We start from the raw sequence: 72,089 nt of genomic DNA, 5'->3' as shown, positions 1-72,089 counted from the left end.
GGGCCCCATGAATGGCCATGCTAGCTTCACCCCTCCTTCCTGTCAAGGAAGAGTACTTTTGCATACTACGCTTTCGGCATTGCCGTAGCTCAGCGTCCGTCCAGGTAATCTGACTGCCCGCCTCCTCCGATCATTAGGCATCTGCAGGTGGAAGAAGAAGGGTTGCACTGCGAGGTGACATAAAGCATGTTAGTTTGTACTGTGTGTAAATACGTTGCACCATGCAGCCTCCCAAACCTGAGCAATAATCCTATAATGCCACCTCCATACATTCTCCTCTTTCCGTTTCTTAAACTGCCTCTATCCATATACAAGTGACTTAATTTGCACTGATAACTACCCCCATGGAATTTGTAACGTCCCCTTAAGCCCCATTGGCATTAGACACTTCACTAAGCTTGTTCAGTAAATAGTTCATTACCTTTGTTCTAAATGACCATGATACTTGTACTAAGCTTAAACGGAGAACCCAATTTCCTAATGAAAATTGGGGTTGCTAAACTGCTAGCATGTTGTCGAAGGGGCTGTTATCCCTCGTATTTGCATAAAGGTTAGAAGATTTAGCCACCACATTGCTGGCAGGTGCACTGCGCATATGTCTGCTTGCACCCTTCTGATACCTGTCATTATTGCAGCTATGATGGTTTACTACCCAAGTTACATAAAATGACATAGCTTTTCTTATAATTATTTTGCTTTGCTTATTTCATGTCAGAATTTCCAGCACATTCCTCCTAATTGGCAAGCTAATGCCCACTGAGCAGTTACCTGTACTGTGTAGTTAATTTATTGATTTATTAACAGCATCTTATATAGCGGCAGCAGATTCCGTTACAGTGTCTTATATAGCGGCAGCAGATTCCGTTACAGTGTCTTATATAGCGCAGATTCCATTGCGCTTTACAATTGTAAACAGAGATAAAACAAACTGGCTAACAACAGCTAGACTTGGAGGGAAGATTATGCGTACACCCATTTTTATTTATTTATTTACTTATTTATTTTGCCTTATCTGTTAAAGGATCCATCTACCTTTGCACCCAGCATCAGTAATATTTCTTCCATGCGAAGGCCATGCATGTACCGCAAACTTAGTTGCTATCAGAACTATGGTTCCCTCCCTGTGCCCTTATTAATAATACCCATTACATATTGCGCAGCGCTTTACAGAGAATATTTGAACATTCAGTCTAATACTGAAGTAAAATGCTAAACATGCACAAACCTAATTAATTCACTTATTGATATCATGTACTACCATTATGATTGTACATATAACATGTAACAATGAAGTTACTATTTTGTATGCAACACCATGTTATACTTCTGAATGCAGCTTAATCTAACCTGATACAATATATCATTCCCCCATTCAGCAACATCTTTCTAATACTGTATATTATAATCCTATGATGCCTTGCACGCTGAAAAATGTGCCACCATATTAATTCTCCTGCCTTATATTGCATTATATTAACATTATAAATATACACTTGCAACCATGCATTCCCATATTTGCATTCTGCCTCTTACATTATTGATTAGCCGTATCTTAATAACGCTGCTACGCAATATTATATTATGTAACTGAAAAAACAATTCAGTTTTTCCAACATTTATCTGTACAAAACTATGCATTTGTTTTCCATTGCTAGGCAGCCTGGTTCGTGGTTCATGTTGGGAGGAGTAGATGCAGGGTGAAAGGCGATATCATCTCTATCAAAGAAAATCCCCCCTGCTTTGTCATGTAAACAAGCCCTAAGTAATTTCATTAAGGGGGGTGGGGGGGGGGGGATCATGAGACTTGTTTTAAACTTGCTTGTCTCCATTGGGCCTAATTCTCTGCTGCTTTGCTAAAGGTTGCAGGGAGTATAATCTTAAATCCCTTATATATATATATAAAGTACTTATATTTTGGCCTTGTCCCTTGTAGTAACCTCCTATTAAGCAGCATTGAACTACTCCTGCCCTGAATCCCACCTGTACTGTTAGGTAATTTGTGTGCAAACCCTATAAGGTGCCTTTATTCCTTAGGGGAAAGTTGCCCAAACAGTATGTGGTATTACTGAGAGAGGACAGATGCATAATAAGAGAGCAGCAAAGGCAATCATTCCCACTGTGACCAGGCAGAACCAGAACCTCTGTGACCAGGCAGAACGAGAGCCACTGTATGCTGCATTGACTATTGAATTCATAACATACATTGGGAGTTTGTGACGGGCGACTATAGAGGGTGGCAGGGTGCCGAATAGGAGATTAATCAAAGAATAAGAAGGAATACTTGTAAATAAATATTTCCAGATACTTAGGATAATTTCTGGTTCCTTTTCCTTGCTGCTGGATGATCCTTGCTGGGTTTGCTTCTGAGTGTAATGACCCCCATCCTCCCCCTTCCTTAAGTATGGCCTATCCCCTGGGGAGGGGCCATTTACCTTTTGTCCTTCCCCTTATCTTTCCTCTTGCTTCAAGCTGGCACCTACCCTACCTGCCTTCCCCCTGCAGCAATTATGTCTCTTTTTTGTGGTGCACAGGCTGAGCGTTTATACTCATTCGTTGCTATTTGCAGCTCATTCTCTTTACACTCCCTCTGTAGGAGAAGAATGCACTGCCAACCACCATTAGGTTCACTTTGTCTTTCAGTGAAACCATGATCAACTAGGACATTGGACATGTCTGTGTTCAAACAAATGAACAAATTATCTAGCAGAATCTACAGGAAGGAGACTGATAAAAATACCCTTCCCCTCAAACATGGTTTACCCCTCTCTCAACTCTTGAGAGTAGTTCGAGTTACATCTGAGGAAGAAGAGCTGTTACCAGCATTGGAAGAGATGGGCTTGCGCTTTAATGAGAGAGGATATGACTCTAAAGAGATCAACGAGGCCGTTATGCACTGCAGCACTTTACCGAGGGAACAAACCCTCTCTAAGAAAAACAAAGTCGCAGAGAGTGAAAGACTTATTTTTTCATCTACTTTTTCTGTTGCTTCTAAACACATACGTAATACTATTTTAAAACATTGGCATATAGTGCAAAGTGACGAAAAAATTGGTCTCGCCTGCTCCAATACGCCCTTGTTTTGTTACAAGAGGAGCAATAATACCAGACATACTTGCTAAAAGTGATATTGGGACCAGCAAAAATCAGACCTGGCTCACTACAAGACCTGGTGCGACCAAATGTCATGGCTGTGTAAATTGCCAGTTTATACTCTCTGTAGATACTTTCACAGACCCTGCTAATGGGAAAAGTTACCAGTTACGTTTCCACTTAACTTGCGAGACCCGCTACGTCATCTATGTCATCATGTGCCCGTGCTGCATGGTCTATGTAGGCAAAACTATACGCCTACTCAAAGAACGTATAAATCAACATCGATCCTCTCTCAAAAAAGCTTTAAAGAGTGTTGATGCTAACACTCCACTGGTGGCAAGACACTTTTTTGTCAAAAAACATACCCTAAGAGATTTCAGCTTCATGCCTATAGACCACATTCCTCCCCTCAGGCGTGGGGGCGATCGAGATAAACTTCTCCTACAGAGGGAGTGTATGTGGATTCATAGGTTACACTCTATTGCGCCTCATGGCCTTAATGAGGAATTGTCCCTTAGCTGTTTTTTATAGTATGTGGTGGTTGGCTGTGCTATTTGATGTACTATTGCTGTTCCCACATTGTACAATGTACAGTTGTATATATTTTTCCATGTTTTGCTTCCTTTTCCGTCTTCTTGTCATTTTTGTGTTTTTGCATTGTGTATGTACAGTATATACCAATAGGGAGAGTGGTTGATTATGCGCCATCCCGGTCCACTGTATCCGTGTTTTTATACCACCTCTTTTTGCGATAGATATGTAGTCTCTCTGGCGCCTCTTTGGCCTTATATATATTATTGATTGTCCAGTAGATGCATCTTAAATTTTTTCCGGTCTGTATACAGTTGTCATGACAACCATCCTGCATCGCTAGGTCCCATGTGACCCAGCATCCTCTGACGCGGGTCGTGTCCTCCAGCGGGATGACGTCATGATGTTTTTCCGGAAGTGCGTTGTGGCACTTCCGGTTACTTCCGGGATCCGGCTTTGTTTTTGCCGCGCGGCGCACGTGGGCTTGTGTCCGCAATAGCCTATCAGCTGTCTCCCTTTTTGGTATATATACCTGTGGTTGGTCCTAAGGTCTATAGCACATGATTAAGGTGCTTAGTTGCACCGAAACGGCCGTCGTGCGATGACCTTTATGGAGGAGGACCGGACCTACTACTGCTGCTAAGTATCTCTATTTGCACTTTTTTGCACAATACCGGACTCCTCTTTCTGTGTACAAATATGTACCATTGTCACTTTTGCATTTTATAAGAATATGCCATAAAAAGTTTTTTCATTTATCTGATGTTGCTGGCTGTCAGTTTGTGGGTATATATATATATATATATATATATATATATATATATATATATATATATATATATATATATATATATATATATTAAAAGATATTCGATGGAGCAAATTCATGAACACGGATCTGTTTCTGAGTTGCGGGATATGGAGAGAGGGAGCTGTGAAGACAGAGATTGGAGATAGGAGCAGAAAGGGACGGGAGGTGGAGAGTTTCTTGGCTAAAAACTGTCACAGCTCAAAGTTTAATATAAAACTGTCACAGCTCAAAGTGAAAGTACATTGCAGAAGCCATCATATCGATGGGCTTTTAACCAGTAAATAATAAGAATGAGACGGTATTGTGTTGTAAGTGTCGGTATTATACATGCATGAAGTGCAGCAGTCAATGCGAATTCCCATATAAGGGATGTCTGCAAGGTACAAAAGACATTGCACCAACAGACAATGCTCAATCTTTAGCACTTTAGAGTGCATAGAAAACTCAAGGTTATTTGCACAAAGAAAGATTCTGTGACTTCTCCTGGGAAACCGTCCCCACACCTTCTGACTACATGGTTCTTCAGATAAAAACCTAACTTTTATGTGTACAGTTCACAATCCTTCCTGCGGGGTTGATATGATAAGAGAAGAAAATATCTTTTTACATGAAACTCATGATTTGTAAGGAATTGCAAGGTAGCGCTATACAATTCCATTCAAATAAAGGGCCCGATTCACACTTGTTCGCCAGGTCCAAATTCAGACGCTGGCCAATGTTTGGGCTACTGCGCATGGGCTGCAATGCAAGCCGATTGCAGTGTGACTGATAGGGAGTGGGCGTGTGGGGGTGGATGCCGGATGGTTCATGGGCGTGGTCGCAAAAATGGTGGGCAGGCCCAACAAAACACTGGGAGTGTCCGGGAAGAAGCAGGTGTGTGGGAGGATAACATCAGTGGCCGGCCGGAAGCGGCTGTTTTGTTCGCAGCCAGTGTGTGGCGGCTGCAAACACCAGGGACAAGAGGAAAATCATGCAATGGTGAGTAAAAATCTAATGTTTTTCCTCTAGGCGGCCGGATGTGAATGGATGTGTACCTGTACACATCCATTCGCAAGCCTTGCAAACCTAATTGCAAGACCTGTTCACATGGCGGGTGAATTTGGCCCTGAGCAAACAGGTATGAATCAGGCCCAAGGTTCAAATGCAACTAGAGATATCTCCTGCGGGCCCGGATTAAGCCTTAAGATAGGGGGCCACCATTGCATTTTTCAATACTGGCTGCAAACTGCACAGGAGAATATTACACTGTCAAAACACAGAGTAATGGCAGTATAAACTTGCTCAATGGGTAATTGCAGGAGGGAGGGTGTATTAATATTAAAAAAAAATATATATATATATATATATATATATATATACAGTCCCAGATATTCGGCACTCAGCTTAACGATATACTGTGGCTCCGGGTGCCTTCCTTGGTTATCAGGGTATGTAGCAATGGACTTGCGGGCGGCACTCACGGATATGAAAAAACGAGGACACAGCAGTGTAGCTTAACGTTTCAATTCACAGCGGAATTTTCATCAGAAGCAACTTGTACAATACACAAACAACATTTAAATACCCTTACCTACACCCCGTGGTGTGAGCAGCCGTCCCCGGCCCGATTTCCCGCCTTCGTCCGTCCCGGCGTCGCCCCGCTGATGACGTCACAGGCGTCATCCCGTTACCTGGATACTACCAGCAACACTTCCGTGTGCCGCGCTCGCGTCCTGGTCGCTATGACTACCCGCCGCTCATTCAGTCAGCTGCTACATATGCCGGCTACGTTCCCAAAGCTGGATCGGTTGCCCAGGGAGCGGTATCTGCAAAAAACAAAGTGGCATTAGGACACATTCTATGTCATGGAAACAACATTAGTATAAGCATGAGAGTAGTTTTAAAGGGAAAAGGCAAAAAAGAATATTCAAAGAAAACAGTTTAAATTTAGCTGTTCATTAAGGCCGGATGGGTTCACAGTGTCCAATCTATAAATCCACCGCGCTTCTTTTTGTAATAGCGCCTTGGCACGGTCGCCCCCTCTGATGTCAGGTGGTACACTGTCTATGATTTTATATCTGATAGTCGATTCTCCGTGCTTCATGGTTTTAAAATGACGGGCCACTGGTTGGTCCGTCTCTCGGCCCAATAGTGCCAAATGTATGGCACTCCTGTGTTGTCCCATCCTCTCTTTGAATTTGCATGTGGTCTTGCCCACATACGCAAGACCACATGGACATTTTATCAAATACACCACAAATGTGGAATTGCAAGTGTATACATGCTTGATTTTGAAGACTTTGCCAGATCTGGGGTGTGTGAACGTGTCACCCACCTCCAGAAAGTTACATGTTGTACATCCCAAACACCGGTAGTTTCCTGGTTTCTTACTAAGGAAATGAACAGCTGTTTCAGGCATCTTCTTTCGGGGACTGGTTTTTACAACCCAGTCTCTGATGCTGCGACTTCGTTTGAAACAGGGTACCAGTGTATTGTCCCTTAATAAGGGTAACTCAGGATCTGAGTTGATGACGGGCCATAAACACTTAGCTTTTCCAACAATTTTCTTACTGGCTGTGGAATATTCAGTAACCATGATAGTGCTATTGGCTAGGCTCTTCTTAGGTTTCACTCTGCGTAGTTCCATTTGTGAAATATTTTTCACTTTCTTCAAAGCTGTGCTAACAGTATTGGGGGAATACCCCCGGTGTAGAAATTTTTTGGACATAATTGATAGAGAATTATTTGGAGAAACTGGACATACAAATTAAAAAATACCGGCAGGAGCTGATAACGTTTAAGAAAAAGAAATTGTCCCTAGTCAATAAGGACTATGAAGACAAGAAAGTTTACCAGTGGACCAGCGGAGTAACACGCAACTATAGGCAGAATAAATTTCGCCAGAGAGCAAACAGAAGATTCCCATTGGACACAGAAACATCTGACACAACAAACAGTGAGGGAGAGAATCGACATGGAGCCGGCACCAGTTCGGGACTCCCTTTAGGGGTATCAACCAGGGCAAAAGGAGGCCCTTTAATAGACCCCATACAAGACGAGCGGGACAAAATGTCCGCATTACAAAAGCAGAGAGCAGCAAACAAGGGGAAAAGATAATTTATAATTTATCTAACCACAAATTGAATGACAACGAACTGGCGGTATTGAAGCGTGGTTTGGGTTTTGTTCCCACCAACAAACATGACCCATTCCAAAGTAAGGTTGATCTATGTCGCTTCAATAGACAATTAAGACTCAAGGAATTTTATGGCAATCAGGAAAACATCACGACTATAGAATGCGATGCCTCCAAACCGATATTGAAGTCCAAACATTTATTTGATCCTCCCTCAAATAGTACATCGATTAAATCTTTTACTACCTCTCTGGCAGCGACCATAGAAGAGACAGCAAAGAGCAAATACACTGGACGTTATAACCTGAACTTTGCTGAGAGGGAAGCATTAAAATCGTTATCAACTAGAGAAGAAATCACCATACGCCCCGCTGACAAGGGGGGCGGTATAGTGGTTCTAAACTCAAGTGACTATATGGCAGAGGCATACGCACAGCTCAATGACATTCAAGTGTACCGTAAATTGCAAGGAGATCCCACACAACAATTTCTAAAGGAATTAGACGACATATTGAAGAAAGCCATGGAGGACAAAATAATATCCAAGAGAGAATATCTGTCTCTAATCAACAGAACCCCACGGGTCCCAGTGCTTTATCTAATTCCGAAGATACATAAGAGCCTAGAGAAGCCGCCCGGCAGGCCAATAGTTTCGGGCAGAGGCTCTTATCTATATGATGTGGCAAAGTACTTGGATACTTTCTTGCAACCAGTGATCCAGGCAGAGCATACATACTTACAAGACACTACAATGTTTCTCAATGAGCTACAAAAAATTGATTTGACAGGGGGTGGCCACTTTCTGTGTACTATAGATGTGGTTAGCCTGTACACTAGTATACCACATGATCGAGGTGTACAGGCTACTAAAAGAATACTAACTGACAACCCCACCTACAAAGGTCCTGATGTTAACCTGTTGCTTAAGTTACTTGAATTAATTCTAACAAGGAACTACTTCATCTTTCAAGAAGACCTGTACATCCAAGTACGTGGGTGTGCAATGGGTGCTTGTGTGGCACCCACGTACGCAAATTGCTTTATGTTTCAGATCGAAGAGGACTTATTCTTCAAAAACCCCGAGTTTGCAGACCACTGCATCTTTTTCAAAAGATTTATCGACGATATCTTCGTCATATGGAGGGGTACAGAATCTGAATTTATTAATATCATGAACCTTATTAACACTCAAGATGAACATATCAAGTTCACGTATTCAATCAGCGAGAAGGATATCCCCTTCCTGGATGTCAGGGTAATGATGAATGAAGGTAAAATTTCCACTACCTTGTTCAGCAAACCGACTGATGGTAACTCTCTCCTATTGGCTACAAGCTTTCACCCAGAGCCCTTGATAGAGGCACTTCCATTCTCACAGATGTGCAGGGTCCGGAGGATCTGTAGCGACCCCAATGAAGAGGACAAACAACTATCAATTATGTCCAAAAAATTTCTACACCGGGGGTATTCCCCCAATACTGTTAGCACAGCTTTGAAGAAAGTGAAAAATATTTCACAAATGGAACTACGCAGAGTGAAACCTAAGAAGAGCCTAGCCAATAGCACTATCATGGTTACTGAATATTCCACAGCCAGTAAGAAAATTGTTGGAAAAGCTAAGTGTTTATGGCCCGTCATCAACTCAGATCCTGAGTTACCCTTATTAAGGGACAATACACTGGTACCCTGTTTCAAACGAAGTCGCAGCATCAGAGACTGGGTTGTAAAAACCAGTCCCCGAAAGAAGATGCCTGAAACAGCTGTTCATTTCCTTAGTAAGAAACCAGGAAACTACCGGTGTTTGGGATGTACAACATGTAACTTTCTGGAGGTGGGTGACACGTTCACACACCCCAGATCTGGCAAAGTCTTCAAAATCAAGCATGTATACACTTGCAATTCCACATTTGTGGTGTATTTGATAAAATGTCCATGTGGTCTTGCGTATGTGGGCAAGACCACATGCAAATTCAAAGAGAGGATGGGACAACACAGGAGTGCCATACATTTGGCACTATTGGGCCGAGAGACGGACCAACCAGTGGCCCGTCATTTTAAAACCATGAAGCACGGAGAATCGACTATCAGATATAAAATCATAGACAGTGTACCACCTGACATCAGAGGGGGCGACCGTGCCAAGGCGCTATTACAAAAAGAAGCGCGGTGGATTTATAGATTGGACACTGTGAACCCATCCGGCCTTAATGAACAGCTAAATTTAAACTGTTTTCTTTGAATATTCTTTTTTGCCTTTTCCCTTTAAAACTACTCTCATGCTTATACTAATGTTGTTTCCATGACATAGAATGTGTCCTAATGCCACTTTGTTTTTTGCAGATACCGCTCCCTGGGCAACCGATCCAGCTTTGGGAACGTAGCCGGCATATGTAGCAGCTGACTGAATGAGCGGCGGGTAGTCATAGCGACCAGGACGCGAGCGCGGCACACGGAAGTGTTGCTGGTAGTATCCAGGTAACGGGATGACGCCTGTGACGTCATCAGCGGGGCGACGCCGGGACGGACGAAGGCGGGAAATCGGGCCGGGGACGGCTGCTCACACCACGGGGTGTAGGTAAGGGTATTTAAATGTTGTTTGTGTATTGTACAAGTTGCTTCTGATGAAAATTCCGCTGTGAATTGAAACGTTAAGCTACACTGCTGTGTCCTCGTTTTTTCATATCCGTGAGTGCCGCCCGCAAGTCCATTGCTATATATATATATATATATATATATATATATACATACCACATGAAAAGCCTGTGTTTGATGTTGGACTGTAGGAGACCTCACAGGCTCAACGCTGCCTCTAAGTAAAAACCATCCCATGACGAGGCTGCTGCTGTCCTCCATGGGCCTGAGAAAGATATAATGAGCTCCACCAATCAGAGCTCAGCACAAACCTCTCAGCCTCTGCCCTCTTGTGCAAAGTGTCATGGGACTTAGTCAACTCCCAGTAATGCACTGCACACTTGTGCAGCCAGTGTGCCTTGGCTCCCGATGCTCAGCACCATTAATCATTGTCACATTGGCATATAGGTGAAGCTGCAGCACTGCCCCACTCCCATGCACAAAAATAAAATAAAAATACATGCCGACCACAGGGGGACCCTAGCTAGAGGGGGCTCAGGGGTACTGACCCCCTGTGCCCCCCTTTAATCCGGCCCTGGTCTCCTGCATGCCTGATGTACCACTGTACAGTATCTGAGCTTCTCTCGGTGAGGAGACGGAAAATGTGCTTAAAGATTCCCTCCACTACACGGACAGTGCAGCAGCAGCAGTCCCTGGTGTCCAGGTATGGTTCTAACGTCTGTTATTGCAAAGGAATGAATCACACCCGTACTTTAGTAAGAATACTTTTATTTTTTCGGAAGATTTGGTAATTGCTTTTAGAAATACTGTACTCGCTCTCAAATGAAACACAGCAATCAGTCACCTTCCTGTCACCTGTGGCCTCCTTCTGGGATTTGTCAGCTTAATAGATAAACAGAAAATTTACTAAACTGCTTTCTGTGCTAGAGTTCAATTTACGTCTGACGTCTTGTATATGAGTTAAGGCGGGGAGGCGAAACCGGTCCTCGAGATCTACCAACAGATCACTGGTACTTGTGTTGTTTCACGGCGCCAGTTACGTAGTTAGCGTAGCGTCCCTTTCAGAATCGGGTTAGCGTAGCGCTGCTGCCGGCGTAGCCGGGCTAGCGTAGCGCTGCTGATAAAGTAGCGTCCCTGTAGTTGCGTAAGCATCCCTGTCAAAACCGGCATAGTGTTCCTGCAACTGTAATGTTGCGTCCCAGTAGTCGCGTAAGCATCCCTGTCAAAACCGGCATAGTGTTCTGAAAACCAGTTACCAGTTAACACATGTCGTCATTACTGTCTCAGATGTATGATATGGCAGGTGTGAATGTGCTCCTGAAACACCCCCACTATCCCCTCCAGCCCGAAGCATGGCGAGTGCACGTGGTACGAGTCCTACCGACCTTTTCATACCCCCACTATCCACGTTGGTTGATTTTATAAAGTGTGGCAAGCGGACACGGAATACATGTGAAGTTACCCGCGTCCCCTCACGGGGCTCGCTACGCTCGCCACGCTTTGGGCTCGGTGGCTCGCTGCGTTCGCCACACTGTATAAAGTCATCTCCACACCTACGTGGATAGTGGAGGTATGAAAAGGTCGGTAGGACGCGTACCACTTCCCCTCTCGGGGCACGCTGCACTCGCCACGCTTCACTGGCGTGGATAGAGGAATAAACAAGGTCGACAACTGTTACATCGACAAGTGTCATTGTCGACAGGTTTACTAGTGTTTTTCACATTTTTTTGGTCATGTCTTTTTTGGAATAATGCTGCACCCCTATACCCGACTAAAATTTAGACACTCTATATCTCTATATCTCTGTGGAACTACAAGTGCCACAATGACCTGTCAGCACTGGGCTGCCGCGGAGTCACTACGCTGACAACGTATGCCGCCGTGAAACTACACAAGTAAGGCAGCCGTTGGACTACGCTGATAACGTAGCTTCAAACAAACTTAGCGTAGTACTGCTGCCTGTTGGGCATACAGCTGGCAGGAATCAAACATAGCGTAGCGTAGAGCTGGCACCAGGAAACTCCACAAGTACCTAGCTGGGGCACAGTGTCACATTGTCAAACCTGCTGCAGTCATTCCTACTATAGACCACAGATGGCCTGAGATACATAAGCTGTTGGTAGATCTTGAGAACAGTTTTAGCGACCCCTGAGCTAAGGTGTCCATACACCAGCGGTGTATTGGGGCAATCCCCTGACTGATGCAACTGGAGATCGGGGATATTAAGGGCAGTATTCAATGAGCCTGATTCGCCATGTTTTTATGGCGAATTTGTGCTGTTTGGCGAATTTCTGACTAAAACGGTGAATCACCCTATTCAATGACCACATGGCGAATACATTTGAAGGTTTTTTTCACCATGATTCACCGAGTAGCAATCGCTATCTTTTTATGGTAAAGTGGAATGTGAACTTTTAAAATAAAGTGTTTTGTTTTTTACATTTGGTGTAAAAAAATCAGGAATTTTATTCTGAGGAGGGGCATGCTATTTTTATTCATGTGCTGTAAGCACATGAATATATATTTAATTTAAAAAAAAATATATATATATTTTTTTTTTTTACACAGCAGCCAGCAGGGGGCGCCGGAGCCGAGCCGCTCATTACATATTCATATATTCACTGCACCCGATCGTTACGATCGGGTATAGTGAATATACGCTCCCCTGCTGGCACCCCCGGGGGGCAGCCTGTGCTGCCTGGCACCCGGGGAGCCCACCTACCCCCCACAAAGTTCTGGGGCAGGCAGAGAGACTACCATCTCTCTGCCTGGCACCGTCCTCAGGCTCAGCTCATATTCGCCAGTCAGGGGCAGCGAGCCCCTGACATGTTGAATACCGGAGCCCGCCGGCTCCGGAACGTGGCGAATGTGGCGAATGTGCAGCGAATCCTAAAAAGGATTCGCTGCACCTCGCAGGTATTCTCATTGAATACCGCCCTAAATGTGTAAATGCTTAATTTTCTCAATCCCCAGACTGATAGCTAGTCATTGCTGGTCATCGATCCTAGGATCAGGATCCAGCATCTGCATCAGAAAACCGGCACCAGTCGTCTTCCCGTTAGATGCCAGTATTCTTATTTATGGGATCCTCTCCCCAGGGATGCTAACAGCATCCCGGGATATTATACAATAACAATCTGATTGGTTGCCAAGGGCAGTTTTTTCCATATCTCCACTTTGGAACATTGAACCTATCTCCCCCTCTTTTGTATGTTTATTAATACAGTACCTCCCACCTGGGAGGTGGGTGTGGCCTTGCAACAAGAGGAAGTTGGGGGAGCTTGTAATGATTTTAAGTTCAATATGTAACCTTAGAATGCAGGGCACAGCTCTACTACATAGCTCCCAACATGCCCCTCTCCAGGAGGGACACAATGCTCTGTTCCTGGACTTCCCTCTTAATTCATGATTATCACCTGTGTTGAACAGGTTAATACCCCTTTTACACCCAAATCCCAGATCCGACCCAGAATTTGGTACACAGATCCAAGCCAGGGCAGATCCGGGATTTGCACTGTTTACACTGCGGTAATAAGAATGGTATTTAAACACAGGTGATGGCAATCATACATTAAGAGGAAAGTCCAGGAGCAGAGCATTGTGTCCCTCCTAGGGAGGGTAATGTTGGGAGGTATGGTACTATTCAGTTTGGAATGCAGAAAACAATGTCATCAACTCTACTGTAGCTTGTATACATACACTGTATAGTTAAAATGTACAATTAAAAAATTATATTTTCAGGTTATTGGTCTTTTATTTAGTTGCAGTCAATATCAACAATTTATTTTCTATTTCAACTAGTTTTTCTACATATGTGGGAATGTCTCTCATGTAATGACTCTGATTACACATAACAAATGTGTTCATAACTTGCATAAACAAAAACCCAACAGAAGCAAACAGAACCCAGACTCCGCCTCTCATTTAGTCTCAAACAGCAGGAAGCCGCAAAAAGTGCAGTAACGCTGGTGGTCCCCATGCAGGGCGCCAGTCCCCATCCTAAGCCAGACCTCGTCATCTTTCGCCAGCTTCAGCACCGCGCTGTTTCCTGATGTGTCCTGTTTCCCTTTGGACTCATAACTGAAATACAAATATCATCGTTAGAAACGTGTCATATAATATGGTCTACTACAGGAGACATTTATTAAACAGAATTTAATGAGAGATACATTACTTTTTTTCATGAAATTTAGAGTATTGGGGGGGTGCACTAAAGTGTTTTCAGGGGTTTTACCAAATTTTCCATGATTACAGCAAATTACAAGAAATTCTTTACTGGCACCCCTGGTAGAATCTGAAAAATCTAGGAGATTAGATGTACAATGCAGGGCAACAGGATATTTATAACTGAAACAGGAGCCTCCTGTATATACAGTATGTCTCCTACACATGCTTATATCTGTTTAATTTTGAATATGCAGAGGGTTTATAGATTTTTAAAAAATGATTATTTCCTCATTTTGATTATAATTCAATGATTTAAAATTCTTCCATTTTACATACCGGATTCAATTGTTTTAGCCAAACTAAGTTTTAATATATCGAAAGTGGATCATTTTACATTATCTCCAAGCACAGGCTAGGACTGTTCTGTTTGGTATGTATTGGTTTTGTGTTAATAATTGTCTATTTATTAAACATATACTGTAATATTATTTAAATTCTGCTGTTGTGTACTGTTTGCCAGTGGCAGAGCTTGTGGGTGGTGTACCCAGGTGCAATAATATAATTTGGCACCCCTTCTTCACCCCAACCCAGGTTCACAGTATGCTACTGTACATGGCAGTGGGTCACAAGGATAGACAGGGGGAGGCAGAGTGTCACAGGGAAAAACAGTAGGTTATAGGAAGAGGGTGACAGGGGCAGCAGTGGGACCCTTCTGCAGGGCACTGGTCACTGCAACTACTGCACCAATGGTATTTCTGCCTCTGCAGTACACTGTTAAACTTAAAACGGCGGAAGGATTACTTACCATGCAAGCCTTTGACTTGAGACGTAGGATGGACTTCAAAGAACTACAATACAGGTTGAGTATCCCTTATCCGAATGTCTCTTATGCAAAATGCTAGGGACCACAAGCATTTTGGATAAGGGATTATTCCGGAATATTTTTTTATTTTTACATACTCACCTGGTGGTCCCCAGACATCGACGGTGTCCCCTGGCGTCCACGGCGAACATCGTATTCGTCTTCAGCGGCATCCCCAGCTGCAGCACTTGCGTAATGCCTCCTTGGGACCGGGGATGCCGTCGAAGACTAATCTGATAGCCGCCGACGACACTGGGGGACGGGGGGAGTATGAAAAATTGTGCAGGGGGAAGGGAAACGAAAAACAAAATATTCTGAAAACCTCCGGTTTTCGGAATATTTCAGCTTTGTTATATCTGGATAATGGATACTCAACATGTATTAAGAAGAATTTTTCTCTAATATTCAAGCCAAGACTTGACAGTTGATCCGGTGGGATCTGGGTTACAGGCATTGTCTAGGCCAGGGGTGGGCAATAAGCGGCCCTCCAGCTGTTGATGAACTACATATCCCAGCATGCCTTGCATCAGTTTCAGCATGGCCAAAGAGCAAAACTAAGGCAATGCATGCTGGGATGTGTAGTTCATCAACATCTGGGGACTGCCTATTGCCCACCCCTGGTCTAGGCAGACCGTTAACATACCCTCCAACATGACCCATTCCATTAGGTACAAAATGCTCTGTTCCTGGACTTCCCTGCCAGTGGCAGTTACAGAGTTGGGGCTGCAGCACAGTCCATTATTCAAATAGGGGAGCCCCACCAACTGCCACTGTCCTGGACTCACTGGCAGTTGATGTGACCCCCTCTTTGAATTTTGGACTGTACTGGAGTCCAACCTCTGTAACTGCTACTGGCAGGGAACGAAGTCCAGGAACAGAGCATTTTGTACCTACTGGAATGGGTCATGTTGGAGGGTATGCGTTAATAGACCACCATATGACTGACGATAATTATTACTAACTAAGCACATTCTAGTAGATGACTGGTTGCTATGGGCAACTTCTTTACTTGCCCACCCCTTAGAGAAAAAGGTTTGCTACGTCTCCCTGCTTATTGATTAATGTATATGCATTCCTTCAACTTCCTCATTCAACTAACGACCATTTGAGATGTACATCCCTGAAAGAATAATTAAGTAATTAAATTAGTATTCTATTGATGTGCACATGTTTATGTAAACATGCACCTACCAATTATCTTATTATTTGGTGACTCATAAGCCAGTATTTTACATCTAGATATATTTTAATAATATTATTTGATAAAACTAATTGCGGCACATCACTTTTGAATAATACTGAATTACGGTTTGACATTTAATGATTACAGTAGCGGTGTGATAATTAAGGGCTGCACAGTGTTGCTCCATTTGATTTTCCATATAATGTAAGTTAAAGGACCGTAATTGCACCCAGCCATTAATTCGGCATTATTCAGAACTGTAATGGAAAATAATATCATTATGTCAAAGCTTTGAATGGTGGCCGTCTGGAGAACAAATGAGGTTTTACCTTTTAAAATTTTATTAAATAGATAAAAGAAAAGCTGTAAATGAAATTCTCGCTACAGGTGACAGTGAGAGCACAGACCTGTATACAGTATATCATTATTCTGTGTCACACTGTGCGGAAGGCCCGGCGATCACTGTGATGTGTGCTTATGCTACCATGGAATTGACAGTGATTATAGGTATAATGTTTGGTGAGGAATGAATAAACAAATTGACCACAATCATCGCGGCTCATATGAAGGAACTAGATGGGGAAAGTGTATTGAATAACGCCTAGAATAAATCAGATATAACCAGGGCCGCCGAGAGGTATTCCGGGCCCAGGTAACATTTTGGGGGCGTGATCTTATCACGGGAGGCGTGGTCACCTCGCGCAATTAGGCCACGCCCCCGAAATGTTTAGGGTGGGAGTGAAAAAAACATTCTAAAGTCGATGGGGGAGTGTTATTGTCCCCCCCCTCAGCAGCAGCTAGCACACACCTACAGCATGTGCTGTGCTGACAGTAGGCTCAGCATGAGCTCTCACGCTGTCAGTGGGACGCTCATGCTGAGCCTGCTGTCAGCACAGCAAATGCTGTAGGTGTGTGCTTCTGCTGCCTGGGAGGGATGGAGGGGAAGGGGGGAGTTGGCACCAGGGGCCCCACCATGGAGTGCATCCACAGCGCAATCTGTTCTTTCTTCTTAACCAAGCTGTACTTTCCTTGCCCGGATAGCACCCCTGGTGCTATCCGGGCAAGGCCTTCCAAAATCGCAAAAATAAAAGGGATAAAAACTTGATTGTGTGCAGACTTTCAAACCTCTTCTCCCCATTCCTCTGTACTATAGCCCCGACAGGCCCTCCAGCAAGCCCAGTCCTGAGGCCCCAGGAGAAACTCCACAGCAGCCCGGCGGGGGAAGGGGGGTGCATGGAGGACAGCATGGCTCCGGCAGGAGGGGGACAGCACGCGTGGCCGCCATCTTTATCCCTGGCAGCCAGTCCCAGTCGCCCTCCTGCGGTCCTGCCCAGGGGAGACAGCGGTGGCCCGGTCAGGGGGAAAGCGTCCAAATCCAGACCGGCCCACCGGGAAAGGGCCCGGTTTCCCAGTGGCCCAATCCGCCCCTGGATATAACCATGATTGACAAGGGGATCCGGTCCATCTATGCTGCCGGCATGCCTGAGCAACCCATCTCGATGTTCCATTGCCGAGACTGGGACACACGGGCGTCTCACACGCTCATGCATCCATTGCTGCGAATGGGGCATGTGAGTGCCACACAAATTAATTTGCAAAGTGGATGATGCTCCATCTGTAGGTCTACAGAAAAATAGGTTGGTCGCTATTGGTCGACATGAATTAGGTCTACAGTCAATAGGTTGACTACTAATTGTCGAGATGCATTAGGTCGACACAAACAATAGGTTGATTAATGGTTAACATAAGTTTTTTTCGGATTTTTTCCATTTGAAAAAAAAAAGAATCATACTGTACCATTGACATGGACTAGGATTGGGTACGTAAGTGTGCAAAATGCAACGGTTGTGAAGCAAGGAGCCTGGTCCGAAACATGGCAAGTGAAGCGAGCAGAGGAGGAACTACCATTGGTGCAGCAGGCACATTGCACTGGGACCCCTAACGACTAAGGGGCCCACTGCTGCCAGCCACTGCTGTGTGGCATATTGTGTACTTGGGTTGGGGTGGAGGGGGGGGGGGGGGGGGCTAAATTATATTTTTGCACCTAGGCCAACGAATCACAATTTCCACCACTGTGGACCTTTTTATGTGTCCAACATTTTGGTGTCAACCTTCTTTTCTTGTGTAAACCTTCCCCCATGTCAGCTTAGCGCATGTCAACTTTTTGGAGCCAACTAAGACTCTGTCGACCTAATTAGTGTCTACACTATGATCCATACCCACCCAATAGTACGGTTGGAATTTGGGCACAAGCACTTTTCCATAGAGGTCGAGCTGACCTCTATAGAAAAGTGCTTGTGCCCAAATTCCGAGCTGCCTCTCAGTTCTCAGGGTCAGATTAATACTGGAGCCAGGACTCCACACAAAAAAGGCCTATCGACAAGAAATCATAATTGGGGACATTGCCCACATGGATCTGGTTACACCCACACAGCACTAGCCACACCCATACCCCACTGCCCACACCCACACACCACTGGCCACACCCACACTCCTCTGGTCACATGCAAACATCACTATTCACAGCATTCCAGCTTCGCGCAGTTGGCATTTCGGCCCCAGACCGATGTGTCCCTTTACCTGGCAACATCACCTGTGCTCATCTCCTCACCAAATTTACCAGTGTGGACTGTAATTATTTGATCCACTTTTATTGGATTATTACAGCCATTGTTGTCATGTTTCAAACAAAATAGCACAGAAGTATTATAGTATTATTCTTAATTTTTTAGGATTAGTGTTCCGATACTTTTAATTCTTGTTTATGGATGTTAGTAGGGGAGTGGTGCTACCAGCCATAGTTATACAGGTTAAGTATCCCGTATCCAAAATGCTCGGGACCAGGAGAATTTTGGATAACGGATTATTCCGTATTTCGGAATATTTTAATATTTCAATTATGTATGTTGAAGTATCTTGCATGTATGCTGTATAAACACATAATTATATAATTATATATAATATTTGTTCAAAAAACAAGGTTTCAAAACATGAAACAAAATTTGTGTACTATCTCAGATATTGAATTTGAATGCCAAGCAATAATTTTCTTGCACATATATAGTGCCAGTTACATATCATGTCCCCAGTGATGCTGTTACAAATGTCCCCAGTGAGTTTTTAGCAAAAAAAAAAATTTTTTTTTAACTTTCTGGAATGTGTGGTTTTCGGAATAATTCGGATAACGGATACTCGGATACGGGATACTCAACCTGTATTAAATACAAGGGGAGGTGATACTGTAACAATTGGACGGGGTTGAATTCGGCCCCGTTCCGATGGTAGGGAGCAGGGACGTGCAGTCAGGGGAGGCAGGGGAGGCAGAGCCTCCCCTGTCATAATGATGAAAATAATAAAAAGAAGATATATTTATATATCTTATTTTATTATTTTCATAATTTCTAACTCTCCGGCTGCCTCCCACCCTCTTACAATGCTGCATGTGAGGGTGGGAGGCAGCGGGAGAGGTGCCTCCCGCTGTTAACATTAAAACTGCGGGCAGCGTGGGGCGGGTAGGGGAGGGCAGGAGGCAGGGTGCAGCAATGGGCTGTAAAAGCCCATTGAAAATTAATGGGGAAGCGGCGCTTATACTGGTGCCGCAATGACAGGGGCACCAGTATGAATGCACACCCCCAGATGTGATTGGGCCAGCAGATCCAGTGCTGGATCCGCTGTCCTATCACACACATGCAGGGCAGAGGATGCAGAAGCGCGGCCAGCGGGGAGTCCGGCGCTGCTGGGAGAAAGCCACAGCCGAGGAGAGGACAGGTGAGTCCGCCCGGGAGGGGAGGGGGGAAGAAGAGGCCTGTGCTGTGCCATGCCCGACCGCGGCAGTGCGAGGGGGCGAAGAGGCTGCCGCATGTACCCGCTGCGCTGCTGCCTGTGCCCGCTCGCGGCAGTACGGGGGGGGGGGGGAGTAGGCTCCCGCATGTACCCCCTGCTGCCTGTGCCCGACCGCGGCAGTGCGGGGGGGACGGGGGAGGAAGGCTGCTGCCGGTGCCCGCGGTGAGGTGAGTGCCTCCCCAGGCAATGTCCTCACCACACGTCACTGGTAGGGAGTCTGGTAGTTCTGATGGTAGGGCGTCTGCACATGGCAAGTTTCACACATGCCAAGCTGTTCGCTCCAGAGGGGGCGGGTGAGGGTGGATGCCAGGCCTCAGCCGGAGATGCCCAGTGTTTTATGTTATCCCCATAAAAACGTTTGGGAACGCAGGCATGGCATTCTCTGCTCAAGGGGGGGGGGGGGGGCTGACATCACATGATGCCGGCACCTGACCCCTCTTAGCGGACTCCGATGGAAATAAAAACCGTTGCTTAGTGAGCCTTACCGGATCAAGTCCAATAACAAAAAGACGAGGCTTATGGGTGTACTGTGTAGGGCGACTCTGCTGATAATTACTCTGCCACATATTTATTAAAATGTAGCTTATAATCAGTGGCGGCTCCAGAGTTGGGGCAGCAGCACAGTTCAAAATTCAAATTGGGGGGCAAGACCAACTGCCAGTGAGTCAGTTTGGAATGGCAGTTGGTGGAAGTGGGTGTGGCTCCCCTATTTGAATTGTGAACTGTGCTGCAGCCTGTCCTCTGGAGCCGCCACTGATTATACTCAGTGTTCCTATCAGGATCCTATCTATCTTTTATTGTTAACACTGTGGGGGAAATTTACTAAGAATTCTTAATATGAATGAATACGATTGCATACGGCTATTTTAGCCGTATGCAAATTCGTATTCAGGAGGGGAATTTACAAAGCAGTCAAATACGTATTAATTCCTATTCATTTGCATATACGGCCGCTAATACAAATTCGTATAGGCAGTCTGCACAGATCAGTCAGATCCGTGCAGGCTGCAGTGTGTAAAAAAAAGTATCAGTATGTATGGGCTCCGTGTGTATTAAATTTTTATTTTTCTAATGTGTCAGTGTGCTTTTATTTAACTATTGGTTTTGCTGTGGAACTTAAGGTGCCCACACACTAGAAAGATCTGCGATCGTAAGATGTGCGCATAAATTAGCCTTCAAATCTTTTGCCTGTCCTGGACAAAAGATTTCAGGCAAGCGCACATCTTTACCAAAGATTTTTCTTAAGGCCCATGTGCGTTCCTATGTATCTTTTGTTAAATCTTCTGATCTTTCGTGCAGCACGTAAGATCAGAAAATTCAGCTAAAGATCCACGGGAGCGCGTATCGGATCGATATCAGCCGATTTTCGACCGATTATCGGTAAACATTTATCGGAAATCGGCCAATCGGCCCAAAAATCATTCTAGTGTGTGGGCACCTTAAGAGTCCCAGCAAGTCCATTAATGGGCCGCTTGCTGGGACTCATAGTTCCACAGCAAAACCCAATGGTTTTGTCTATTTTTTACACTTTAATCAGCCCGGTACCCACAGCCCAGGGGTACCGGGGACAACACCAGGTTTCAGCCTGGGCAGGTAAGTTCTGGAGTGGGGGACCCCTTCGTTGGCGGGATCCTCACTCCCACAGGGCCTCTGCCCAGGCTGACTGGTCGGTAGGGATGAATGCTTTGGCAGGGGGGAGTTGTATAAAAATTCTCCCCCCCCCCCCCAAGTGTGGCATTACCCGGCTGGCTGGTTGGGCCTGGGGCTGGTTCTTAAAATATGGGGACCCCTATTCATTTTTTCCCCCGTATTTTGGGAACCAGACCCGGCCCTGGAGCCTGGGGCTGGTTTTAAAAATTCAGCGGAGCCCTACTCAAAATTTTCCCAGATTTTTTAAAACCAGCCCTGCCTGGTGCTGGTTACGGCCGTGGGGGGGATCCCACGCCGGTTTTTTTATTTATTTATTTGTTTTTCTTTTCTTTTTTACACACTGAAGCCTGCACGGATCTGACTGATCCGTGCAGGCTAAAGCCAAATACGCCTGGAAAATGAAGCGTATTTACCTGGCGCATTTGGCCGGCAATTACGGCCATTTTACGCTAATTAGTGGTCGTATTTTCAATACGGCCGCTTAGTAAACTAGGAATCACCATTCTTTTGAATGGTGATTCCTATTCATATTTTCCAATGGCGTATACATTCGTATTTGTAAATACACATACGAATGTGCCATAAATACGAATGCGAATATTTGTATTTTGGCATAGTAAATGGCAAAAATACAAACACGCCCCCCAAAAAATCATATTTTACTATACAAATACGATTTTTTTAGGCGTATTTGCCTTAGTAAATTTCCCTATCTTTTTTGTGAGAATCTCTGGGGTAAATTTAGTAAAGCTGATTGGTCGCTATGGGCAACAGCAGCACTTTTTAGTTATAGAATTGTCAGTTATTTTCTTGTGATGCCGAGACGCAGGGCTGTAATGCAGGTTTTTTTTCTTTAATCGTTTGAGTGACAACATCTCTGTGAGCGATGTGCAAAAATATCCACAAAAAATACCAGCGTCGCTCACATTTTATATCAATTCAAATAAAACATGTTGCTTATAAAAGATTATGGGGGTTATTCTAGTTCATTCTTTCTGACAAAATCCTTCTTAGATGGACAAAACCATGTGCACTGCGGGTGGGGCAGATGTAACTTGTGCAGAGAGAATTAGATTTGGGTGGGGTTTTTCTTCAAAGTGAGATCTATATTGCAGTGTAAAATAAAGCAGTCAGTATTTTCCCTGCACAGAAACAAAATAACTCACCCAAATCTAATTCTCTCTGCACATGTTACATCTGCCCCCCTGCAGTGCACATGGTTTTGTCCATCTAAGAAGGATTTTGTCAGAAAGAATGAACTAGAATAAACCCCTATATTCCCTATATAAAGTAAGGTCAACATTACAGGTCATTGGGATAAAAAAAATGTTTGCTTGGAAATTTTCACACCTATTTTTGACAAATTCATTCGGCACTCAAGGGGTTAATGTGCACAATAGAATCCCTCCCAGGACACACGGAGGTGAAATGTTTTCATTTCTTTCATGTCTAAAGTATGGTATCTCTCTCTTATCTTCTGTGTATGCGTTTCTTCATATTTTTAATTAGTTCTTTTCCAATATTGTGTACTATTAGAGCGTCCTTGTTTATGCTTTTATCTATTTAATTGGGGTTGTGTATTTGATGTGGATAATGTATTTCAGAAGGGAGCGACATTTTCTTATTTCATGAAATTTTAAAAACGTATTGCTTAATTAAATTGCCTTCAATTCCTCTGTCCATACAGGGCCGATGCAACCCCACACCTGCCCCAGGCAAAAACCCCCCACACCACCCGCCCGGGGGGGGGGGGGGTCGAAACTTACTACGGCACGGGGGGGTGTGGGCGATACTGCGGCGGGTGCCCGCACCCCCTGGAGCGCTGTACCTGCTGTAGCTGATATGCAGCTTCCGGGTGCTGCGAGTCCCAATCGTCCTCTCCATCCTCGCTGGATGGAGAGGTGGCTCGCGCGGGGGGCAGCGTCTCCATCCTCGCTGAAATCCCCCCAGCAGGGAGCGCGCAGCACGCGCGGGGGGCAGCGTTGATTCACGCCGGGCAGGATGGGATGCTTTCTGGTACCTCTCTATGGTACCTCGGCGGCTCAGAACCACCCTCCAGTGGCCGGCGCCCTAGGCAAATGCTTAGTCCTGCCTAGTGGTGGCGCCGGCCCTGTGTCCATAGCATTTCAGCAGTGGTGCTGTTGTCGATTTAGGAAATATTTAATGTAAGCCAATGTTTCCCACAGTTGGAAATATCTGCACAAGAGTATTCACTCTATCTGACTCTGAGAAACCTGCAGATCCATTTGTGTTTTTTGAGTGAAAACAGACACAGATTGGACAATTTAGCCGCCGTTTTCGACAATGCAGATTTGAAAAAGTCAAATTTCATGGGCAAAAATACCATGTCGAACTACAGTGCAAACATATTTGGGCAGGAGTGTAGGACATTCAGTGCCCTCCTGTGGAAAAGATATCTACTTGGTAGAGCACAGCATCTACGTTTTTCGCAGAGTTTGTGGAATTGGATGATTCATCTAGAATCCTGCAATTTGGGTTACGGACAGTGGCTCCACCAAGGGTGGGGTTGCAGCACAGTTCAAAATTCAAATATAGGAGCCACACCCACTGCCAGGGAGTCTGTTTGGAATGACAGTTGGTGGCAGTTGGTGTGGATCACCTATTTGAAATTATAACTGTTCTGCAGCCCCCCCTCTGGAGCCGCCACTGGTTATGGATCAGTTTCCATTATATGTTCATCCACTGCCTGCTAAAATTTAAATAGTAAGTGCTCCCATAGACTCAATTAGCGATATGAGTGAAATTTGGTACAATATTGTATATAGGACTAATTGGCTGATGACAGCTTCTCATCCAAATTTATATAAATAAATGTTAAACAAAATGTTATATTAATAAATTAAATACATTAAATATGAGGATAAAAGATATAAGTGGTGGTTTTATTATTATATTAAAATAGTAAGTTGGTGAAAGGAATAAAATACGGGCAAGTAACCAGTGGATCCAGTTGACACAAGATAACTTCGAACAATGTCAGCATTGTCCAATTGTCCGGACAACAGAGAGGTGCGAGGTCTCTGACTCCTATACCAATGATACACACAAATCCCACCTGGCCAGGAGGGCCGCTGACCCCGAGTAAGGTAAAAATCAGTTCACACGGTGTATAGAACATCAGAGCACATCACCAGTGCAGCAAGATAGTTACCGGACTGCCGGTGCTTCCCGCCAAACAGGGACATAATTCTGCAAGTTGTGCGTTTTATATAAGTCATACTTGCCTACATTAAAGGTCTTCTCTCTGCCCAGAGAGAAGACTCTGCAGGTTTTCTGGGGGAGGGGGGGTGGTGTTTAATGGGACTATTTGCATAATTTAGCTCCGCCTCCTTCCCAAAGAGCCACAAATGACGGTATGGCCGGCAGAGGGAGGGAATACAGGGATTGATGCAGGGGCGCCGCTAAATGCAACCTTCTGGTGTCCAGAAAGGAGGTACGATTTTTGAGACCCTCCTGTCCATTCCGGAAAGGTAGGTGTGTATTATATAAGCACACATACACACACACACACACTCACATACATTTACACACACCAAAGGGGGCACCAAACTCCACCTTGCCTCCGGGTAACTGGGATGAACTTACGCCTCTGCCACCAACTACAACAAATCCAAAAAACTTACCGACATACCAAAACATGGACAACAAGAATTTTCAGGACACACAAGGGGAAATGACAAACTGCCCATTATAAGCCTGTGAACACACGCAGAGTACACATCCAAACAGAACTAAGATGCTCAATCTGACGCCAACTAAATATGCATCCTTGGGGTTTAAAGGCTATCAGTTTTAATGAATTGCTGTACTTTATTTTTCTTTTTTAATATAACACACACTGTTGCTCATTTTGGCTTGTTTCCAAGAAAGCGTCACAGTTACACAGTGGCGGCAGATGTACAGTATATGTGGACCATATGCAGGTTTTTGAAATGACAAATGTTGATCTAGACATAAAATACTGCGCGGTAGTTTCTGGTACATTATTTGCCGTTCCGACAGCTAAATAAATGTCAAACCTGCAGAGGAGCACACAGGATATCAATCTCTAATGAGGTTAGCGGTGTGTGGGATTAGAAATCTATTGTGTTCCTTAGGATAAATTGATTGCTAGCTGTAAGCGCATAATTAACATCTGTCCATAATTATATTGGTGACATTAAGAGGCACCAGATTTCGGTGCTTAATGGTGATAAGGGTCTGCAGACAGTAGAAAGTGGCTGGGAAATTTCACTCAAATTGAGTTTAACAGGATACAGTAGGTCATTCTGCAGTGTATTAGCCATTCGCTGGGATGAGGGGTGGATGCTCTAACATCCGCGCCCCCATCGCCGTCTACCGCAAACATAATTATCGCATATGCAATACTTATCACAAAAGACAACTCTTGCGTTAAGAGCTGTCTTTTGCGTTGACCCGGTGATGAGCGGCAGGTCCCAGTGGCTCCCCCCTCCCTCTCTTACCCGGCTGGCCGGCTGCTGCCTGCTGCAGGGGGGGGCTGGCTCTCCTCCTCCCTGCACCCAGAAGAGGATGTAAAGTGCAGGGAGGAGGAGGTCACAGGTCCGGGCAACACTGCTCTGTGCTGCCCGAAAACAGATTGGGGGGGTTGGTGTGGGTCGGCAGGGGTTGGCGGTAGGTCGGTGCAGGGCGGCGGTGGGTTTGCATTAGAAGCCTATAGGCTTCTATGGGGCGTCGCCAGAATTTTCTGGCGATGCCCCCCGCCGCGGTAACCCGGCGGGGGATGCTTAGAGCATCCCAAAATGCGGTAAAAACCCTGATAACGGGGTTTTACCTGGATTTTTAGTTTAGAGAATCTCCCCCCAGAGTGTGGCTAGGGGACTTTGGGGTCGATATATTAAGCTTGGTGAAGTGATAAAGTGTCTGTTTTTTATCATCGGCCAATCAGCTCCTACCTGTAATTTTTCAAACAAGCCTGTAACTTCACAGTTAAGAGCTGATTGGCCGGTGATAAAAAACAGACACTTTTTCACTTCACCGAGCTTAATAAATCTGCCCCCATGTAACTAGAGGCCCAAACTCAACTGGCAAATTGCGGAGTTTTGAAAATATAGCAACTCCTATAGAGAGCCTCCACCCTACAACTGGTTTATACTGAGAGTATTGCATACTGATTAGAGGCTTGATTCAGTAAGAAACACAAATGATAGGCTTCTCGCCCCTTCTCGGGTCTTTGGCATGGCAGGTACCAATTTTAAAAGACACAAAAGTTGGGAGGTATGTATCAGAATAAATTTTCCATTTGCACTGTATAATATAAAATGAAATGAATGCAGAAGTATGAGAGATAATACAGCATATAGATGATGATGTGTTTCTCTCAGCAGTTAAGGTCTGTTGAAGTGCAAATGGATGACAAAACAATAGCAGCGTCCATGCTTCAAAATGTAACAACCGAGTTTGACTTCCTAGTTGTGGTGCTGGAGGCAAATAAGTTAACAAATGATACAGGAATGTTTACATTGTGAATCAAATGTATAAGCTGACCAAACACTAAATTATTGTCATTCAGATGCAGCCTACACACGATGGATCTGAACAAATGTTCTTCAGTGTACGGACTGTACTCTACAATATGTACATGAACACATAGCCCCGAACTATATCTTAAGCATCTCCTCATTGCAGTTAGTAGCTACCAGGGGAAAGTAGCCTCATTTTGAATTCAAGATAGTAGCTGGATAGAGTTGTTTCATATCGGCCATTATCGATTCAAAACAAGGTTGTCTCGTCCCTAGGACCTGACTGAGCTGCAGGATGAATAAACCATCAGGGAATATCATCACCAGGATCCCAAGGTGAGTATTTTATGTGGGTGGGTAGTGGTTGTTAGTAATGTCCCAGTGGGGTGGTGGCATGGTCTATGTCCTGGGGAAAGGGGAGTCCAGGAGGGGTGGTTGGACTGTTAGCAGTGGCCTATATCCCAGGGAAGAGTCAGGGGCAGTAGTTTATTTCCCGATGTGGGGATGGTCTATGTCAATGACTGCGGGGTTGGAGTTAGCAGCAGAGGTCTATCCTGGGTGGGGGGGGGGGGGGTTGATTGTCCTGACCATTATTCTTCTACAGTAATTCCATGCAGTCCTATATCATGTCCATTTATCACCTAGTGTATATCATACCCTCCAACATGACACATTCCATTAGGTACAACATGCTCTGTTCCTGGACTTCCCTGCCAGTGGCAGTTACAGAGGTTGGACTTCAGCACAGTCCATAATTCAAAGAGGGGGGTCACATGAACTGCCAGTGAGTCCAGGACAGTGATGTTTGGAGTGGCAGTAGGTGTGGCTCCCCTTTTTGAATATTGGACTGTGCCGCAGCCCCACCTCTGCAACTGCCACTGGTAAGGAAGTCCAGAAACAGAGCATTTTGTACCTAATGGAATGGGTCATGTTGGAGGGTATGGTATAGCCCAACCATTATCAGACCGCTCAACTATTGTGCCTTATCCCAGGGAAGATTCATGGGCAGTAGTCTTTTTCCTTATGCGGAGAACATTCTTCGGGGATGGTCTATGTCCATGACTGATGACTGCGTGGTTGAGGTTAGTAGCAGAGGTCTATCATGGGGGGGGGAGGGGAAGGGGGGGATGATTGTCCTGAGCATTATCCTGCCAACTCCATGCAGTGCTATAGCAGCAAGCCCATACATCATCTAGTGTATAGCACAACCATTATCGGACCGCTCCGCTATTCATCTGTTTGGTGTGATTGTGTGCTTTGTTATATAGTGTGTAGACAGCAATACACCTTCTGAAAAATAGATCCCTAAATTCATTTTGGGCTGGATTAGCCGCTAGGCAATCTATATGTCTCCAGCGGGGCTATAAATGGTCATACAGTAGGGTTTCTGGATCAGACATTGTAATATTTACCTATATTTTAGATTGTTTGCCTACAGTATATATTTGTGCAACCATGAGATAAATATGGTGCAAAGATACTACAATTACCACCAACTGCAAAACTTCCACACAGGTTATGCAAGTACAGGTACTCCTAGGTCTGCAAAATGTAAAATAAGGTTCCTTTCCATCGGTAGGATTGTTACCCTTGTTGTGGTAAAATACAGGATAGAAGATGGGTCCAAATCCAGGGGAGTGTCTTTCTCAATCCCCCCGTCGAGTACCACAGGAATCAGGAACCATAACTCAATCCCCCCCCCCATCCTGTACCACAGGAATCAGGAGCAATAACTCAATCCTCTTGTCCAGTACCACAGTAGTCGGGAGCCATAACTCAATCCTCCCGTCAAGTACCACTGGAGTCAGGAGCCATAACATAATCCTCCTGTCCAGGGGAGTGTCTTTCTCAATCCCCCCGTCGAGTACCACAGGAATCAGGAACCATAACTCAATCCCCCCCCCCATCCTGTACCACAGGAATCAGGAGCCATAACTCAATCCTCCTGTCCAGTACCACGGGAGTCAGGAGCCATAACTCTATCCTCCTGTCCAGTACCACAGAAGTCAGGAACCATAACTCTATCTTCCCGTACAGTACCACAGGATTCAGGAGCCATAACTCTATCTTCCCGTACAGTACCACAGGATTCAGGAACCATAACTCTTTCCCCCTGTACCATATCACAGGATTCAGGAGCCATAACTCAATATCCCCATCCAGTACCACAGGATCAGGAGTGATAACTCAATCCTCCTGTCCAGTACTACAGAAGGCAGGAGCCATAACTCAATCCTCCTGTCCAGTACTACAGAAGGCAGGAGCCATAACTCAATCCTTCTGTCCAGTACCACAGGAATCAGGAGCCATAACTCAATCCTCCTGTCCAGTACCACAGGAATCAGGAGCCATAACCCAATCCTCCTGTCCAGTACCACAGGAGTCACGACAGGGCTGGGACTTCCATGTAAGAGAAAAGACCCATCCGTGATGCACCCCAGTATCCAGACCAATGACATGCCTTTGATTGGTGTCAGTGTGTGTGACTGGCTCATGTTGCACGAAGCAGAGGCTGAGAGCACCTGTTAATATGGACTCTGAGGTGGAGCTGTCAGTAGTGTGGTATAGCCACAAAATACAAAAACTTTAAAACAGACACACAAAATGGGACAAATGGCTGTTAGGAGTGGTTTGCGCTACTGTGCAATCTCCAATAATATAGCTCCACAAGGGATGCTTCATTCTCATTCCAAGATGGCTGCCAGTACTGTATCTGTGCTACCACAGCACCATCTTGTTCTCTATGAGTGGTATGGCAGAGGACGGCGGTCCTCACCAGAGACTTCAACCCCACAATACCACTGTTCTAGAACCTTGCACTGCTACAGCACCTGAAACTCAGTGACATTCACCCACTGGCGAGCTGTCTGCCTCCCGCTGCTCTATAGCCTACGCTCCATCCAATTAGGCAGTGTGACAGTGACATATCTTGTGCTAATAAACCCCATTGCCTGGTTAAGCCACTGGACTGGCTCCTGTCTAAATGACAAATCTGCTGGTGTGTATAGTACTCTGCTACACACATTCCCAACTGCATCCTGTGCTGAATCAATATGGCACTCAGCATGTCGTTAGAAGAGGAGATGGGGCCCACCGTCAGCGTTTGTACCGCTGTGGGCCAGTCCAATCTTTGTCTTGTACAATACAGGGTGGGTGTGTGGAATAAATATCCACTATCCAATATCATCTGCTGCGTTTCGTGAAAGATTTATTGGGACTGTCTTACCTGAACATGCTGACTATGGTATTGCCATTGTGCATGAGGTAGACGTACACATCTTCCACCTCTTCGTGCTTCAGCATGCTGAAAGTAAAGAAGTACACACCTGTAAGAAAAGATTTCAGAATGATTCATAGAGAATACAATAATTGAACCCAAATTTCACTGAGATCTGTGTCACAACATTTGGGCCTCAAATGACCACCAATATGAAAATGCCAATGACAATTTGATTGCATATTGCATAGTTGCCTACCCTCCTGCATTCTGCAGGAGACTCCATGAAATAGTAGAAATCTCCCTCTCTCCCTCATTAGTCTAGCAATCTCCCTCATGTCACCTAGCCCACATTACACGGTTACATCATAGTTACCTCCCCTCCTGCATTCTGCAGGAGACTCCCTGACATAACAGCAATCTCCCTCTCTCCCTCATTAGTCTAGCAATCTCTCTCATGTCACCTAGCCCACATTACACTGTTACATCATAGTTACCTCCCCTCCTGCATTCTGCAGGAGACTCCCTGACATAGCAGCAATCTCCCTCTCTCCCTCATTAGTCTAGCAATCTCCCTCATGTCACCTAGCCCACATTACACTGTTACATCATAGTTACCTCCCCTCCTGCATTCTGCAGGAGACTCCCTGATATAGCAGCAATCTCCCTCTCTCACTCATTAGTCTATCAATCTCCCTTATTTCACCTAGCCCACATTACACTGTTACATCATAGTTACCTCCCCATCTGCATTCTGCAGGAGACTCCCTGAAATGGCAGCAATCTCCCTCTCTCACTCATTAGTCTAGCAATCTCCCTCATGTCACCTAGCCCACATTACACGGTTACATTTTGGGGGGAAAAAGGAATGAGAGATCGATACATTTACATTGAATCATCAGCGCCATTTCCCAGCACTTTACCAAGTACAGTAGCTCTTACTAACTGCTTTTGGGGCTCATCTACATTTGGATATAAGTCATTTTACAAGATTCCTCTCAGATACAGCAGTACACACCCACGCTTCTACAGATGGGGCAGGCCTCTTCTTTGCTGGCGAATCGCCAGAACGTCAGCGCTGGCGATCTGCCAGCAGCCTGCCTCACCATCTGACTGAGACGCGCGTGCGTCTCACGCGCACGCGCGTCTCAATCTCCGTCGGCGGGGCAACAGGAACCCTGTCCGTCTCTGCTTCAAGGAGATGGACAGGGTTAGGGGGGTGCGGGCAGGCGGCGGGGACACCGGGTGACCGGCGACAAGCCGCCGGTCACCCGGGGGGAAGCACCGTCGGAAGTCGACGAGCTCCTCTCGTGCGCGCGCGTCCCCTTCTCGCTATAGAGATGGTGCTGGCGGGGGATGGCGGTTGGCGTCGCCATCGCCATCCCCTGCAAAGATGGGACCTGCCCCATCTGTAGCTGCCACTTTCACAATCTCTCCATATATAGAACTATACGAGACAGGTTGTATCCGCACCTATCTGCCAATTTTTATTCAATTTAAACAACTTGCTGCATTGTGATCAATGGCTGTGCGTTCCAGCAGTTTGAATGGAACGCATACAGCTGCGCTGCTGCTAACAGTGTATCTAATGGTTGCCATGAAACTCCTGGTAACCAGGAAGTGAGGCTGTGACAATATTGTGTCCATACGGCAGCTGCTGATGACGCGTTGTCCGTTTATTGGACGAAGGCACTTCCTGTGGGTGCGTTCCAACTCTGTGGAACGCACGCCGTGTGATTAAGGTTTTGTGAGCCTCTGCAAGCTCCTACACGAGCGGGACTTCGGTTCCAAGTAAGTTTTATATATTTCCCTGTGCCTCTGATAGCTTTTTAGCGCTGTATAATATAGTTTAAGTAGCGATTGAAGTGTATTAACATTACGAGTGACTGGTGCTAGTACTTCCTGTCTCAGGGGGATATAAACCCTGTATGTACCAATGGTGAATCAACTTCTGGGGCTGTGACCCATCCTGTCTGTGTGTCTTGACAAAGAGCCCGGCGAGGCTCGAAACGTCGACCATTTGCATGAAACCTTGGTGATGTATTAAAGCCTTTTATTTGCATCTTATTTGAAGACTGGTGAGTGCTCCCTATACGAAAATATATTGTGGCTGTACCCCCTCCTGGACTGTAGCCTGAGTGTGGCACCCCAGCGGTTGTTCTATGAAGGTTGAGTGTGCCGGTTCCACAAAATTCTATTTATATGGAAATAGTGCATTTCAATAGCCCTGCTTCCTGAACTGTGCACCCATTGGATACATTTTATTGTTCAAGACTACTTTTGGATTACAAAGGACATTTAAAGTGATATCAATTGCTGTTGACCTACTGATGGGAAAGTGCTACTCCTCCAGAAGTGGACTATTTTCACCTGATTTGATTAGATGTGCTATCTATTAGCTGTCTTCAATTTAGTGTATGTTTTTAGTTGGAGCCCTGGCTGTAGTATAATATTTTTGTACTATCTTTTGCTCTCTGTACCGTGTGTATTTTGTCCTCAAATGGCTACAGGCTTTTTGGGGTTTGATGAGATTGCCCTGAGTGATGCGGAGAATGTGCAAATAAGTTTAACTGATGACGAGATAGATAAATTTCTGTTTACTGAACTTGACTTTGCTCAATTACCCTCAGCAACTGCCAATGACCACTTTCATAAGCTACACAGATTAAAAAGAAGGGAGATTGATCTAACCCTCCATGGTCAGTTCCTCTCTGAGTATTATCGCAAGAAGCGGATACCGAGAGGCTTTAGAGTCCATAACACTCCCACCATCGGTCGACGTAATCCATCTTTTTGTGTCCAATGGTGTGGAGTGTTAAATAAATGTTCCCTTGACCTGCTAGCTCTGGTAGTGGAAGAAGTGGGTATTGAGCTCAAAAAAACTAAAGTAGAGATTGCTGATTATGAAAAAGAAGCTTTACACATCTTGAAGGCTGACAAGTCTGAGGATTGGGTGGGACGGATCCAGTCCCAGATTGATAAATACAAGGCAGACTTGATAGCCTTCAAGAGGAAGAAATTAGAGACTGTAGAGGGTGATTATCAGAGGCATACTGTGTATAAATGGTTGACAGGGGAGGGTGGATCCCAACAATATAACCAGAGGGGAGGCTTTAGATCTAGACAACCACGGTATAGGGAACCTGATTCCCAAGTGTCTAACTCTTCCTCTGAAACTGATACTGGTGATAGCCTGCCACCCCTAAGGGGTACCTCATACCAACAGCCCAACTCTGCGTCTTTTTTAGATCAAGGTCCCAGACCCGCACGCAGAGACGTGCTAAGCCGCCGTGCCAAAGACCGCACCCGCGGAGGGGCGGGAAATCAAGGCGGAGGGCGTCAAAGAGGCTACAGGGGGTACAGGAATTGATATTTAATCTGTCTTCAAGGGATCTTACAGATCCCGAAAAAAAAAAACCTTCTCTCTAAGGGTCTGAACTTCATTCCCACTAATAAATTTAATTCATTTCAGTGGTCTATTGACCATTTTAAAATGGGTAGGAAGCTCAGACTCAGAGAGTACTTTGACAACAAAACCACACAAATGCCATCTGTCACTCCCCCAATACAGAAGATTTTCAAAAAACCTAGTACCTATGACCCTATAAGTACCAATGCCAGCTTAAAAACATTTTTGAAAGTGGTGGACCAGCAATGTAAGGATTCGGCCAACAAAAACAGGATCTCTGATAATCTCTCTCCAGCTGAGAGAATAGCACTTAGAGAACTACAGGATGACACCTCAGTAGTTATACGTAGCGCTGACAAAGGTGGCTCTATAGTGTTACAAAATTTTGTGGATTATGATCTTGAAATCAAGAGACAATTGGCCGATGACAAAACCTATTTGAAATTGTCCTCCAACCCTATGGGGACCATCAAATGTAAGGTTGATGAGATGATACATGTGGGATTACTGCAGGGATGGATTGACGAGGAGACTGAGGAATACCTGACTGTGGAACACCCGGTATGCCCTATAATCTATACGCTGCCGAAGATCCACAAGTCCCTCAACAATCCACCCGGACGCCCAATTATCTGTGCCCGAGGATCTATTTTACAGCCTCTGGCAAAACTGTTGGACCATTACCTTCAACCGCTGGTTCAGCTGACCCCAACTTACCTCAAAGACACCTCACAATTCCTGAGTGAAATCAGTGGTCTGGGGGTGTTGGAGCCAGAACGTCTTCTGTGTACATTAGACGTTAATTCGTTATATACGATCATTCCACACACAGAGGGCATTGAAGCTGTTAAAACAGCCATGGTTAAAGGGCCCTATTCAGGACCTCCAACTGAATACATGTTAAGTCTGTTGGATATGGTGCTCAAATATAATCACTTCCTCTATCAAGATGTTTACTATATGCAGCTGGCGGGGACGGCAATGGGGTCCAAAGTGGCCCCCGCCTTCGCCAACCTGTATATGCATGAATATGAGCAGAGACACATCTTTCCGCATTTCTCAGGGCAGATCAAATATTTCAAAAGATATATCGACGATATTTTTATGATTTGGGTGGGTGATGAACGGTCATTTTTAGATATGGTTACTTTACTTAACAGTCTAGACACTCCAGTACGCTTTACCTCAAACTCAGACTCTCATTCTATGAACTTTCTGGACATCACAGTCCATAAGAATGGGGCATTGTTGGGGTTCACCTTGTATAAAAAACCAACGGACAGAAATACTCTTCTCTGGGCTACAAGCCATCACCCAGACTCATTGAAGTCCAACCTGCCCATTTCGCAATTCCTCCGGGTAATGCGGAATAACTCTGAGAAAGAAGCTATGGAGGTTCAGCTTACTGAATGCAAGCAAAGATTTGCAGATAGGGGGTACAGTCTGAAGACTATCAGTAGAAGCCTCACCAAAGCCAAGAAAAAGTTCTCTGAGCAGCAGAAAAAGCCTAAAGAGCCGACGTTAAACTCAAGGATAATCTTCAATACCCACTGTGATACGAATTTTAACAACACCCAACGTATCATCAAGAAACAGTGGCCCTTGATTACGTCTGACCAGGCCTTTAGGAAAATGGGCACAGCTCCTCCCCTTCTAAGTGTAAACAGGGGTCCCAATTTGAAAGACCATCTATTAAGACCTAATATGAAACCTGTTAAAGCCAACCAAGATTCATGGCTCACTAAGAAAAACGGGTGTTATAAATGTCTTGGCTGTGCCACCTGCCGGGTACTCATCACCGGTACCTATTTCTGCCATCCACATAGCGGTATTAAGATCTACCTAAGACACTGCTTGTATTGCCAGCTGGATCATCTGGTTTACTACCTGATCTGCCCATGTGGCCTCATGTACGTGGGGAAGACCATTCAGACTCTACGTGAGAGGATCAACCAACACCGATCCTCTATCAGACTGGCCTATTCTACAGGCACCACTGACAAACCAGTGGCCGCACACTTTGTAAAAGAGAAACACCAGCTGTCCACATTGAGGTGTATGGCCATAGACTGGATCCCCCCACCCCCGAGAGGTGGTGACAGGGGGCTGATGCTCCTAAAAAAGGAGGCTCAGTGGATCCACCGCCTGGATACGGTGGCCCCTAGGGGTTTAAATGAGAAAACACACATGAATATTTTTCTCTAGAGACCCCGCTCTAAGACCCAGCACCAGCTAATTTATATTTTGTGTCTAGACTGTTGCACACCCACACAGGGATATAGATATCCTCTACAAGAGTATATAATGGATTGTATTTTCACCACCCAAAGTAAATTTGACAATGCCAGGACTCTGATAGTTTTTATATGTGGGGAGCTGTGACAGATTGCCCTGTGATTGGTCCTCTGACCTCCGCTGGGCTGTCTGTCTCACCTCCCTCTTTGCTTTTAAATTACTTGTTGTGTGTTGTTTGTTTGTGTCTTTAATACTATACTGTGTACCCGAGACAGGTTGTATCCGCACCTATCTGCCAATTTTTATTTAATTTAAACAACTTGCTGCGTTGTGATCAATGGCTGTGCGTTCCAGCAGTTTGAATGGAACGCATACAGCTGCGCTGCTGCTAACAGTGTATCTAATGGTTGCCATGAAACTCCTGGTAACCAGGAAGTGAGGCTGTGACAATATTGTGTCCATACGGCAGCTGCTGATGACGCGCTGTCCGTTTATTGGACGAAGGCACTTCCTGTGGGTGCGTTCCAACTCTGTGGAACGCACGCCGTGTGATTAAGGTTTTGTGAGCCTCTGCGAGCTCCTACACGAGCGGGACTTCGGTTCCAAGTAAGTTTTATATATTTCCCTGTGCCTCTGATAGCTTTTTAGCGCTGTATAATATAGTTTAAGTAGCGATTGAAGTGTATTAACATTACGAGTGACTGGTGCTAGTACTTCCTGTCTCAGGGGGATATAAACCCTGTATGTACCAATGGTGAATCAACTTCTGGGGCTGTGACCCATCCTGTCTGTGTGTCTTGACAAAGAGCCCGGCGAGGCTCGAAACGTCGACCATTTGCATGAAACCTTGGTGATGTATTAAAGCCTTTTATTTGCATCTTATTTGAAGACTGGTGAGTGCTCTCTATACGAAAACATATATAGAACTAGACATGCCCCTTGGGTGGAGCATGACACGCCCACTCTCAGGGCCGCCGAGAGGCAGGGGGGGCGGGTACATTTTACCTGGGCCCGGGCCTGTCAGGGGGGCCCGGGTCCGGGGACACACAGACACATTCCTTTAAAAAAAGAAAATCTTTTAAAGGCAGCGGTGTTGTGGGAACACGGGTGCCATCGCCGAGGGGGGGTTGTTGGGCGGCAGCTTGCCGGGCGCCGGGGAGAGCGGGTCAGGAGCGGCAGCCTGTGTCACTCGTCTCTCACTCACTGTGACTGCTGTTTAAACACGTGACAGCGCTGCGGAGCGTCTGTAGAGACAATCACGCGAGATGATGCTTTCATTATCTCGCGAGTCTGTGTGTCTACAGACTGCAGCAGCTTGCCTGCCTTGCACAGCATGCCGTGAGGGGAAAGTCAGGATGGGGACGGTGCAGTCGGGAGGCTGAAACCACAGGAGCTCCTGAATCTGTCTGACTCTGCCCTGTAAGTTCATTTTTTTTTCTGCCCTGCCTGGCTCAAGGGGTGAGGCTGGGGGTGTGTCAAGGGGCGGGCCACTGTTCGGGAATCTCTCAACAAAAAGGTGGTAACCCTACACACCTCCCATGGGGGCCCTGGAAAGTTGATGTACCGGGGCCCAGGATTTCTCTTGGCACTGCCCACTCTATGGGGCACTGTGCAAAATTCTAATACCAACTCTAATCTCCCTGAAACTAGTTTTCAAAAGTAGGCAAGTATGCTCAAAGGGTTAATATATTTACTTTCATTTAAGTGACTTTTATTGTATTTATTATTTTCCGAAAACTCCTGGGATTAGTGGAGGAAAATAAAGAAGCATTTTACATGGGGAAAGCATAATGAAAGACAAACTGCATTATGGAAACGGAATTAATGTGGCTATAAGGAGACGCCTGTTGTATATTCATGAGTACTGCAAATGTGCGTGAACAATACAGGGTAGAAGTTGTATTTGATTAACTATTGATAGGGTTTGCTGTAGATGTATGTGTGAAAGGCTGTCTGCCGGGGCCGAATACGTGTGTTACTTGTCTCGCTGGCAGAAGTATGGGTCTGATTCAGACCTGCTCACTGACCATCGTTGAGCGAACACCCCAGCGAGTGAGAAACTCGATGAAGGCATTGCTCCAGGCGCTTGTACATGCGCATATTTGCATATGCGCAAACCCCCACCGTCACCCGGGGTAGGGAATTCAGACTTCAGCGATCAGGTCTGAATCGCCCCATACTGTATATGAGAGCAATTAGCAACAATGGTTTGATCCCTGCCTGGTAAAGGTGAAGTTACATGAGTTATATACAGTCAGTACTGCAAGTGCAGGGGTACGGCGTGGTATGGGGAACCTTTAAGAAATATGCTGCATGTCCCCCACCTGCCCCACAGGATTTTTATTAAAAGAAAATCAACACTGTAGGGAAGTCCCTGCCGCGGTCGGCCCACCCCACGCGAGGATAAAGCCGCACCAGGTGCAGCAGCCTCCGCCTCATTAGCTCCTGCACACACATCACGGGGCTGGGGCCCAGCAGCTGAGGATGCGACAGAGTCCAGAACTCAGAGCCCAGCAGAAGCTGACCTGGCAGGTGGTGACTGACCGGGGGCATATCTACACGCCCTGCCTTACTTTCCACTGCTGGCTACTGCTGGGTGCAGGAAGGAGGTAGGAGGACTATTTCGGAGGCTACTGAGGGATCATCATCTTAGTGAAGGAGAGCTCAGATTAACAGTGCTTGGGGGGAATCAAAATCATTCGATGGTCAGCATTTTAGCGCTCGGTTAGCACCGGCTTTCGCTGCTTACTGAGCAAACCAGAATCTCCGGGATACCGTCGTATTGTCGACCCGACTTAGGTCATTAGGTCGACACCGTTGGGTCGACAGGCAACAAGGTCGACAGGGTTCTAGGTTGACATGGATTAAGGTTGACAGGTGTCTAGGTCGACATGGGACAAGGTCGATATGGTTTTAGGTCAACAAATGCGTTAGGTCGACATGGGTTAGGTCGACAGGTCGCAAGGTCGACATGGGTTTTTTCACTGTTTTTTGAGCTGACATGTGCCGACAGGCGGTATTTCATGCTCTACCATCCAATACGGAATGGTGGGAGAATAAAATAGTGTGCCGAGTGCATCGAGGCACCGTGTCCGAAGCACGGCAAGCGAAGCGAGCGATGTGAGGGGCTGCGGTTGACTTACAACTGTGTCCATGTCGACTGTGTCGACATTCAGGTCCAAAAACAGTGACAAAACCCGTGTCGACCTCGTGACCTGTCGACTTAACCCATGTCGACCTAACGCATTTGTTGACCTAGCCCATGTCGATCTTGTCCCATGTTGACCTAGACACCTGTCGACCTTCACCCATGTTGACCTAGAACCCTATCGACCTTGCTGCCTGTTGACCCAACGGTGTCGACCTAATGACTGTTGACCTAAGTCGGGTCGACAATACAATCCACACCCGAATCACCAAGTCTCCTGTTTCCAATGTCTCAACAAAGGGACCAAACTTTCTTTAAGGTGAATGTTTAGCATGGATATATGGGAACAAGAGTGAATTAACCAAGTGTAGTTACTCTGCTTTTACTTAATTAGAGAAAAAGAAAAAAAAAGCAGCGATAAACGTTATTTTCTTATTACATACCGGTAATCGGGGCTGAAAACCGTCCAGTCATAACGTCAAAAAAGTTTCCAACGTTTGTTTCAACGCTGCTGAAAATTATTCCACTATTGATGTTGCTGAAGTGCGTTGCCATAGACGCCATAAACGCCACCTGGAGAAGGAGTGTTTAGAAGGTTTGTTAAAAAGTGGAACATCAAGATCAGAAATACATTACTAATAATGCCCTAAGTGTCAGCCCTGAAAGAGAAGACGTGAAGTCTCTAAAGAACACATTCAAAAATTGTAGACAGATGTGAGAATTGCCCCATTACCACATGCACCTGTCTCAACTGTTGGAACCTAAGAATTCAGTATATAGAGCAGCCATACCCCTTTCTCGTGCACATGCGTCTGAGGATGAAAGCTATAATTATGTCAGTGATACTATCTGCAGGGGCAAGGAGAGGGGGATGGGGGAAATTTCCCTGGTCCACGTCAGCTGCTCAAGGAGACTAATGACTCCCTTTACAGCGTATGGTGCCACTTTCCAGCACCGTGCCTGGAATTGGAAGTATTTTTTCTCTGGAGGGGGTGTGGCTGCATTTTCCAGATTTGCCCACATCTCCTTCAGTACCTGGGTTGCGTAGCTGTCTCAACGGCCCTGGCTACCTGTATTATGGTAGGTCAACTCATTTTGAATTGTTAGATACATATACTTCCCAGCTTCTCTCAAGTCCATGAAGGCCTCCATGAGAAGTGTTTGTATCCATCAGTAAAGGGACTAACTGAATGCTATATTACCCATAACTAATATGTGCATCACTGGCTCACTGCAGTAGTGACCTGGAAATGCCTCTCAACTTTTAGACCAATTAGGGAATTTGGCCCACTTGGGAAAATGTAAAAGTCCCTAAATCAGGACTCTTCTGTTTAGAGGAGATATTTATTAAATCTTGTAGAGAGGTAAAGTGGAGAGAGGTGCCAAAGGAGATGAAGAGATTACTGAGGTAAGAGGCAGTACATTAATAAATTGTATAAAGGTCGTTAGTCCACAAGATGGCAACCTAAAGTCTCTCCCCAAAGGGAAATATTTTCTTAAAGGGGCGTTATCCTGCCTGCCCAGATTTCCCCACACTCCCCTCAGTGCCCCGGCCCACAGCCGCTCTATGCCGCCCTGAACAAAAATATAAATATATACGCTACACTGAGGATTTATTACATTTTAAACTGAAAAAATGTCTGAACTGTCTTTTGGATACGGTAGAAGGTTATTATTAGTTATTCAAACCACATGAGAGCTCGGGAAATGCACATACAGTTCTGCGACGAAATGTGTCTTCTCGTTGAGCTGCAATTAATGAGAATATTTACTTAGATCGAAAGGGTTTTTCTTTTTCTAACAGAAATATCTGAGGCTGCAGCTGTGTGAATAGTGCAATTACTGGCGTTTATTTAGTCATTTATGAAAAAAAAAAATAGTCCTTTGTCTGAGTTAATAACTTTCATTTGGTTCCTGCAGCTCTGGGAAATCTTTGAAGCTGATTCATAAGGTGGAAAATATGCTGCAACCCATCTAGAGAAGATGGGAGTTCTCTTGAAGATATTGCCCATAGCAATCAAATTCTGTATATTATCTAGAAGGTGCTAAACTAATGAAAAGTAGAATCTTATTGGTTGCTATGGGAAACATTCCATCTTCAATAGAACTCCCATCTTAGGAAATGTACCCCTACTTGTTAATCATTATCTCAGTATAGGCAGAAATATTCCCATATAGAACATTTATTCAATTCCATTTTAAACTGCAGTTACAGTAGGCAAACTGCTTTATTTTATATCCAGAAGCTGTTGTCCGTGATAACTGTATGGCCACTCCAGTATTACAGAGAAGGATGTAATGGTTGGTATTACTGCATCACAGCACTGAGGTCATGGGTTCATTTCCCATCATAGCTCTAAAGTTGCCCATACACGTTACAATTATTTTTTACAATATCGCATATCATCGCATCTCGGTTTCGCGATAAGATGAGATGAGATGTAGTACAAAAAGTATGTGCAGCACATACTTTTTGTACTACATCTCATCTCATCTGATATCATCTCAAAACCGAGATGCGATGAGATGCGATATTGTATACAATAATTGTAACGTGTATGGGCACCTTTACTGTGTGGAGTTTGTATATTCTCCCTGTGATTGTGTGAGTTTCCTCCGGGCACTCCGGTTTCCTCCCACAGTCCAAAAATATACTGGTAGGTTAATTGGCTTCCAACAAATATGTAACACTAATGTGTAAGTGTGTGTACTGTACTGGTCACGGACAGCTATTCATCACACACACCCTGCCTCAGCCACCCCACTCTATCCCCCTGCTACCCATCACACACCCCCTGCATCAGCAACCCCACTCTATCCCCCTGCTACCCATCACACACCCCATGCTACCCATCACACACACCCTTCCTCAGCCACCCCACTCTATCCTCCTGCTCCCCATCACACACCCCATGCTACCCATCACACACACCCTTCCTCAGCCACCCCACTCTATCCCCCTGCTACCCATCACACACCCTTCCTCAGCCACCCCACTCTATCCCCCTGCTACCCATCACACACCCTTCCTCAGCCACCCCACTCTATCCCCCTGCTACCCATCACACACCCCATGCTACCCATCACACACACCCTTCCTCAGCCACCCCACTCTATCCCCTGCTACCCATTACACACCCCATGCTACCCATCATACACACCCTTCCTCAGCCACCCCACTCTATCCCCCTGCTACCCATCACACACACCCTTCTTCAGCCACCCCATTCTATCCCCTTGCTACCCATCACACACACCCTTCCTCAGCCACCCCACTCTATCCTCCTGCTACCCATCACACACCCCATGCTACCCATCACACACACCCTTCCTCAGCCACCCCACTCTATCCCCCTGCTACCCATCACACACCCCATGCTACCCATCACACACACCCTTCCTCAGCCACCCCACTGTATCCCCCTGCTACCCATCACACACCCCCTTCCTCAGCCACCCCACTATATTCCCCTGCTACCCATCACACACCCCCTTCCTCAGCCACCCCACTCTATCCCCCTGCTACCCATCACACACCCCATGCTACCCATCACACACACCCTTCCTCAGCCACCCCACTCTATCCCCCTGCTACCCATCACACACACCCTTCCTCAGCCACCCCATTCTATCCCCCTGCAACCCATCACACACCCCATACTACCCATCACACACACCCTTCCTCAGCCACCCCATTCTATCCCCCTGCTACCCATCACACACACCCTTCCCCAGCCACCCCACACTATCCCCCTTCTACCCATCACACACCCCATACTACCCATCACACACACCCTTCCTCAGCCACCCCACTCTATGCCCCTGCTACCCATCACACACCCCATACTACCCATCACACACCCCCTTCCCCAGCCACCCCACACTATCCCCCTGCTACCCATCACACACCCTTCCTTAGCCACCCCACTCTATCCCCCTGCTACCCATCACACACCCCATGCTACCCATCACACACCCCTTGCCTCAGCCACCCCACTCCATGCCCCCTGCTACCCATAGCCCACCCTTTGCCCCAGCCAACCCACTCCATGCCCCTGCTCCCCATCACAAAACCCAACATTCAGCCCCAGTGCCTTCTTGTGACCTATAACACAATGTGCCCCTGACATGCCCCCCCCCCCCCATCACACACTCCTTTGCCCTCTTTGTCAGCATGCACACTGCCCTTAACCCACTGCACACTGCATCCCCCATGCATGCACCTTCCCACACCCCTGACAAAGCATCTAAGTCCCCCCACCCATTCCTCACCTGTCTCCTACTCCCATCTACACTGCTCCCGCTGGACACGTGTGACATCTGCCCTTGCTTCATGCTGATGGCCAGGAGCACTTGCATCAAAGAGCGGCATCAAACCTGATTCCAATCCCCCCCCACACACACACACACACAGTCTCCAAGGCCCCCCGTGGCCAAATCGATTCCCACATGCAGCTGCAAGATCCCAAAACTTTTTTAAACTACATTTTCACTAAGGGGGCTGTCCACGCCTCCTGCTTTTAGGCCACGCCCTTAAAATGTTAACAGGGTATGGCTGGCTGCTCAACAGCACTGCTTGCTGTGTAAATGGATATGCAGCCCAGCTGTGATGTTACAAGTCACTTCATTTGCATAGTGCATCCTGATTGGTTGATTAAGATAATTTTGCTCAGCTCCCATACAGGATAGGGCGTTGGTGAATATACGTAAACCTCCCGGGAGAACTGCACTACACAATAGTGAAAAACACACAAAAATTCTGCTATTTTTGAGATTCTGGTGATCAGACAGACAGACGGAGGTGCTTCAGGGTCTTTATTTTATACTGTGTAAGGATGGTATACCACTTTAATGCTTGTATTATTATTTTTTTTATGTAAACAAAGTGTGGCTATTAAATAACAAGATTATACTTGTCAAATATAAACAATACTATGTGAATTGAAAGGTGTCATGCTCTGGAATGTATCTCTTCACTGCCTGTCTGTGACGTCAAGTTTTCTATTCTTGTAATGTGGAGCTACTGTAGAGCATGGATGCTGTTAGAATGTGTCCTTATGTCAGCTGACTTTGACAGCCAATCTGTGGCCTGCATTTCCTATTGAAACCCTTACTCTTCAGCATCACACTGCCAGATCAAGCAAGTCACATTGTTGCTCTCCTGGTTTCTGGTCTGCAACCAATCTGCAGTCTCCACCTGACTTTCCTGCGTCTTAAGCTAAGTATAAACCATACAATTATTAGGCCAATTTGCCAATATTTATTGCATAGTACGTATGAATGATCGGTTCAGTGTTCCGCTCCCTGAGCTGATCTTGGGGGCCAATTCAGACCCATTCATTAGTGGGAGGAGTGAGGGCGAGTAGGGGGCTGGAGCAGGGGCACGGTATGATTTCAACGCCCACCCCAAATTCGACCATCTCCGGCCAAGATGAAAGTCAGTCTAGAGGGAAAAAATTCATTATACAGTCAGCGACCACGGAATGATTTTTCGCCTGTGCGGGGGCATGAGAGGGGATGTGTAAGCATACACATCCATGTTCATGCAAATTAGGGGATTTGCGCAGCTGGGAGGGCGGGCTTTCGGCAGGACGGCGTTTACCTTTTCGCTAGGCTGCGAACATACCCAACCTAGCAAACAGGTCCGAATCAGGCCCTTCATTTGTTTTACAAATGGACATACTTGAACATATTTTGGAAACGAAGAACAACAAAATCTTCTGTTACGTCAATTAAAAGAAAAGGAAAGGTAAAGCTGTAATTAGTTGCACTGCGGGGGTGGGGATGCTGCGATAATGGTGAAGGTTAGTTTGACGTTTTCTTCCCAGTCATTAGCTCCAAGGCTGACACACATCCTCCCCCGTACAGCTTCAGGAGTGCAAAGCGCGCTCGTTGCCCTGGACACAAGATCTGCCCTCTCGTATCAGTTTTACACAGTCTGGTGTGGAGCGTGGGCCGATTCAGACCTGATCGGAGGACTGCTTATTTACCAAATGGACAAAACCATGCTGCTCTGCAGGTGGGGCAGATGTAACATGTGCAGATATTGTTACATTTGGGGGAGTTATTTTGTTTCTGTGCAGGGTAAATACTGGCTGCTTTATTTTACACTGCGATTTCAGTTTGAACACACCCCACCCAAATCTAACTATCTCTGCACATGTTACATCTGCCCCATCTGAAGTGCAGCATGGTTTTGTCCATATAAGGTGGACTGCACACACGTTGCGATCTCTGCAAAGTTACTAACAGTAAGGGACTTTCTGTGAGCGGGGAATGGCTATTAAATGCAGGCATGTCAAGACCTTTTCGGGGGCATGTCACATCTCGGAACTGCGACCCCATATGCACTTACAATGGTTCAGAGACACCACCAGTGGTTTCATTACAAAATCTCAGCTGTGACGGTCTGTGCATTCCTGAATTAGGTCCTATATGGATTCGGTATGAAATCCCGACGGTCAAAATCCCGACATGGTCAAAATCCTGACATTTAAAATCCCGACAAGGACAAAATCCCGACATTTAAAATCCCAACAGGGTCAAAATACCGACATATAGAATGTACAGGTGAAAAAATCAACCTGACTTTCGGTTGACAGGTCGCGAGGTCGTCATGGGTTTTTTTCACTGTTTTTTTACCCGAATCTCGACACAGTCGACATGGACACAGTTAAAAGTGAACCGCAGCCCCTCGCATCGCTAGCAATGCTTTGGGCACGGTGCCTCGCTGCTCTCGGCACACTATTTTATTCTCCCACCACGCCCTAGTGGATGGTAGGGCATGAAATACCGCCTGTCGGCACCTGTCATGTCAAAAAACTGTGAAAAAACCCATGTCGACCTCACGACCTGTCGACTGAAAGACAGGTTGACTGTTTCACCCGTACATTCTATATGTCGGTATTTTGACCATGTCGGGATTTTAAATGTCGGGATTTTGTCCGTGTCGGGATTTTAGATGTCGGGATTTTGACCATGTCGGGATTTTGTCCTTGTCAGAAAGTTGACCCGTTCGGGATTTTGACACCGTCAGGATTTTGACTGCATCCCTCCCATATAAGTAACTACAACAATTCACTACTGAGGTTGAAACATTTATTTCAACTGAGATCTGCAGTTCCTGTAACCGGCCAGCAGGGTTTTGTGACAATGGGCATAATGGCCCTTATTCTGGTTCGTGCGGTAACGGCCGCATGCGGCCGTTCCGCCGATGTTTTCGGTCTGCGCATGTGCAGAGGCTACTCTGCGCATGTGCAGCCGAATTCGCCGTACACGTATTTTGTCCGCCGCAAAGGGGGTGGATAGGGGCGTGAGGGGCTACGAAGCCTCATTTGCATATGCATACGCCCCGCGTTTCATGGGCGTTCCCATGCAAACGCGGGGCGTACGCATGCTAATGAGGCTATGACGCGTGGGTACAGGGCGGGCATCTGACATCGCCGGATGTCAGCTGCCCGCCCCCATACAAGATTTCACACGGACAAGTGTCCGTGTGGTCTTGTGTAGCGGGACCTGGTGGAGCGTGCGGCCCTGCATTCGATGTTCGGCGACCATCGAATGCAGGGGCTGCTCCCACCATGGAGGAGGCGTATCCCCGTACACATTCATGCGGATCGCCACATGTCCGCGTACGGACGGCCGTGGCGATCCGTATGGAAGGCGGGGATTCGCCTGGTGCGGTCAGAGCCGCATATGCGGCTCCGGCCGCACCGATCAGAATAAGGGCCACAGTAATGTAATGTACAGTAGATGTAATGTGTGCAGAGAGGTTTACATTTGGTGAGGTGTGTTCAAACCTAAATCTAAATTACATTTTAAAATAATGCTGTTTAACATTTGCGGGCTACATGCAAAAGCAGCCAGTATTTACCCTGCACAGAAAAACATAAATATGCTAGCCTTACATGGCAACATAGGTTTTTTTTTTTCAGAACTGAACGCTGCTGTGCAAATTTACATGGCGATTATCGAAAGATGGAACAAAGGGTGAGATTTAATAGGATGAGAGATTCAGAAAGTGAGATTTGGGAAGAAATCTCCAGCTTTTTTAAAGCAGCAATCATTTACACTGCAAAATCACACTGGTTTTGCAGTGTAAATGATTGCCGCTTTAAAAAAGCTGGAGATTTCTTCCCAAATCTCTCACTTTCTGATCTCTCATCCTATTAAATCTCACCCATAGCGCGTATGCGCGGGGCCAAAGAGCAACACATTGCAGTTATAATTCTATTCGCAAGCCGTTCACAAGTTGATTGTCAGGAAGCCACCATTTGTCGGTGTCACCTGGCCGTTTTCTGGGCAGTTTAGGGGAGGGTGTATGATATCAGATCTGGCCTCGATTTGCCTGTTTCCATCGCATCGTTGTGGAAGGGTCAGGGTTACGCACAGACTGAACACACTGCAAAAATGATGCGCTGGTGAGTGAGTTGCATGTGCATTTGCAGCTTGTCACAGATCAGTCATTAGCAGACTTGCAGGGGGCGGGATTTCATTTTTTCTGGGTGGCGGCTATAATCGCAAAGCTCTGCAAAATCAGGCCCATAGTTTTGTACACAGGGGGAGGCTCCAGAGAGGAGGGGGGGCTGCAGGAGAGCCACGCCCTCTACTACCAACTGCCATTCCAAACTGACTCACTGGCAGTGGCTGTGGATCCCCTATTTGAATTTTGAACTGTGCTGCAGCCCCTCTCTGAAACATGAACCAGGCCCTATGTGATTTAGCAAAAGTTATACATAGTTCAATATGAAAAAGGAAACCTCTTACCTGAAGTTCTGGAGGAACACCTGGATGTCCCTTTTCTCCTTTTAGCCCAACATTTCCACGTTCCCCCCTCGGGCCCAAATCTCCTTTGTCGCCCTTTTCACCCTTTGTTCCTTCTTGCCCTGTTGCTCCGTTGTTTCCATTATTCCCTGGATTGCCTGGACATTGGTGACAATGAAATGGGATTATTGTAAAACCCAATATACAGTATTCTGCTTTTCTTTAGTGAGTTAAAGACCAGAGAACTCTCAGAGCTGCGATAATGTGAATGATTGAATTTGAAAATGCTCAATACAACCTTTACAGAGAAGTCTGACTCCTGCATCACATTATACCACAATGCTGCAATAATTACCCATAGAATCATCGTAAGAGCCTAACAGTCTAATGTATGAAAATGAGTAGAAGGTAATTCTCCATTTACAGGCCGCGATTCCAATGGAGAGTGCACACACCTGATGCTAATAGCACCAGCAGCTGTTACAGTAATCAGAAACTTTGTTCAAACAGCCTTAGAAAAGTGAATGGATTATTTCTCATGCTACCAATATGGGAAAAACACCTGGACGAATTGCATATTATCCAACCTATACTACGTGTTACCTAGGGCCTGATTCTTATCTGATCGCTCCCTGGCGTAATCGCACCGGGCATTGATGTTGGCACTCTGCGCATGCCTATATTCCCATATGCGCATGTGCAGGGCTGCTGTGCAGAAGCCTTTGGCGGCTTGCACAGTCGCCGAGGTGTACGCCCAGGGGAGGGCAGGATGGAGGAGGACCAGCGTTTCTTGGACGTACCTACAGAAACGGTGGGTGCACCCAGGAAGACACTGGGTGCACCTATCACCTCTCTATTGCTAGACTTGCACTTTTTGTCTATGTTTTCTTGTTTTCTGTTTGGATTCTGGGCAGGTATTGAGTTGTTAGATTCCATTGTTCACATATTTGATTCAGATTCCCTTAAATTAAATGCACTGCCTTATAATTACCTGGGATACCAGATGGTCCGGGCAAACCAGGAGGTCCAGGAATTGGGGGGTGATATCTATATCCAGAATCTCCTCTGCAGCAGGCATTACAGTCTGGCTGTTGTGGTGTCTGTAGAACATAAATAATCATTGTCACATCTCTAAATAGGGGACATTACAAATATTGCAATATCAAACAATGAATGTTAGAGAATGTTATGACACTGACTAGACAAGATGTACAACATCTCTTTTTCCGCCAGTACCTGCCTGCCTATGGTGCGGCCGGGGGGGGGGGGGGGGGGGGGGCATTTCTGTGCTGGACTTTATTTAGGGACTCTGGTGCCCTGTACCAGAAATAGAATTGGTGCCCCCATTTTTCCAATAGGCACACAAGGCACATGTAGCAGAGAGAAAAAAGAGTTAATCGCACAGGGTAGTGATTGTTGTAGGTATGGCGGGTGGACCCCTGAATATCAATCGTAAGATAACAAGTATATTTTTATTTTAAGGGGTGTGCTGCCACTGGACATATATTCAGGCAAGAGAATTGTGCGAAGGCAAAAAGAATTGTCCCTATGTGGTGCACCTAAGAAATTCACACAATAAGACGTAACTTTTAATAAGGTATCTATTAAAATAAGTAGCAAAATAAAAGACACATACTGTAATACATACATACACTATTGACACGGATATGCGTTTAAAAAGGATATTACAGGTCGAGTATCCCGTATCCGAATATCCGTTATCCGAATTATTCCGAAATACGGACATTCCAGAAAGTGAAAAAAAATTTTTTTTTTGCTAAAAACTCACTGGGGACATTTGTAACAGCATCACTGGGGACATGATATGTAACTGGCACTATATATGTGCAAGACAATGATTGCTTGGCATTCAAATTCAGTGCTGAGATAGTACACACATTTTGTTTCACGTTTTGAAACCTTGTTTTTTGAACAATTAAAATATATTTGTGTGTATTTTATGTGGTAATAAAATATATTTGTGTGTATATTATGTGTTTATACAGCATAAATGCAAGATACTTCAAAATACATCATTGAAATATTAAAATATTCCGAAATACGGAATAATCCGTTATCCAAAATTCTCCTGGTCCCGAGCATTTTGGATAAGGGATACTCAACCTGTACTACCCTCACAACGTGGGGCCCCAAGACCCAAATTGATGTTGGTACATTCAATGATTGCTTTAATAGTGTAAATGAAATGCTTTGGTCTGTTGTGGATACAGTAACTGGGGGTGGCGTATTCTTCTAAAGCTTGTGGAGCAATATTGGATATGATGTCCAATATCTCGGCAAGTACTGGGCAAAATATTAGCAGGATAGAGCGATCTCCGTAAATCAACCATGTAAATACATATATCAGGTGTACTGAAAAGCACTATAATATTCTTACTGCCATCACGTATACCCGACCCGCTGAGTTCAGCTTGAGTGCGGGGGAGACGGCTTCGCCGGGTTGCAGCGTCACTCGCTGCGCCCGATGAGAATGCTGATGCGGCTACTTGTGGTGCCACAGGAGCGCCTGCTGGTAGGAACTTGTGAATCATGGTGCTAGTACCTAGCACGCCGTGTCACTACCCGGCCGGGCTCACTGTATAAGAGACTGCCGGAGCACACCTCTGCTATAATATTTAAACAAACATATCAAAATGCATTGGTATGAGGGAAAGGGGATGGGACACACACACAAAGTGTATGGTCAGTGTACGCTTCGCTAATGAGCTTCTTCAGGTCCTTCGCACAATTCTCTCACACAAGGCACATGCCCTCGCAGAGAAGGGATTTGACTGCACGAAAACAGATAAGGACACAATTCCTCATTATAACACATTGCACTTGAGATTTTTTTATTCACTCTGTAATGCCAAAGGTGATTGGTTCGAATCCCAGGTATATCAGTATCTTTAAATGCAATAAAGGACAGTGTGACAGAAAAGGAGGCGGGCAGTTGGGAGATATCGGGCCTCAAAGAAGAGGGAAGCTACGAGTGAAAGGAATGAATTAAGATAATTGAAGAATGCTGCTAAAAGTGCCCCCTACCCTGCAGCAAAATGTGCGGTGGCGCACTCCGCACCACCCGAGTGATGGCCCTAGAGCCAGTATTTTCTGCTCTTTACAAATGGCCACAAAACAGTAATAAAACTACACTGGATGATAACAGACCAACATTTAAGAGGACCCTGCTCGCAAGCTTACAGCAAGAAGCTGGTCATAAGAGAAGAGGATACATGTGTGGTCCCCTCATCGCTTTGGCGCACCAAGTAGAATCTGCAATTCATGCTGAATCCCGCAATTGTAGCCACTGTACAATGCCAGTAATCTCGCATTGTATATCGGGGGAGTGGCCGCAATGATGCAAAAACTCAGCCACACCCACCACTCCTTAGCCATGTCATGTCCCCGCACCGCCCCCTATACCAAGCCACATCCCATAAAGTCGGTAACTATAACAAGAGCTGCACTGTGCTTGTGCAGATTAGAGATGGGCAAAACGGATCATTACGTTGATCCGGGATCCTGCGGATCTCGCGGTGGACCGATACAGATCTTTTAGACGGGTCCTCGGTTTGCTTTAAAAAAAACCCGGGAATTTACATGACCGAGAAAAAACACTGATCGATGGCTGGGTGCAGAATCGCCATCGATTGCAACCATCGATGGCGTCTGCACCGATGGCCATCCCTGGCAGCAGCAGCTAATCTTTCTATCACTTGTAGTCACAGCACTGTACTCATTCAACAGAGGTAGTACATCTCAGCTGCCACAGGTGGCAGCACTGAGATTAGGAAAATGCATTGTAAACTGAAACGGATGACCCTTTTGGGATCGGCGGCTCATTCGTTCTTGAATGGGACCCGTTCAAAAGACCCGGTTCGTTCGCGAACGACCCATCTCTAGTGCAGATATAAGGTGCAGTGCCCCGGAAGCCGCAGCACGGTTGACATGGGGTTAGAGTTGGCGATGGGGAGCATTCCAGAAAATGGAGTGCGTCAGCCCCATTTTAAAGGCATGCTAAAGGCATGCAGTTTTAGTGGCACCGGCAGCATAGTTGCCATAGATCTCCCGGCAGCATTTGTATATTTTTACACAGTTGACACAGTGTAATTAGCATCATCTCTGAATCAGCGCCATGATTATGCAAAGAGGATTCATTTGGTGAAAGCAATTCCTACCTATTACTGAATATTTATTGATAAATCCTACTTACTGTATAAGTCGGTCAGACCCTCGAATGGTCCACAATGTCCCTTTAAACTGCGTGCCCAGGGTCAGTATTCCTCCATATAGCTAAGGTTTTAAGAATAGCAGCTGTAGGCTTGGGAAGTAATTACTGGGTGACTCACAGGCTGTGAAATGCCACTGGAAATGCTTTATACCACCCGCACATCATGTATTTTCATTGAGGGAAAATCCACAATGCTACTTATCTGCGTTCTCACAGTTAGGAAATATATTTAGAGCTGTTTCTTAATGGAACAATTTTCCTACCAATTTCTCCCCATAACTGTAATGATTTACCAGGAAGCACTTACATTGAGCGCCTATTCTCATTTTTCAATCTATTTTGTTCTTACATTTTTTTTTTCTCTTTGAGTTAGATTTTAAAAGCTCTATTCTATTCTATTGAATCTCTCAGACAAAGGGCTTAATTTTTCTTTATATTGACCAGTCTCTCAGTAATGGACGCTGTGTAAATTAATGTCATTAAATAAATTTGGTTCAAGTTCAGACCATGGGGCCGCCTGAGGTCTGCGTAACTAAACTGCTTATGTACATCATTAAATTTGTTTAGATTAGTAAGTCAACTAATTTAACATTTATGGGGCGATTTCATGGCATTTTCTAAGCGATCAAGGGTCTTATTCTGGTTCACTCTCAGAGGCAAATTCCTTCTCAGATGGACAAAACCATGTGCACTGCAGGTGGGGCAGATGTAACTTATGCAGAGTGAGTTAGATTTGGGTGGGGTTTTACTTCAAAGTGAGATCTATACTGCAGTGTAAAAATAAAGCAGTCAGTATTTTCCCTGCACAGAATCAAAATAAGTCACCCAAATCTAATTCACTCTGCACATGTTACATCTGCCCCACCTGCAGTGCCCATGGTTTTGTCCATTTGAGAAGGAACCTGCCTCTGAGAGTGAAACAGAATAAGGGCCCCAGTGAGAGCGCTTAGAACAGTAATGGCTAACCTTGACACTCCAGCTGTTGTTAAACTACACATCCCAGCATGCCCCAGACATACTCTCCACAGAAGGAGCAGCCACTTCCTTCTGCAGAAGCCCCTAGGTGAGTTTTTGTAATGCAGCGCATCTCAGCACGGAAAATTTTTGGCCATACCACCGAAGTGGTCTGAATTGAACCAATATGTTTTATTAATAAACTGTAGCCAAAATGGAAAAATATAGAAATACAGTAGAGCAGGGCCGTAACTGGGGGGGGGGGGGGGGGGGGCTAGGGGGTCACGCGCACCGGGCGCTGGAGGGGGGGGCAATACTGTCACTGTGTGTCTCCTTCACTACAGCCCGTACCCCAAGTCATCTGTCCGCCTTCCCCCCTCATCAGCGGTGAGCCGCGGGTCATCCGCAGCCCACCGCACAGCCCAGCATTGTGACCTCCCCCCCTCATCAGCGACGAGCCGCGGGTCATCCGCAGCCCATCGCACAGCCCAGCCCAGTGACCTTAACAATATCAGCGCCTGCCCGCTGGGATGTTTAACTGGCAGTGCAGTGGGCAGCACGAACACCGGGAGCCCCCACAGCAGGACCTCATTGCACTCGTGACTTAATGATGTCACACCTAGGGCGCCAGAGGAAGGGGGCTGAGGAGCAAGCGCCGCCATCCTGAGCATGTACGGGTAAGCCTAAAGGAATTGTAATACATCATAGAGAGGGGAAGGGGAGCCCAGGCGTCTATCTGAGCAGGCTGTAGCCTGTAAAACAGTGACAGGCTGCTGCTGAGATCGTGCTGAGTGTGTGTGCAGATTCATGCAGCAAGGCTACAGTATTTCACCTTTTTACAGTGTTTCAACATGCCAGCTTCGCCAACCCCAGGGCAACGAGCACAAAATTCTTCCCTTCCCCCCAGCAACGGCCATAAAATGCCCCCGCCCCTTGTGGCGATCCCCCTGCACCAACCAGCATGTGACCCCTGGCATCAAGCATGTAACCCCTGGCATCAAGCATGTGACCCCTGGCATCAAGCATGTAACCCCTGGCATCAAGCATGTAGGTAAGCAGCACTTATGTGCTATAATATATACTGGGCAGTACGGTGTGTGTTATAATGTGTACTGGGCATTATGGTTTGTGTTGTAATGTGCTCTGGGCATTACGGTGTGTGCTGGAATGTGTACTGGGCATTACGGTGTGTGCTATAATGTGTACTGGGCATTATGGTTTGTGTTGTAATGTGCTATGGGCATTACGGTGTGTGCTGGAATATATACTGGGCATAACAGTGTGTGCTGTAATGTGTACTGGGCATTACGGTGTGTGCTATAATGTGAATTGATACTACTATGTGACCACACCCCCCCCCCCCCCAAAAAAAAAAAAAAAACATGCCCTAAATTTGTAGCACTGTCCCTGTTTTTAGGTTCTAATAGTTTCTAGTATATATGTATCTTGATGGGAGTGGACCAATTGAGGGATAATTTATAAATATATATTTCATTTCCAAATACAATATATATATAAACCAAATGCCAAATGTGTGCCTGCTTCTGAAAAAAAAAAAAAAATATATATATATATATATATATATCTATATATATATATATATCAGACAGGGACAGTTGAAAATATGGGGGAGATTTAATAGAATGAGAGATTTGGGAAGAAATCTCCAGTTTTTTTAAAGCGCCAATCATTTACACTGCAAAATCACACTGGTTTTGTAGTGTAAATGATTGGCGCTTTAAAAAAACTGGAGATTTCTTCACAAATCACTCACTTTCTGAATCTCTCACCCTATTAAATATCACTCTATGGGGGAAATTTACTAAGAATACGAATACAAATAATTGTATTTGTATTCTTGCTACGAATGAATACGACTGCATACCTCGTATGCAAAGTCGTGTTCCGGAGGGGGATTTACAAAGCAGTCATATACGACTGCTTTGTAACCCTCCGATGTCGTATTCATTCGTATTAGCTGGCCATATATACGGCTGCTAATACGAATTACTACAGGCAGTCTGCATGGATCAGTCAGATCCGTGCAGGCTGCAGAGTGTAAAAAAAAAATAGAAATAAAAAAACAAAAAAAAAAACAGTGTGGGGTCCCCCCCACAGCTGTAACCAGCACCAGGCTGACAGAGCCGGGGCCGGTAATTAAAAATCAGGGAACCCGGCAAATAGGGGTTCCCCGATTTTTAACAACCAGCCCCAGGCTCCAGGTCTGGGGCTGGTTCCAAAAATACAGGGGAAAAATGAGTAGGGGTCCCCCATATTTTAAGAACCAGCCCCAGGCACAACCAGACAGCAGGGTAATGCCACAGCCGGGGGACACTTATTATATAAGGTCCCGCGGCCAAAGCATTAACCCCCTGACCGGTCAGCCTGGCCAGGGGCCTTGGGGGAGGGGAGACCCCCCCAATAAAGGGGTCCCCCCCTCCAGGACTTACCTGATAAAATGGTGTTAAAAAAAGATTAAAAACTATTGTCTTATACCGTGGAACTATGAGTCCCAGCAAGCCTCCCCCGGGACTTGGAGAACCACAAGTCCCAGCATGCGGGGCATTAAAGGGCCTGCTGGGTCTTGTAGTTCCACAGTACAAGAAATAGTTAAAAAAACACACTGACAAGCCAGAAAAATAAAAGTTTAATACATACATTACACAAACACACTGATACTTACCTATCTTGAGCCCGTCGGTAGGTCCCTGGGTCCGGTGGCTTGGTTCCGGGGCCTTGGTTCCGGAGCTGGTTCGGGTCCGGGGCTCCAGGGCTGAAGAGTCCGGGGTCCAGGATCCGTTGTAATCCAAAGGGGTACCTGGGGAAGGAAATCCTACTCACCTGCTCCTCTGGCGACCATCCCGGCATCTTCTCTGCAAGTCGCACTGCTCCCGGCTGCTGGCACCCGCTCCGCTCAGACACTGCTGGAGAGACGCAGAGATATTCATATTTCCCCGCCTCTACTCAGAATGATTTCTATTGGCTGCCTAGCGGCCAATCAGGAGCAGAGAAAGTCGAAGAGAAGATGCCGGGATGGTCACCAGAGGAGCAGGTGAGTAGGATTTCCTTCCACAGGTACCCCTTTGGATTACAACGGATCCTGGACCTCGGACTCTTCAGCCCTGGAGCCCCGGACCCGAACCAGCTCCGGAACCAAGGCCCCGGAACCAAGCCACCGGACCGGACCCAGGGACCTACCGACGGGCTCAAGATAGGTAAGTATCAGTGTGTTTGTGTAATTGTATGTATTAAACTTTTATTTTTCTGGCTTGTCAGTGTGTTTTTTTAACTATTTCTTGTACTGTGGAACTACAAGACCCAGCAGGCCCTTTAATGCCCCGCATGCTGGGACTTGTGGTTCTCCGAGTCCCGGGGGAGGCTTGCTGGGACTCATAGTTCCACGGTATAAGACAATAGTTTTTAATCTTTTTTTAACACCATTTTATCAGCCCGGTGGCCACCGCACAGGGCCACCGGGGACAGCATCAGGCTTCAGCCTGGTCAGGTAAGTCCTGGAGGGGGGGACCCCTTTATTGGGGGGGACCCCAAGGCCCCTGGCCAGGCTGACCGGTCAGGGGGTTAATGCTTTGGCCGCGGGACCTTATATAATTGTCCCAGGGCTGTGACATTACCCTGCTGGCTGGTTGTGCCTGGGGCTGGTTCTTAAAATACGGGGGACCCCTACTCATTTTGTCCCACGTATTTTGGGAACCAGCCCCGGACCTGGAGTCTGGGGCTGGTTGTTAAAAATCGGGGAACCCCTTGTTGTCGGGTTCCCTGATTTTTAATTACCGGCCCGGCTCTTTCAGCCCGGTGCTGGTTATGGCTGTGGGGGGACCCCACGCTGATTTTTTTCATTTATTTAGTTATTTTTATATTTTTTTTACACTAAAGTCTGCACGGATCTGACTGATCCGTGCAGGCTGAAGCCAAATACGACAGGAAAATAAAGTGTATTTATATTACACTAATTAGCAGCCGTATTTTCAGTACGGCTGCTTAGTAAATCAGGAACCACCATTCTTTTGAATGGTGATTCCTGTCGTATTCTATCGATGGTGTAGACATTCGTATTTGTAAATACAAATACGAATGTCCTATCAATATTAATACGAATATTTGTATTTTTGGCATAGTAAATGCCAAAAATACGAATACACCGAAAAAAATCGTATTTTCTTAGGAAAATAAGATTTTTTTCTATAAAACCATCTTAGTAAATTTCCCCCTATATGTCAAATTTGGAACCACCTTTATTTCAGTGTTTTATTAATTGTTTGTTCTTTTAACATGTATGTGTAGGCATCTTATTATAATTACAAAGGGCTGGATTCCCCCGATGAGCCATTAAAAACACACCACAGTACAGAGAACAATCCCATAAACATCTCCTCTCCACCCCTTGAATAAAGGTTAACAAATAAAGGTAAGGGAATTTTTCAAAACTGTTGGATGCCCAAAATATTCACCTCACTGCTGCTTGTGGCGGTGAGATTTTGCCAGTTTTGCCAGCACACTCTGACTTTACATGTCCCCAGTCATACCCCAACCACACAGCATTTTGGTTTACAAACCCTATGTATAGACTATGGGGGGTAATCAGTCCAGGATTCTGACTGTTGGAACGTCTGGACAGTCGGAATCCCAGGCTGTTTAGCTTCTCTCGACTGGAACTCAACTGTTGGTATTGAAAGTACCAACACTCCAGTGTCGGAAAATCAGAGGAATGGCGAAAACTGCCTGGGATTGTTGAAAAACAGATACAACTTGTTTTAAAGTCTAATCTGTTTTGTCGGAAACTGCCTTCAATGCTGTCAGAAACGGCAGCATTAAATAGGCAGCGGGCGTTATTTCCACCGGCAACAATAGCGGTCAGGACTGAATAACACCATACAGTATATGTCAGATTAAACAGAAATGAGGGGGAATGCATTTTACACAACAGAGAAGCAAACTTTACATTGTATCGCTTACAAAATGGCCTATTTTACATTACCGTATGAAATGTGGGTGGTCTGGAGGCGGATTCGGTATGAAATCCCGACGGTCAAAATCCCGACAGGGTCAAAATCCTGAATGGGTCATAATACCGACAAGGACAAAATCCCGACATTTAAAATCCCGACATGGTCAAAATACCGACATATAGAATAGAAACGGTCAACATGGTTTTGGGTTGACAGGTCGCGAGGTCGACATGGGCTTTTTGGTACTTGTGTATTATCTGGGCACCCGATTTTTTCATTGCACGTTAAAAAATCGCATTGCATCGCATACAATCATATCGCATGCGATGCAACGCGATTGGACCTGATTTTTAATTGTACAGGCACCCAGATGCCTGATTCCTATGTTAAATGCCCCCCCCCCCAGACCCGATTTTTGATTGTACACCCACCCTGATGGGTGATTACTATGTTAAATGGCCCCCCATTGTTAACGCCACCCCATTATCAACGCCAACCCGAAACATGGCGAGCGCAGCAAGCCCACGAGGGGCGGCGGTACGCGTCCTCCGACCTTTTTATACCCCCACTATCCATGTCGGTGTGGAGTTGATTTTATATAGTGTGGCGAGCGGACGCGGAATACATGTGAAGTAATACGCGTCCGCTCGCCACGCTTCGGGCTCGGTGGCTTGCTGCGCTCGCCACACTATATAAAATCAACTCCACGCCGACGTGGATAGTGGGGGTATGAAAAGGTCGGAGGACGCGTACCGCGGAGGACGCTTACCGCTGCCCCGCTCGCTCGCGATGCTTCAGTCACAGTGCCTCGCTGCGCTCGGCACACTATTTTATTCTCCCACCACGCCCTAGTGGATTGTAGGGCATGAAATACCGCCTGTCGGCACATGTTGGGTTAAAAAACAGTGAAAATACCCATGTCGACCTGTCGACCCAAAGTCATGTTGACAGTTTCACCTGTACATTCTATATGTCGGTATTTTGACCTTGTTGGGATTTTGAATGTCGGGATTTTGTCCTTATCGGGATTTTGTCCTTGTCGGTATTATGACCCTGTCGGGATTTTGACCGTCGGGATTTTGACTGCATCCCGTGGAGGCAATAACTGTGTCATTGTAGCCCAGCCCCCTGCTTTGTAATGCCTGTAATATGGGCATTGCATAGGGTGGAGGAGAGGCCAGGATGACACCTCTGGACTGCCTCCTTTTACAGAGCCTGGTAAGCAGACCTGGCTAATCCATCCTGGAGGGATCAGCCAGAGAATCGGCAAGTTGGCCTTATCACATGATGAAAACAGATTGCCTGCAGGCGGATGATCTGTGCCAAAACAATCAGACATCATACTTCTAAAATAAATGACAGCCCTTGTGTAGTTGGCTTTACCCAGAAGCCACTTTTCCTTTTGAATAGAATTATTTGGATATTGGGGCAGATTTATTATTACCGGTGCAGTGATAAAGTGACCGTTTTGAACAGCTTCCAACTGTCTTTTATCAACCCTGTCTGTAACTTGACAGTTTGGGGCTGATTGCTGTGTTATCACTGACCACTTTATCACTTCACCAGGCTTAATACATCTGCCCCGCTGTTTCTGGGGAAGAATGTATCTGGTGAATGACTCGGCTACTTGTGCTGCGATGAAATAATAAAAAAATAGTAGCAAAAATACTTTAATCATCCCCTTATTATATAGATGAGCCCCGAGAGCCCACCCATTATCGGCTGTGAAGGAAAATAACAGCTACAAATGTTTTTGCTGCCCGTATTAGTGGTTTAAAATGGTTCTAAGTTAATTTGGCGATGGACGAAGTATCGATTGACAGAATCCCCATAACCAAATGCTAACGGACAAAATACCAACAGGTACAGAACACCGACAACAAAATACCAACAGGTACAGAACACCGACAACAAAATACCAACAGGTACAGAACACCGACAAGCAAAATACCAATATAAAACACAGACGATCTATCGGTATTTACACCCTGCCGGTATAACAGTGTCGACCAAGTGATTGTCCGGATTTCAATTGTCGGCAAATCATACTGAACCCGTTTAAATTTACTGGGCTCCTCAATCAGGGGTGGATCATTTTAAGCAAGAGGTTTCTCAGCTGTTAGGAACTTGGCGCCTACACTTGGCCACATGCACCAAATGAGGACTTTTCTAGATTCTTCAGTGTTAAAAAAAAATTGAGCTATTTATCATTGATCTCAGTAATAAGAGGCAGCAGCTGTCCTCTGTCTATTCCCAGGGAAAGACTCTCCAAGTACAGTACATAATATAGCACCTACAGTACAAGTAGCATCAGGCCTGCAGCATGTTCCTTTAACCGCTTCATTCTACAGCTAATTCTGATTGGCTGCATCTGTTGCTGCGGCAGCATCTGCATCTTTATTCTAATGCTGCCACAAAGTCCTTCCCTGGTGTATAGCCATGTGTCTGAACGTGCTAGGACTGAGGTGCCCACAGGCAACGTCCGTAGATGCTAAAATACCGTGTGGTGCATCTTTAGACGCGTATTGGTCGCTGTGATTGCCATACTTCGGGCAATGCATGTCAAACTAATATGGGTGGAACTAATAACTTTAGACCCTTTAGACAAGGTATCAGTTGCACCATTAAAACATACATGTGCCAGATGGCAGATTCAGTTTCTGTGTCTGAGTATGGTGTCACATGTCAGCGGTCCAGCACCTCTGCTTGCCACAACCCGCAGACGCTCCATAATGTACAATATCGCCCTATGTCTTTTTATCCAGACCCCTGTTACCTAGGGTTACCACCTCATCCCTTTAATTCCGGACACATATATTAATTACACAGGTTCTGTGGCTGATTAAAACCAGGTGAAATGGAGTCTTGAAGTCAGCCAGCCACAGAACCTGTGTAATTAATATGTGTCTGGAATTAAAGGGATGAGGTGGTCACCCTACTGTTACCTCCCAGTCATTGCCCAGTGTATGTAGATGTACTCAGCATTGGAGAGTGATTGAGAGATAAAGTAACAACTGTCCAGCTCCTCACTGTAATTTTTAAAACACAGCCTGTGATGCGGAAGTTAGGAGCTGATTGGCTGGTACTCGAACTCGTTCAATTTATCTCTCTCCAATGCTTAATACATCACCCCCTGTGTATGAAAAATGACAATTAGGAGCTGGTTTGTAAGAGTGGTTTATCTCTCTGCATAGGTCAACATCATAGGTTGACATGTACAAAATTCATCAGTGCAAAAGGTTGATAGGTACAGAAGGTCGATGGAGTTCAAAGGTTGACATAAAATCGGTCGAAAACAAAAAAGTTTGACAGAAGATTCTGTTCCTGAAGCAATCCCACGAGTGAGGGGGATGTTTTTTGTCCTAATTTGGGTCATATATGATCAAACATACAAAATAAAGCACAAAAATCCAAAAAAAGGTTTTGACTCATTTTGTATGCACCATATTCATGGAGACTTTTTATCCCAGATGACCTTTTGTACTGAGAACAGGTCATGCCTTTTGACCCTTTTGACCTTCTATACCTGTCGACTTATTGACTCTAGACATGTGGTGTCCACATATTGTCGGCCTTCTGACCGTATATAGGACCCTATGAAAACGCTAATAGATAATTGGAGGGTATGTTCTCTTTTGCCACTTTATCTGTATCCAAGCTTTGATACAACTCCCCCCATGTTGTTAAGGTGCAGTATTATAATATTCAGTATCGCTGCAGTAGGCAGCAATACTTACCGTTAAGTTGCCCTGCAAACGGTAGGTCCATGCTATGTAGACACGTAAATTATTCAACATTACGACATTATAGCAGTACAACATCCTGATATATTATTAACCCTTTGAGTGTCAAGTGAATTAGCCAAAATAGGTGTAAAAATTGCCAAAGCAAACATTTCTATTCATCATAAATTTTGACCTGTAATGTTACCTTATATAGGAAATATCATCTTTTTTTTTTTTTTTACACAATATTCATTATTTTAAGTAATTTTTTCATAGAGATGTTGGCTCTTAAAAGGGTTAAAATATACTTCAAATTAAATAAGTTGATCTGACCTAAAAACCAAAATCATCATGCCGGTTCATGATTACTTTTGCTTTCCAAATGCAATAAGAAATGATAGGAGCCTTTACACACTGTGCCGGCTGGGTCATGAGCGCCACATGTCTGAACTCTAAGACAAATAGGGGGAAATTTACTAAAGGAAACTTGTAAAAAATAGGTGTATTTGTATCCAGAAATACACTTATTTTTGACATTTACTATCCCGAAAATAAGGCAATTCGTATTCGTATTGATAGCACATCAATACGAATACGAATTGCCGTATTTTCAGGATAGTAAATGTCAAAAATAAGTGTACTTCTGGATACAAATACACCTATTTTTTTTACAAATTTCCTTTAGTAAATTTCCCCCATAATGTGAGTTCACAAGTTCTACTCAATCAGATACAGGACTCTACGCCATCGGATACTGGGCCAGGTGCACCCAGCATCAAAAAGTGATAAAGTGGAGAGTGAGAAACTACCAAGCAGCCCCTAACTGTCATGGTTTGCAAGTAAATGGCAGTTAAGAGCAGATTGGCTGGTATTTTATTTTATCACTCTCCATATTATCACTTAGCTGCATCTGGCCCACTGTAACCAAGTATCATCAATAACATAACAGGGTCATCAAATGCATTGGAACGTCACAGAACAACTCTCCAATTAATGAAATAAGACAACACATTTGTTTTAAATGTGAAAAGTTTGGCGACTTTCGTTAACCCTTCGAGTGCCGAGTGAATTTGTCAAAACAGGTGTGAAAATTGCCAAGCCAACATTTTTTTTTTATTCATCGTAATGACCTGTAACGTCTACCTTATATATGGAAATATCATCTTTTTTTAACACATTTTTTTTATATTTGATTCTATATAACAAATGTGACATTTTTTTATAGCGGATATTCTGCACATCTCTCCACAGAGACGTTGGCACTCAAAGGGTTAAACCGTAACGCTAACTGCAATCACTCTCCAGAATAAGTCGTACGACACAAGAGATGAATGCAGAGTACCTGGACTCTGTGTGAGGTCTGTTCTAGATCATCAACCTCTGGTTCCATCAACACCTTTTGTGCAGTGGTATTGAGGGAGATCGCCTCAATCAGGAGATTCTGTTCTCCTACCACTCTGTGGCCCGTCCTTTGGTGGCGACTCCCAACTACCTTGGCCACCGGTTTATTAAATCTTCTCCTCACCTCCGTGTGTTCATCTTGGCAGAGGCAAAATGGCAGCGTACAAAAAGCCAGCAGCCACCAGATGTGAAGTCGCTGGGAAGCCATAGAGACACCGAATCCAAGCGGAGAGAGCTGCAGCCTGCTGAAGAAGCTCCTGAGATATGTGTCCTTACCAAGTTTTATACTGGAGGCAGCTGGGAATTATGCCCGAGCTGCAAAATCAGCCATGTCTCAAGGAAAATATTAGTCACCCTTCGACTATGAGCAGAAAAATTGATTTGAATGCTCATATACCATATCACCATGGCTGTAATTTAGGAGATTTATGGGTCACACCTTTCCTGACTTTTTTATTATTATTATTTCATCTTCTTTGGCTCCTGTGTTTAGAGAAAAAAAAAATATGAGGAGACATTTGGCGACGGAACAAATCGTTTTTTGACCCTCGTTAGACACGGTCGTTCTGGGTACAGCTTGGAACAAAGCAGAGTGTATCCCGGCCAAGAAATTCACATGTGTGTTTCTCATCATACATATAACACTAAAACTAGCAAAGTGGCTTACAAAGGCCTGCAGAACCTTTTTATATGAGAATCCGCATTTATTTAAAATGTGTCTTTTTATTTGGCTTTTTTATTTATTTATTTTTTCACTTTTTTAACTTCGAGGACGAACCAATGATTTATCTGCCTTAAATCACAAGTTGGTTTAATGCAATAACAGTAATGGTTGGAATGTGTGTAACTTTATGCCAAATAACATAAGCTGCGTACACACGGTGCGAATTGGGCTATCGATTTTGACTATATAGTCAAAATTGATTGCAAATTAGTGCATGTTTGCCCGCACCTGACTCTATCCCGATGTGTGGCCCCACAGCATCGGAATCATAAGAAAATATAGACTGTGCAGAACACTCTATTTCTACTATGTCGGAATGGGATACCGTTGTATTGTCGACCCGACTTAGGTCTATACCGTTGGGTCGACAGGCAACAAGGTTGACAGGGTTCTAGGTCGACATGGATGAAGGTCGACAGATGTCTAGGTTGACATGGTTTTACAAAACAAAAGGATCTGATAGGGCGCTCCCACTTGAGATATGAAGGATTTCAATGTAGATAAGTCCTGTAGAAATGCGATACCTCAAAGAAAGAACAAAAAAATCGCAACTTTCATAGTGTAGATTTTAAATTTAAACATATGGTAAAATCTCTCTGGTCAATAAATATTCTCCTCACCGCAAATGAGCCTTTCCTTAGGCCACAAGATATGTCATATAATATCGTCTGATGTTCCAAAAAAGATTCCCCTTTTCCTTCCTTTGTATACCTCGGTTTAAGATTCAATATTGCACATAGCGTAAAACTGTAAAAAAAAAATTCAAAACAATAATACACACAATAAATTGGCACAGTACCGTGTCTGGCCTTATCATCAAGGCTATTTGTGTCGCTTATAGACAGTCAAAGGAGTAGTTCTCAGTTGGATCCGGGTCTCCACCGAAAATGGTCCTCCCAGGATAGCATCAGATGTTATATGTCACAATCCTGCCAGAACTCAGTGTGTTTGTCCTGTCTTACCTGCCTGTCAGTCTTGTTTCTCAGCCTGCTGCAGCAAGATCTGAGTATTTGCTTGTAACGAGCACCTGGGTGATTCTGATTCAGCCATTAACTCTGTGGTTACCACTTGAAAGATACAAGTTCCCTGTTGGCCTCATCCAGAGACTGTTCCAGGTGTGGCCATTCCCAATCACCCGGATGGCCAATCAGTGCTGCTCTGAGGGGTTATCCTCCCAGCCCTGCATAGACACTTTGCTTTTGCATTGTTGTCAATAACTTGGAAGGAAGCTTCAGCTTGTGTTCCTGCTTAAGCTCTGGTATTCCAGTTACCCAGCATTTGTATCCTGCTTCCAAGCATTCCTACACCTGTGAGCTTCCAAGACCCTGCACCAGCATTCCTACACCTGTGTGCTTCCAAGACCCTGCTCAAGCATTCCTACACCTGTGAGCTTCCAAGACCCTGCACCAGCATTCCTACACCTGTGTGCTTCCAAGACCCTGCTCCAGCATTCCTACACCTGTGTGCTTCCAAGACCCTGCACCAGTGTTCCTACACCTGTGTGCCTTCAAGACCCTGCACCAGTGTTCACCTGTTCCTGCATTACAAGTGCCTGCACCAGTGTTACCCTGTACCTATATCCAGTACCTGCTTCCTGTCCCAGCACCTGTGTTCCCGAGTCGCCTGCACCTGTGTTCCTGAGTCGCCTGCACCTGTGCTTCCAGTTACCTGCACCTAAGCTTCCAAGTTATCTGCACCTGTGTTCATCTGTGCCAGTGTTCATCCGTACCTGTGCTTCCGAGTTACCTGCACCTGTGCTTCCAGTTACCTGCACCTGTGCTTCAGAGTTACCTGCACCTGTGCTTCAGAGTTACCTGCACCTGTGCTTCAGAGTTACCTGCACCTGTGCTTCAGAGTTACCTGCACCTGTGCTTCAGAGTTACCTGCACCTGTGCTTCAGAGTTACCTGCACCTGTGTTCATCTGCACCAGTGTTCATCCGTTCCTGCATTTCGAGTTACCTGCACCTGTGCTTCCGAGTTACCTGCACCTGTGCTTCCGAGTTACCTGCACCTGTGCTTCCGAGTTACCTGCACCTGTGACCACTTGCACCCGCACGCTCCAGCATCTGCACCTGTGTCCACCTGTCTCTGCGTGCCTCAGTACCTGCACCCGCAACCACCTTCACCACTGCCTACAGTGCTTCCGGCACCTGCTCTCCAGTGGTCCAAATCCGTGCTTCCGGCACCTGCACTCTAGTGGCCCTACTCTGTGCTTTCCAGCTCCTGTGCTCCCGTGCCTCTACTACGTGCCTCCAAGTAACTTATCAGTTCCCAGCTTTCCAAAGACTTGTACAGACTTTCAAATGTCCCCTGTACCAGTTCATTATATGCAATAAACATTACCCATTTGTATCCACTTGCCTCCGTCCTGTTTCCATTGGGTTGTCAGCTAGCCACCAAGGTCACTCCCGGGTCCCAAATCCCCAGTCGTGACAGTATGCAAAAGCCCCTGGACTTGGCTAGTGACTTTAAAGTGGCTATGCAAAATCTGACAGCAATACCAATGGGAACCTACCACCACTCACTTATCCAGCTGCAAGAACTTTTGGCAAAAATTTTTCCCATAATAACTACGTTACTCAGTTACACTCCTGAGGTTGTGAAGCCCATCAGCTACAGCTCCAAAGTGAAAGGAGTCTCAGTGAAAGTGCCTGTGAAATCTGAAAGGCCTCCCAACCTTCAGAGCGAAATTTCTGTCCAGGGCAAGCGGAGGTCCCAGCTTTCAAAATCTGAACGCCAAAGACGCAGGTCTCTCCATTTATGTTTCTACTGTGGTAATCCAGACCACTTCATTGAGAATTGTTCACTCCGCAAGCCCAAGAACAAAGTGATTCTGACCACATCCAGTCTTCAGCCCCAAGTGGGGGTCCGCAGTCTTCAGCCCCAAGTGGGGGTCCGCAGTCTTCAGCCCCAAGTGGGGGTCCGCAGTCTTCAGCCCCAAGTGGGGGTCCGCAGTCTTCAGCCCCAAGTGGGGGTCCGCAGTCTTCAGCCCCAAGTGGGGGTCCGCAGTCTTCAGCCCCAAGTGGGGGTCCGCAGTCTTCAGCCCCAAGTGGGGGTCCGCAGTCTTGTGTCCACTCCGGTTCCAGCCGGTTCAAGTACCTCCATTGATGATCCGGTTCCAGCCGTCAGTCAGGATGCTCATTCGGTTCCAACCGATTCCGACACCTCTGGACCTCATCCGGTCCCATCCGTCAGTCCAGAGTCCACTCCGGTCCCAGCCGGTTCAAGTACCTCCATTGATGATCCGGTTCCAGCCGTCAGTCAGGAGGCTCATTCGGTTCCAGCCGATTCCGACACCTCTGGACCTCATCCGGTCCCATCCGTCAGTCCAGAGTCCACTCCGGTCCCAGCCGGTTCAAGTACCTCCAATGATGATCCGGCTCCAGCCGTCAGTCAGGAGGCTCATTCGGTTCCAGCCGATTCCGACACCTCTGGTTCTCATCCGGTCTTAACCGTCAGTCCAGAGTCCATGCCGGTCCCAGCCGGTTCAAGTATATTCAGGGATCATCCGTTGCCATCCATCAATCCTGAGTCCATGCCGGTCCCAGCCGGTTTAAGCATCTTCAATGATCATCCGGTCCCATCCGTCAATCCAGAGTCCCTGCCGGTCCTAGCTGGTTCAAGTACAATCGGATGTCCTCCGGTTCCAGCTGGTCCAAGTTTGTCTACTTCCACGTCTGTACTATCCTTCAGCCCAGAGACTCTATACTTTAACACAGATTTAGCTCAGTCCTCCAAGATGGAACTCTCCGAACAAGATCAAGCTCTTCTTGACCAATATATCAAAAATTTTCGGGCTGCCAGAAAACAGGCTGGTTCACAGTCGTCACCGAAGACTCAGTCCATAGATATGGAACTAAATTATATGGCTCTGTCTCCTTCCAAAGATTCCTTCGAGTTTTCTGCTGAATATCCCACATCTTCAAGGTCTGTACCCATGAGCTTAAGAGTTGGCTGTGTTTCTCTGTCTCATCCTCAAGTGGAACCTTCTACGGTACCTTGCCCCAACAAGTCTTCAGAAACCTCCAGTCAGAGCAAGGCAGTCTTCACTCTAGACATGGATTCTGATTCCGAGTATGATGAGGATTATGACTCTACCCCTTTCCTTGAAAATCCTGTTTCACCTTGCCCTGTCTTACCTCTGAGAAAAATTCAGTTAGATGCTAAAGATGGCTATCCGAAAGCCCCTGGATATCGAACAAGATTTAATTTGAGTCTTAGTGGTGCCTTAGCCTCAAGGGCCCGATCTTCTCGTCTCTCAGTTCCAGTCAAAAATACTTCAGTTATCCCTGATGAATTCGATCCTACGTCTTTCTCCAGTGGTCCTCTTCGTCCAAGTCAAGTGTTCCTTCCGGACGGAAGTCATCCTCATTATCGTGTCCAATGGAACGGGAATTCCGTTTACGTCGACGATGGATGGTCCACCTGTTCTGATGATGAGGCAGAATTGTGACTTTTCTTCAAAGTTCCTGAAGTGTCCGGTGGCCACCCGTAAAGGGGGGGTACTGTCACAATCCTGCCAGAACTCAGTGTGTTTGTCCTGTCTTACCTGCCTGTCAGTCTTGTTTCTCAGCCTGCTGCAGCAAGATCTGAGTATTTGCTTGTAACGAGCACCTGGGTGATTCTGATTCAGCCATTAACTCTGTGGTTACCACTTGAAAGATACAAGTTCCCTGTTGGCCTCATCCAGAGACTGTTCCAGGTGTGGCCATTCCCAATCACCCGGATGGCCAATCAGTGCTGCTCTGAGGGGTTATCCTCCCAGCCCTGCATAGACACTTTGCTTTTGCATTGTTGTCAATAACTTGGAAGGAAGCTTCAGCTTGTGTTCCTGCTTAAGCTCTGGTATTCCAGTTACCCAGCATTTGTATCCTGCTTCCAAGCATTCCTACACCTGTGAGCTTCCAAGACCCTGCACCAGCATTCCTACACCTGTGTGCTTCCAAGACCCTGCTCAAGCATTCCTACACCTGTGAGCTTCCAAGACCCTGCACCAGCATTCCTACACCTGTGTGCTTCCAAGACCCTGCTCCAGCATTCCTACACCTGTGTGCTTCCAAGACCCTGCACCAGTGTTCCTACACCTGTGTGCCTTCAAGACCCTGCACCAGTGTTCACCTGTTCCTGCATTACAAGTGCCTGCACCAGTGTTACCCTGTACCTATATCCAGTACCTGCTTCCTGTCCCAGCACCTGTGTTCCCGAGTCGCCTGCACCTGTGTTCCTGAGTCGCCTGCACCTGTGCTTCCAGTTACCTGCACCTAAGCTTCCAAGTTATCTGCACCTGTGTTCATCTGTGCCAGTGTTCATCCGTACCTGTGCTTCCGAGTTACCTGCACCTGTGCTTCCAGTTACCTGCACCTGTGCTTCAGAGTTACCTGCACCTGTGCTTCAGAGTTACCTGCACCTGTGCTTCAGAGTTACCTGCACCTGTGCTTCAGAGTTACCTGCACCTGTGCTTCAGAGTTACCTGCACCTGTGTTCATCTGCACCAGTGTTCATCCGTTCCTGCATTTCGAGTTACCTGCACCTGTGCTTCCGAGTTACCTGCACCTGTGCTTCCGAGTTACCTGCACCTGTGCTTCCGAGTTACCTGCACCTGTGACCACTTGCACCCGCACGCTCCAGCATCTGCACCTGTGTCCACCTGTCTCTGCGTGCCTCAGTACCTGCACCCGCAACCACCTTCACCACTGCCTACAGTGCTTCCGGCACCTGCTCTCCAGTGGTCCAAATCCGTGCTTCCGGCACCTGCACTCTAGTGGCCCTACTCTGTGCTTTCCAGCTCCTGTGCTCCCGTGCCTCTACTACGTGCCTCCAAGTAACTTATCAGTTCCCAGCTTTCCAAAGACTTGTACAGACTTTCAAAATGTCCCCTGTACCAGTTCATTATATGCAATAAACATTACCCATTTGTATCCACTTGCCTCCGTCCTGTTTCCATTGGGTTGTCAGCTAGCCACCAAGGTCACTCCCGGGTCCCAAATCCCCAGTCGTGACATTATAACAATACGTTCAGTCCAACAGGCCTCTATGCCCTTTAAAAACCACCAATGCGTTTCTGCTTGATTACAAGCCTTCCTCAGGGTGTGTGTTCCATGGTGGCCTGTCTGGGTTTTTATACCCATCATGCCTCTTTACTCCTCCCTCCTACTTTGTCACATGGGAGTGTTCATATTGTTGTCCACAATTCTCAAAATAATTAAACCAAGTTATACATGTCTTATAATTATACATACTTGCAAAACTACTGCCCACAAACGTATTTATAACTAGTATATAATCATATTTATATATTTGCGTCCCATGTCCCTGGGCTTGGTAGCACTGTTACATGACCGGAAATCGGATCAGGTCCGTATCCCGGAAGTACGAGTGTTCCTTTCTAAATCTTTACCAAATCCATTAGTGTTCTATTCAATAGGTCCTTACAATATTATATATAAATAGCGCATCTATTTAACATAGATCCAATAATGTACGTTCACCGCACATACACCACGGGACGGTAATACCCATTCCCGGAAGTGCGTGTGCGTGTCACCGGCCATTCTCGTATGCGTTCCATTCGTATATGTATATTGCGATGCCTATTCTCCGCACTATCCGGAGCTACTGTCATAGTGGTACGGAAAATATTTATTGACCAGAGAAATTTTAACAAATGTTTATTTTACACTATGAAAGTTGCGATTTTTTGTTCTTTCTTTGAGGTATCGCATTTCTACAGGACTTATCGACATTGAAATCCTTCATATCTCAAGTGGGAGCGCCCTATCAGATCCTTTTGTTTTGTGTCTACTATTGCTGGATACTGTAGTTTGGTGACTATCTTTTATGACAAGGCTGCACCCTTTGTTTAGAGCACAGGTTCTTTATCACTTCTTTGTTATCGACATGGTTTTAGGTCAACAAATGCGTTAGGTCGACATGGGTTAGGTCACGAGGTCGAAATGGGTTTTTCCACTGTTTTTTGAGCCAACATGTGCCGACAGGTGGTATTTCATGCCCTACCATCCACTAGGGCAGTGGTTCCCAACTCTGGTCCTCAAGTACCTCCAAGTGCTATAATTAGCTCCACCTGTGGATCTTTTCAAATGTGCCTGAATAATGAGTGCACCTGCCGGGTGACCTGGAAAACGTGCACTGTTGGGGGTCCCTGAGGACCAGGGTTGGGAACCACTGCACTAGGGCGTGGTGGGAGAATAAAATAGTGTGCCAATCGCAGCAAGGCACCGTGCATGAAGCATTGCGAGCGAAGCGAGAGATGCGAGGGGCTGCGGTTGACTTACAACTGTGTCCATGTCGACTGTGTCGACATTCGGGTAAAAAAACAGTGAAAAAAACCCATGTCAACCTCGCGACCTGTCATCCTAACTCATGCCGACCTAACGCATTTGTTGACCTTAACCCATGTCGAACTTGACACCTTTTGACCTTCACCCATGTCAACCTAGAACCCTGTCGACCTAGTTACCTGTTGACCCAACGGTGTGTCTACCTAATGACTGTCGACCTAAATCGGGTCAACAATACGATCTACACCCGTCGGAATAAGGGCCATGCTGCTCAATGCAATCCACACACCCCTCTTCCACGCCGTCCCTACCTCCCTGACAGCTGATGGCCACACTCTGCCGGCCATATACAGTAAATGGTAAAAAACATATCAAGGTATCTTTCAAATGCTCCCTTGTATGCTTACATTAGCCTCGCAGTGGATCCTCATATAAGGATTTCTTTTCAATGAAATGACGTCCAGGCAGATGTTAAAACATTTTTTGTGGAATTTATTAAAAAAGTAAATATAAAAGGAGGGGCATGTATGATAACAATTATAACTCACACAGCCTTCTCCAACAAAAAAATAGGAGCTCTAGGCAGAAGGACATTGCACCTTGATAAAGACAGACACTGTTGAAACAAATTGGTGTTTTATTTTTTGGAGAAGGCTCCATGGCCTAGT

General features: G+C 45.8%; 1 protein-coding gene across 1 annotated transcript; it reads right to left on the bottom strand.

Annotated features, from left to right (window-relative positions):
* Positions 1-13,402: 13,402 nt before the first annotated feature.
* On the bottom strand, positions 13,403-63,606 carry C1QTNF3 (C1q and TNF related 3). The gene is made up of 6 exons (XM_083158481.1): positions 63,340-63,606; positions 49,112-49,220; positions 48,124-48,278; positions 39,801-39,930; positions 30,575-30,674; positions 13,403-14,222 (listed from the first exon to the last, which is right to left on the bottom strand). The coding sequence occupies exons 1-6, from the start codon at positions 63,604-63,606 to the stop codon at positions 14,063-14,065; spliced, it is 921 nt and encodes a 306-aa protein (XP_083014607.1). The 3' UTR covers positions 13,403-14,062.
* Between the last annotated feature and the right edge of the window lie 8,483 nt (positions 63,607-72,089).

Source organism: Crinia signifera, chromosome 1, assembly GCF_055691185.1.
Source record: "Crinia signifera chromosome 1, ASM5569118v1, whole genome shotgun sequence".
In the NCBI taxonomy this organism is placed as follows: domain Eukaryota; kingdom Metazoa; phylum Chordata; class Amphibia; order Anura; family Myobatrachidae; genus Crinia; species Crinia signifera.
The sequence above is the reverse complement of the archived record's forward strand: the minus strand, read 5'-3'. Positions and strand labels throughout refer to the sequence as shown.

Coding starts and splice junctions, on each gene's coding strand:
- C1QTNF3 (XM_083158481.1), bottom strand. CDS start 63,606: ATGGCTTCCCAGCGACTTCACATCTGGTGGCTGCTGGCTTTTTGTACG. Junction 49,221..63,339: donor AGACCTCACACAGAGTCCAG/GTACTCTGCATT, acceptor TATGTTCTACAG/ACACCACAACAGCCAGACTG. Junction 39,931..48,123: donor GTGTTCCTCCAGAACTTCAG/GTAAGAGGTTTC, acceptor CTCCTTCTCCAG/GTGGCGTTTATGGCGTCTAT.